The sequence below is a fragment of the Papaver somniferum genome, chromosome 9, assembly GCF_003573695.1.
Source record: "Papaver somniferum cultivar HN1 chromosome 9, ASM357369v1, whole genome shotgun sequence".
Classification (NCBI taxonomy): domain Eukaryota; kingdom Viridiplantae; phylum Streptophyta; class Magnoliopsida; order Ranunculales; family Papaveraceae; genus Papaver; species Papaver somniferum.
Window position 1 is genome coordinate 9307451 of NC_039366.1, and position 72089 is coordinate 9379539.

Genomic DNA, 72089 nt, shown 5'->3' on the forward strand with positions numbered 1-72089 from the left:
TTGAGCTCCAGACTCCATGGCGATTATCTTACGAAGACGAAGAACTACTCAAGGAACCAGTGGAACTTCATCCGACTAAAAGGTATGTGGAGACTTGAACTTATCTATCACTCAAAAGTCTATCTACTCTATCTCCTACTCTTGAGATAAAGTCGTATAAGTATGATAGTTTTAATATATACACATTTGCTATTTCGAGACGAATTTACTCGCCTATCTTTTTCTCGAAATATGTGTTGGTAAGCTTTCACTTTAACACTATTCATCTTTACCCGTGACGAAAGTCATGATGACGTTTCAATCTTGAAAATATCTTTGATGACGATAGTTGTGAATAACGACTATTATAACATTATAGAAGAATGTTTCAATGATTGAAATGTAGAGTTGAGATTACGTAACCAACTATGCATATAAGCATATATAGTGTGTTCTCACATTAGTGTATAAATCCATGTGACGGAAACCAAGTGTGTGCATGCGGTACTAGTGAAGGAGACAGGTTCGGTACACGCACCCATACGCGTACCAGCGGAAGTTTTCGAACTGAAAATTTCTGCTGAGTTTGTAAGTTTGCAAACTGTTAAACCAGTCACCTTAGGTACGCATATCCGTACGCGTACCCACAGAAGTTTTCGACCGAAAATTTCTGCTGAGTTTCTAAACTCAAATCCGGTATCCATGGTACATGTACCCGTACGCGTACCCAAGCTGGTTATATTTCTCAAATCGGAAGATCACGAACTTAAACAATAAATCATTAAGGAATGCAATCTTTGCAAACCGTGGTTATATTGTTCACGAATTAATTCAAGTGAATCAAAACGATTTTGTTTCAATTGTGGCTATTCATAAAGACCTAAGAAATTGAACAACTCTTCAACTAGTTCTTATGAGTCATTTGAACTAGTTATGTGAAAAAGATGAATACGGTTAATATGGAAGTACTCATATGGCTAACCATTGGTTAACTTTTTGTGAACCAACTAAGTGTACACATTTAGGTACGGTTACTCAAACCTAAATGAAATACATTTCATTTGTGTGTGACAAACTAAGTTTTGATCTAACGGTTGAAAGATATTAGCTTCGTTAAATCAGGTTTTTCATCTAACGGTGAATATTGAATGCTTTGTTACCAAGGTAACTTGGATTGCAAACCCTGATTTGAAAACTACATAAAGGAGACATCTAGAAACTGGAAAAACTAATCCCCACACTTCCTATGTGATACTAGTTGGTTTTGCTAGAGTCGATTCTCCTTTAACCTTAGGTTTCTTCTCGAGACCCTGTAGGTTAACGACTGAAAGACTTCATTGGGATTGTGAAGCCAGACGTAACTACTTCTCTTGTAGTTGAGTGATATGATCTTTCCATTTACTATCATACGAATTCAATTGAATAATTGAATTGAGATTATATCTCCGATAAGACAAGATAAAAAGAAATCACAAACATCTTCGTGTCATCGTTTTTGATTCCGCAATATCTAGTTTCGCTACCATACGATTTAGATTATTTCGAGGTGATTGATAATTCTAGGCTGTTCTTCGGGAATATAAGTCCGGGTTATCAATTGGTTTCTGTTCACCTTGATTTTATCAAAAGACGGAACAAAATTATTAGGTTTATCTATGGGAGACAGATTTATCTATCATTGTAGACTTTTCTGTGTGATACAAATTTGTTTATTAAAGTCTTCGACTTTGAGTCGTAGCAACTCTTGGTTGTGGGTGAGATCATCTAAGGGAATCAAGTGCGTAGTATCCTGTAGTGATCAAAGACGTAAGGAGCGCAACTGTACCTTGAATCAGTGTGATATTGATTAGGGTTCAACTACAGTCCAGACCGAAGTTAGTTTGTAGTAGGATAGTATCTGTAGCGGCTTAATACAGTGTGGTGTTCAATCTGGACTAGGTCCCGAGGTTTTTCTTCATTTGCGGTTTCCTCGTTAACAAAATTTCTGGTGTCTGTGTTATTTCTATTCCACGTTATATTTTGTTATATAATTGAAATATCACAGGTTGTGCATTAAGATCAATGAATTAGAATATCCAACCTTTGGTTGTTGATTTAAATTGATTGGCAGTTGGATATTGGTCTTTGGTACCATCCAAGTTTATCTCTCTAGTATTTGATAAAGACTCGCAGACTTTCATTTGCTTGGGTATATGTCAAATCGAGAGATTGAGATATTAACTCTATGATATACTTTTATCTAGATTGAGTCTGCATGTATAGTTAATTCTCTTGAAAATATATTGGATTTAGTCCATACAGATTGCTAATCGAAATATTGGGTGAGGTTGTTAGACCCCCGCTTTTTCACAGTTGACATGACACGAGTGTGGAAGGTACAAAAAAAGATAAAAGAAGAAAAAACACGATGGGTGTGAAAAACAAAGAGTGGATTTAACGAAATATATATATATATATATATAGGAGATCTTTAGAGAGGGACATGGCAGTGAAAGTTGAAATAACTGAAAGGACCCCTGACATGTCGCGGAGATGCCAACTGTCAGAGTGAACGTGAGGTCGATAAGGGCAGCCTTTCTTCCCGCTCCTAGGGGGATCCTGGGGGACTAATGTTGATACATGAAAATAATTACCCTTCGATAGGGCTTGGGCCCCCCCAAAGAGAAGACAAACCCACTAGGCAAATGGTGACTCGGGGACTAAAGTCCAAGTATAATAGGGGGAGTAGTAAGGACAAAGAAGGAATTAATGAGAAACTAGGGGTCAAAGTAAGGGGAATGACAACAATAGTTAATAGGAAAGTTCCAATGACACGTGGTGTGATGTTGTGGGAAGAAGGGATTTTGGGAAAAATTTATAAAAGGATGGACATAGTACAATGGAAAGCAAGTTCTCTCTCATACTATTCTAAGAAAATATGTAGTCATTGTTATGACCAGAACGTATATGACTTATATCATCTTTACCTCTTATCGGGAGACATTTCTTCAATTTCCTTGCAAATCACTAATGTAGTTGGGTTGATTGAAATTGCATGTAATAGATCATCTAACTATTTTTTTCAATTGGATTGTGTGTCTTCACCCTACTCTTTTAGGGGTGAGCATTTAACCCATTATCCGCGGGTTTAACCGGGACCAACCGTATTTTTTCGGATGGATCGGACCGTTCACTAATGGGTTGGATGTGGATGAGATTTTTGAAATCCAACGGATTGCGGATTGGGCCGGGATGCAACCTTGAAAATCCGTTGGACATCCATACTCATTAGATTAAGGGCATTTATATAGTTTTTCGAAAATATATAGATAGTTTAGGAATTCTTAAGGTGTTTCCTTGGAGTGTTGTCCATGCCAATTTTATATTTGCATGCATATATAAAATGTGTAGGTTGTATAATAATTCATCTATGTTTGTTTTATTTTTTCGTTATATAATTTAACTAAAACAAATCCATTGCATTATCCTACCCAATCCGTTCATCCGTGCATCCATTGGATGCAAATTCGTTGGATGTTGGATTATATGTGGATGCCAAAGTTCAAATCCGTAAGGAATTGGATTGAATGCAGATGATGTAATACCCTGATTTCGGCAGTGGTTCGCCGATGGATTGGAATATAAGTAAAAGTTTGTCCTTTCCTAACACCGAGGCCTTTTCAGCCCAATTAGCTCCAGAGTTGGAAGAAAACTCTGCAGTTAAGCATGCTCGGGCAGGAGTAATCCAGGGATGGATGACCATCCGGGAAATTTCAGCCGGATTACTGCAGCGATGCCCGTTGAAAACCCTACACTGCCGGATAACTGCCCGTGCTCACACCTATTTAACGCTTTTTGTTTAGTCCCATGTTGGATCTACTTTTTTGACTTTGACTTCTACTTAAATGGGCCTAAGCCCATCTCCAGAAGAAATGTAATTTTAGCAATTACAGCTAGGGGTGAGCATTTGACCCGTAATCCGCGGATTTAATCGGGACCAACCGCATTTTTGCGGATGGATGCCCAATCTTTCACTAATGGATTGGATGCGGATGATATTTTTGGACTCCAACAGATTACGGATTGGGTCCGGATGCAACCTTGAAAATCCGTTGGACATCCATAACCGTTAGATTAGGGATATATATATATATATAGTTTTTAGATAATATATAAATAGTTTAGGAATTTTTAAGGCGTTTGCTTGGAATGTTATTCATGCACTTTTATATTAATCGACATATATAAAATGTGTAGGTTGTATAAGAAATCGTCTATGTTGGCTTTATTTTTTCATTACAAGTTTTAATTAAAACAAATCCATTGGATTATCCGTACCCAATCCGTTCATCCGTGCATCCATTGGATTCGGATGTCAAATTTGAAATCCGCGATTAATTGGATTGGATGCGGATAAGGTAAAAACCGGTCCATACCGGCCCATGCTCACCCCTAATTACAACTCAAAATTTTCATCTAACCGCCAAAATTTTGCGCTTAAAATTTTGTTCGACGAATGGTTGTTACCATTTTTCTAATAGTACAGCCAAGTTAATAAAACATTAAGTAAAAAACGACGCCATAAAAGGATGGATAATAATAACGCGCAGCAATTAGATGAAGATGAACACGAGTATTTAACATGATTCAGCGTCAGAATGCCTACGTAAGTGTTGCTCAAAGATTTAACCGACACATGTTTAACAGATGAAAGAGTGCATGTAGGGACGCCATAATCTGCCCTCTTGGGCGTCCCGGAAATATGTTTACATCTTGCTAGCGGAAGGGGCTAGAGGGCAAAAATAGCAATAGCCTGCACCGGTGAATGCCGTGTGCCATAGGGCTGTTGCTGGTGTATGGCTGATCAATCACTATGTTCCATAGTTGCTTACAATCAGGTCGAGTACTGATAGTAGACGAGAGATTTTCTGGTAACCATGAGAACGTCGAACGCCTGCATGGGTAAGGGATTGCGCTTCGGCTTGAAGTGCAAATTGAGCCCAGCCAGATCCTACATCAACGTGTACCGAATAGTCTCGGTTATCAGTTTCCTAGTCCAAGTTGTACAATCATGAAACAGTTGTTTTATCTAGGAATTACTGGTTAATCCTAAACTTGAGTATCCGTTTAATGACTAGTCCACCTATAAAACTGATTTAACCGCTAGTCCAAATTCATGATTTTGGACTAAAAATATTAATCCCTGATCCATTACACGTGCGAATAATATAAACCGCATTTTCTAAAAGGCAGAACTACCCCTCATTGGGATAATAGCAGATCAGATTATGTTTATCGTCTCTCAATATTGAAGAGGGTCTCTGGGTATGAGATCAGAAGAAATTTCCTCAGGAGAAACATGGAAATCTCATCGGCATCACCATCATCATTGAAAAAGCTAATCCTTCCTCTTATCTCTCTAATATTGGTATGAAACATCTAGGTGTATCCTTGTTTCAATGAAAAACAGTTCTGGAAATTTCATTTTAGGGTTTATAATTTTCGACTCATTTATTTTATTCGAAGTTAGAGTGGAGATTTGTGATCAGTTTAACTTTCTCATCGTTTTAATATAAAATTTGATCAATATCTGGTGTTCGATTATATTTTATTTTCAGATTTGGGGATTTTTGGGAGGAGGAATTGAATGGGTTAGTGAAAAGACGGAAATCAAATGATTTTGTGTTTTAGCACCATTTGAATTGGCCGCACGTATGGAGATTTTGGATTCAAGATGCTAAGAATATGATACTTTCTTTGCCCGTAAGTAGTTTGATTCCTAATATCTCATCAAACGATGGTTTATACTCAAATTTTGATTTTGCTTAGATGCTTTAATTTACACATCAAAGGTTCAAAATGTGAAAATGAAATTAGGCCTTTTTTTACGTAGGTTTGATATGATGGTGTATATTATTCAACAATATGATGTACTGAAATTAATATGTATGTTCTGCATCTGTAGTGGTTGCCACATATGTGTTTGTTTTTGTGATGAAAAGAAATTATAATTTGGTTCTTTTGTTGTTTTTGCAGGTTGTTCTTTTGTTGTTTTTGAAATATGGTTGTGCCGTTCGTCGGAGAGAAAGTTACATATACACACTCTAGAAAATTGAAAGTGGTTGTTTGTGTCGGTGAAACTATTCAACAACGAGAGGTGGGCATACTACCTGTGACTGTTGTGGCTGAGCAAAAAAAAATCCATTGCATGTAATTTTCTACCCCCTAATGCTAGCTACTACTTAAATTCCTGAAGTCCAACTCTAAAATGTCTTTGATTTATGGTGTACTTCAATTGTAAAATGTCTTTGATTTATGGTGTACTTCAACTGTATGTAGTTTTCAAATGTGATATCTACAAAGTTTTCACGCGGTACATAACAATTATATATATAATAGGCTTTCACCCAGTACATATCAGTATGTATTTTGTTTTGACTTTTTACATATCAGTATGTACTGGGTTCTTTCTCTTTATATAACAATATGTATTGGGTTCTTACTTTCTACATAACAATATGTACTACTTCAAAGAAAACCCGAGGTCCAGCAAGAGGTACAACTTGGGAAGTTGACATATGATAGGAAGAAGATCTATTTAGTTCCCTCAACTCAGCAAGAAACCAACTTTTGGTATTTCGGGTAATCTTTCAGCAACATTACTGTGCCCTCAACTTAGTTAATTTGTATGTCCCATAAATATGTACCGAGTAATATCAACTAGCTTTGCTCAGAACATATCAATATCTACCAGAAATAGTGTACTTACTTAATACTATAGCTGCTAATGTTTCATGTTTTTTTTTATATTTTCAGAGATTGGATATGTTTCCGTGATTCTTACTGTAGAGCATTCCTCGCGAAGATTCCAGTTCTGTATGGTCTTACTTATTGTCATAGGTTCAATGCCATTGAGTACTTGGGTAACCAAAGAGTATTAAAAGTTTGTCGCAAGGGTATTAAGTTACTTGGTCTGACCAGTATCCGGTAAGATAACACTTTAAATTTCCATCCCTCAAAGCTCGGAGGAATTGGGAATGATATTCTTACCATTCTTTGCAGAAACTGTGATTAATTCTACACATGACAATAAAAGTATACTAGGTTTCATTGAGTACATATAGACATCTACTAGATTTTCATTCAGTACATATTGATATCTACTAGGTTTTCACTCAGTATATATAGGTATCGACTAGGTTTTCAGTCACTACATATTGATATCTACTACTTCTCCCTCATTACATATTGATATCTACTAAGTTTTATTCAGTACATTACAGTATATTTAGCACATGTGTATACATATTGCGGTTTTCTTTTTTGATTTTAAATTTTTCTTGGGTTTAAATTGATTGCAGACACCATCAAATAATCACCCAATGGAAAGTAACAAATAAGCAGGCAGTATTCTTTAGGTTACCTGGTTAATTTAGTTATATATTGTTTTGTCTATGCATCTGAATGTTTTGAATATATCCAATTGGGGGTGGCAGGAATGGTGGTGTTTGTAAGAACAAAGAATTTCGCGACCTGTGGCCATAACATGTGAAATGGTTGTGGAAGCCGTTTCGTCGTCAGATGCCCGTGGAACTCCTGTTATGTTTCAGAGAAATACACGATCTATTTGTAACAGTGGAAGACTCACAGAGTCTGTGTCTATAAAGATCAACTACAAAATTTGGAAAATTTGCAGGCATCAAGCCTGAAAGACGGGAGGATTATCTCATCACACATCAATTTGAAGCGTCTGATACCCAATACATATCGATATGTACTGGGTTATCACCGTCACATATCAATACGTACTAAAGACGGCTAAGTTATATTTTTGGAAGAATTTTCTTTTGCGTGCCAGGCTTTACACCACAAGAAGATATCTACTACCAGTAGATAAGGATTTATATTTTTTCATAGTATTTTTATATTAGGTTAATGCATATGATTAGTATGTAGCAGAATTATAAGTACCGGAGAAAATTGGTATTGTTTACATAACCTTTTGTAATAAAAAAGTTCTGAGTAAAAGTTGCAGTTTTTTCGGCATTTTGCGTTGAGAAGAATACGCAAAATAAACCTACAACAACATCCATAAACATTATGTATCCATAGTTTACCTACAACAACATCCACGAACATCATGGCTCCATCTTTGTGCATTAAGTACATGGGCATTTAAGTTAAGAGCCTGAACTTGCCTTTCCAGAAAACAGAGTGCCAAGGAAGTATTACACCACATTTTGCTGCTAAACAAGGGATAAAGCTTTGTCTTACATCCTCGCATAAAGCAACTCATCCCCGTATAGATTAATCCTCCGAACTGCCCTCGAACTTCCTGAAATATCAAAGACAGAAAATGAGGAAGACGGAGAAGAGAACCCATCTTGCACTTCAAAAGAACATAAAGGTATATCAAAAAAATAATGGTTTACTAGAAAATACTGGATCACCCGTGTCAAAAAGCTTATCATAGAAATGTCGCAACATTGTACTTAAGAAAAAAGTTTGTAAATATTAGATTTAATGAATAAGGAGAATTGTAGTTTCCCAAACTTAAAAGCAAGTTACTGTTAGCAGGCTCCATCCCTTGTTTGACTTGTCTTTAAACTCAATTTGATTCGTATGGTAGGATCAATTTGTATACAATACATATTGACATTTACTTCATAACCATATCACTTTTCCCCTAAACACATACAAAAATATACTGCAGGATCATACCCAAACATAAACTAGGGATTATTCATATGTACATATTCAAGCATAAACTAGGGGTTCATACAGTATATAATGATATGTACTGGATCAACGAATCACCTTTTACCTAAAACACAGCTATAGAATCACATTCAAGTACAAACCAGGGGTTTACATATTGACATGTAGTGCATAACAAACCACTTTTTCCCTACTTACATACGCATATGTACTGCAGGGTCATATTCAAACAAACTAGGGTTTTATATACAATATATTGATTTGTATTGCGTTAGTGAATCACTTTTTTCTTATGTACATAGCGATAGGTATTGCAGGATCTATTCAAGCATAAAGTATGGGTTCGTACAACACGTAATGATATGTACATATGATCATATTCGAGCATAAATTAGCGGTTTGTATACAATACATATTGACATGTACTGCTTAACAGATCACTTTTTCCCTACATATACATATAGATATGTATGGCAGAATCATAATCAAACATAAATTAGGGATTTGTATGCAGTACATATTGACATGTCCTCAGAACAGAAAAATAGAAATGTAAAATGAATGACTTAAAACTGAAGAATCAGAGAAGGATTTGTTTTGAACAATTTACTTGTAATTCTTCCGATAAGAAGCAACTCCCAGTTGAATCTGGTAGAGACTTCAACTGCATCATCAAATAATCTTCATTAACTACAACAAGTATTAAACAGTTATGAGCCAAAACACAATAATCCAGTGGAAGTTTAACTAATTTGAAAAAATTAGTTAAACTGTTGTCGAAACACAATCATGCAGCAAGTATTCAAATTTTAACTAAGTTATCAAAAATCCCCAATATTGCATCACTGAAACCCTAGATTTGACAAAAGTTGAAACATAAAAGCATAAAAACAGTGATATCGATCAATCACCTGGAAAACCCTTAAATATTATTGCGTACCTTAATCATATATGAATCGATAGGAAAAATATTAATGGCTAACGACCTAGATTTGAAAAACAATGAAATATAAAAGCATAAAAACGGTGAGATCGATCAATCACGTCGGAAACCCTAAAATCTTACTTTGTACCTTAATCAGATATGAATCGATAGGGAAAATATTAATAGCAAATGATGTTTTAGGTTAGAGAGAAAGAAAGTTAAGGGAGAAGAAAAACAATACAGGAGAACTCACAATACAGAGACGAAAAAGATATCGTATTTTTGGTTCACACGTTTTTGGATGATGGGTATGCTAGTCATTTCCATGTTTTTGGACCAAAGGTTAAAAATATTCTCCCACTGGACTACAGATTAACCCGAATCGGGTTTAGTGAATCGGGTTTTGTATCCGGACTCCCTCAACTCTTATATATACCCACTAGATTTTGTGCCCGTGCATACCCGTTCTTTTTGGGGCTTCGCCCCCTCCGTTGCGATGCATTTTGGATTTGGTATGGCTCGGCTTCGCCTCGCCCCATTGTTTAGGATTTTTGATTTGATGTGACTCCGCTTCGCCTTGCCGCGTCCCAAAACATACTTAGGATTTTTGGTTGGTGTGGCTCGGCTTCGCCTCGTCCCGTTTCTTTGACGATGTATTTTTCATTTGGTGTCACGCGGTTTCGCCTTTCCCCGCCGTGATTCATTCATGATTTGTTAACAGTGAAATGGACCAAGACTGCTAGGCATCCCACTTTGATATCCTATCACTTCCCACCTGTAAACCAACAACAGCAAAACAAAATTGCATTGTCAGATTATATTTAGCACTGCCAATATATCTTTAATTTTGTCTCTTCCATGATTATTTTTATGCTTGTTTGTGGCATACCTGAACTTGGTTATTAAGAGGTGAAGTAATGTAAGAATCTCCACTTTGGAAAGTTCATTCCCTGGACATGAATGTATTCCATTTCCGAATGGCATAAATGTATTGGGTCTTGGTGCAACCTGCAAAATCAGTAGAAACCTCATTGTGTGAGTTATTAGAGGGGCCTGATTGCCATTTGAGCCTAAAAATAAAATCCGTACCTCAAATCTTGAAGGATCAAACTTCCGAGGCTCGTGAGGCAACCCGTCACATAACAATCCCTGTAAGTGAAATTCCTTGTTGCATTCAAGAAGAGAACAAAGACCTCTTAGATTCTCAGATTCCACTTATTTTCATTACCTTTGTATTCAACATCTTCTACAGCTTCTCTAAATGTGAATGATATGATGCTTGCCATTCTCAAACTCTCCGATACAACCTGAAATTCAAACAGAACCGACTTATTCAAAAATACGTAATAAAACGAAACAGTGTGTATTTGTCTTAAATTTCATAGAGATTTGGTGAGACATCACATTTGGGGTCCAGAATAGTAAAAATACAAAGGAGATGGAGATGGTATCAACAACAGTATACATACTCTAAAAGTGACAGGCATATTTCCAAGCATGCATTCACCAACCACAGCACTACACTAATCTCCAACTCAAGTCATCTCAACTGTAGTCAAACCCTGCAATTACTCAACTCCAATTCAATCTTATGCCATCTCATTCTTCTCTGTAACCCCCCGCAATGTTCACTTGAAGCATCACCACTTAACCCAGCTGTAAAAAAAAATAATTAAGACCCCGGTTTTAGAAAGTTAAAGTTCTGGGATTTGAAATACACTTAACCCGTGCTTACAATCTAATTTTGAAGTTAACTATGAAAGCAAATGGACTTGATTAGATGTGATTAAAAACTGTAGGAAGTGTCTAATTTGGAAAAGAGAAAACAAAACAGAATCAGATTGAAACAAAATGGACCAGGAACACAAAACTGGTTAAACCGTAGAAATCAATTTCAAACATCAAATCAGATATCAGATTGAATTGAACTTGATCATGTCTGAAATTTCAAAAATCGAAACCAATTTAAATAGGGTTACCTTAAGCAGTATGGTTTCAGCACGAAAAAGCTCCCGGATGTTCTTTTCTGTTGAATCCAAATCAACCCAGAAATATCGCCCATCGAAACCACTTTCCATGAACATCTCCAATTATTGTTGTAGAAACGAATTCGTCAATAGATCTCTTCAGTTACCAAATCGAAATCTCTGATTGATTTGGATTCAATCAATCAATCAATCAAGCAACCTCAACAGCTGCTCATCTGAGAAGGAACGACGAATGTAGAAAAATCATATTTTACATCAACGCACTTTGATTGTTGAATCCAAATCAACCCAGAAATATTAATTAATATTTTAACAAACGTCTAACTGCTTTTGTCTCACAGTACAACACATCAACGCACATCAGAAAAGTGCTTTTATAAAAGCCACAACAATACCAAACTAAGCCTAAGAGATGAGACGACACAGTGCTTGGGTTTCTTTAGGTTTTAGTTTTCTTAGGTTTAGAATTTGACGGACGTGTGTATTGAATACCTAAAGGACGTGAGTAACGTCCAGCTAAGTATTTGGTGTGAACCGAGTGTAAGTAATTATTTAGCTGAAAATCTACACATAAGTGTTGTATACCCACGTTTTGGCTAACGGTGTTACAAACTGCCAGTTAAATATAAGGTGTAAACGGAGTGTATTCAAATTTTAATGCTCCGACCAATAGAGTCTTGCCACTTGTCCTCTCCAGAATTACTAATGGCTAAAGCTTTTATCTAATTTAATTTGAGAGGGGTGTCACACTCACCGTGCGACGTGGAGGCTCATATGAATTAGTGTTTTAAAGGAGGGGAGATTTTCAACAACTCAACCAACCATCATCTCGCTTCGATTGTTTCCGGACAGGAGAGTATTAGCAGTCAGTTAATTATGGGTTTTGATTATTTTGAGCTTGACGAACAACGTGGGTTGGAGATTCTGTCATTGGAGGGGAGTCGAAAAGACGATACCAGAAAAGGGTATTGTGTGTAACTACGGAAAATCCGTAGCTACATCCAAACTTGTATTCTCTTGTTCTTGACTCATTCCATCTTCATACTCATACAATAATTTCTAGATCTAGCCTTTTTGAATACTAAAATGATAATTTGAAATGCTAAAATATAAAAGAGACACACAAGTTTGACATGGTTCGATTCATAAAGGGTCTACATCCATGATTCTCACTATAATATTTTGTGTTTACATGAGACTCTATTAATGAGTTTTTGGAGCTCTAGATCTAGTTTTTAGGAAGAAGAAGAAATTAGAAGAAACAAAATCTGATCCCTTTCTCTCTCTTGCTTTTTCCTTTAAGTACTAGAGAGTAGAAGTGAATTTACAAGTATATCCTTTGCTTACTAATTAAGCTAACTAAGGTAAGATACTATGTAGACTATCCCAGGGATGTTATACTACACCGGATTTCATTGGGCGCCACATGTCGAGTATGGTTTTTGGTATCTACATTGTGAAACAGATTTTGCAAAAGAAGGAGTGCTCTGATGAGAAATACAATGACAATTTTGATGAAAAACTAGAAGATGCTATCAAATATTACCAAAGGCGCGACTACAAGGGCAGTGATGGCGAATGTCTAGTTAAGACTGGGATTTTAGATGTTCATACATTGTGGTCCGTCACTCGTGGATATATGACAGGCTTGTACTATCACGGACTCGAGAAAAGTGTAGCAAAATCGAAGAAGAGGCAGATGCTAAGACATATTCGTGTTTTAGTTACTGCTCATTAGTATTCTCGTGGTTGTCCAAAAAAAAAAAACAATTTTATTATGAGTCGAACATGTTGACATATTTGTAGAAATGGTTTTTAAGTATGTTTTATTACATATTATGAGAGAAGGGAAAAAGCGTTGCTGCTTAAGCAACCCGACTAGGTTCTTAGCTTTTATAACGACGCTTCTAGGTTATCAAGATACTGTACCTTTTATGTGTTTCTATCTCAATTTTTGTAGGATAAAAGTCATGTTATTCTGAACAAGCTGTTCCATTTTAAAAATAACTATGTCCCTCTTCTCCACATTCCCATGGTCCACCCACTACTAATGTTAATTTTTAGCGGATAAAGAAAAGGGAACACTAGTGGAAAACAGAAGTTCCGCGACCGTCAGGACAAGTAATATATATGACTTATACGACTAGTTTTAACCGTCTCTGTTGGGGGTCTCTGATAAAGCATACGACCCTTAGCCGTGTGAGTTATACGACTAGTTTTAACCGTCTCTGTTGGGTCTCTGATAAAGCATAGCTGTTTTAGCCGTGTGTCTAAAAATAACGATTGATTTTAAGGGTAATGAGACATACCCTAAGCCGTGAGTCTTAGATTTAAATTATAATATAAAAAAAAGTATTGATTTAGATTTGCTGAAATGCCTGAATGGCTAAATCTGAAATAATCTGACTGCATCAAGGTCAAGTCAAGTCAAATGGAAGTCAAGCCAAAGTCAAGTCAAATGAAAGTCAAGTCAAAGTAAAGTCAAAGTCAAGGAAAATGGAACTCAAAGAAAGTCAAGTCAAAGTCAAGACAAATAGAACTCAAATTAAACCCAAACTGAAATTCAAATTGAAACTCAAATTTGAGAATTCCACATTCATTCATTCATTCGTTATATCCGTTGGGTTTAAAATTACACAAAAAAGATGAAATTCTGGTCCAAGACAATACATGTCCAAGCTAGCTAGCTAGTAAGTCCTAACAACAAGATGCTAAACTAATAGACAATAAGCTAAAAACAACATGTTAAACAAAAACTCGATAAGCTCCTCCGATGACGATGAACTTAGCCAATACTTCATAAATGATATCAGGCAGAGCATTGATGAGTGCCAAATATTGTATATATTTATCCCTTTTTGTTGGCATTTTAACTCATCTTTTGTGCAGTAATTCTACATTTTATCCCATATTCTGTATTTTCATTGTTTTCAAGAATAAATATTTTTATTAATTAATTTTGCATTTTTAGGTAATAAATAAAGTTCGGATGAGTCGTGGAGCGAAAAGAGCAGAAAAGTAGTGAAAAGCCGGGAGAAATTACGCAAGGAAGCCGCGAAGAATGGTGCGCACAACCTCATTTTCTACACACAAAAGCGCCTCCGTTCTCAGCCATCAGATCAGTTCTCAGAAGCATCCGACGGTCGCTCCTTCATAGATCATCAAAATCGGATGTCTCTGCCGAGCACCACAGCGCTGAAATTCCAAGCCTTCAGATTAGATGGTAGTTGAATCCAACGGTCGCTCCAATGCCTGTGCATCAAATCCCGATGATTCCGCCTTACACTACAGTACCTAACTCCATCTGGTGCCGTTAACTTCGTTGCACCTCAGAATCCGACGGTCGCTTCACACATCCTTCCATCTATCCGTTCGATTCCACTCAGAACCAATGATCCAACATCTCAGATTCGCCAACATCTAAATTTGATATCTCGCCTCACACAGTAGCAGACTATACCTATACCCTGACCCGACCCATTCTTCTCCTCTTTCTTTCTTCCCTCCACCCGACAGTAGCTCTGCAACTGCAACTGCACCTCCCCTCTCTGCCATGCCGCTGTCGCTTACACCACCATCACCTCCACAGTTCTGTCACCTCCACAGTTCTGCCACCACCACCAGTTCCATCACTGCCACTACCATCCCCAACACCCTAGCCTAGCTATTTTCTTCATCTCACAACCTCTGAAACCCTAGGTTTTGGGGTGAGTAAAATAGCTAGAAATTAGGGGACAATAGGAGCAGGAAGAGCATCAGAGGGACATCAAGAAGCATGGGTCGAGCAAATTTTGGGAGTTTGTAGGTAAATTTTATGTAATTTAAAATTGCCCTAATTTTCTGATTTGGGGAAAATGGGTGTAAACCCTAATTTGCTAATTTGGGTATAAAAGGGGATGTGTATGAGATGTAAAAACTGTTCTTGGACTAGCCAAGTTTCCACCCAATTTGGGTTAGGTTAATTCCAATGTTAAATTGCACTGTTAGTTTTTGATGCTCCTGTTAACTTTCATTGCCCCTGTTAGTTGCATTTTCACTCTTAATTGCATTTGTTGTTATGTTAGTTTGCAATGTTATGTTAGTTTACTCACTGTTAATCACTGTTATGCTGTTTGTCATGTTCTAAACTATCATGCTAGGGACTTGATGAATCACTAATTCCTTATTGTGTAGTACATTGATTATATTGCTTTAGAAGGCTAAGCAGGTTTAGGAAAAACTTGAACTTAGTTCATCATCACCTCACTTTCACAATGTATGCCATGTATACTTTGTAGTTAGGTTCATGAGCTGTTGATAAGCTGCAACTCAAGCTGAATTCATAAGCCTTTGACTAGTTGTGCTGTAGAAAGACAATTAGTGCTTTGGAAATAATACCATAGTTGTGTTTAACTTTCTATAGGAGAATACATAGTAAAAGTTAGAGTGAATTCAACCCCTAGTTCCCATCCATAATCAACCTTCCCTGTCATCCATAAATCCATCTTCAACTGTTAGTCTTGTTTTCTTTCACTTGTTTGTTTCATCTGCATTTTCTGTTTTGCATTTTCTTTACTACTTGCTTCCCCTCCTGCCACTTCTGTTGCATTTCTTCTACTGTTGCAATTGCTGCTGCAGCACTTGTGCTGCTGTGCTTTCCCTTGCTGCTGCCACTTCTTCTGTTGCTGCTGTAGCTTCCTCTGCTGCTGCTGCCTTTCTTGCACTGCTGCTGCCACTCCTTGCCTTGTGCTGCTGTTGCAGTACTGCCTTCTTTTCTTGGCCCTGTGCACTGCTTGTGCTGCACTGCTGCTTCCTCTCCTGCTGCCATTCTTTGTTGCAGCTGTTTTTTCCCTTGTTGCAGCACTGTTGTTAGCCCAGCTGCTACTGCTTGCATCTGCTCTGCTGTGCACTCAAGCCCAAAGCTCACTTCCAAAAGCCCAGAGCACAATTTGAGCCCAACTGTAAGACCAAAACCAAAGCCCAGTTCATTAAGGCCCAAGTCAAATTCATTGTTAAGGCCCAGCCCAATTCATAAGTGAACAACTGAGCACAAGACTCAGTTCAGTTCACTGTAAGGCCAGAGCCTAGTGAACTGTTAAGCCCAAGTCATAGTTGAACTATTGAGCCCAAAGCTCAGACCAGTTTCTAGAACCAAAGCCCATTTGCACTTCAAAGATAACTGAGCCCAAGCTCAGTTCATTTTATCTTTAACAAACCCACTAAGCCCAATTCATTCAAAGGGCATTCAAACCCATTAGCACTCAAAACCCCATTTAAGCCAAAAGGCTTCTAAACCCAAAGCAAATCTAGGAACCCAATTAGCTAAAACACTTCCGAAACACACCCAATCTCTGTGGATCGACCCGTACTTGCACGAGCTACAACTGACGACCGTGCACTTGCGGTATTACTGTAGGCCCGCGTTTCCATTGCTTCATTTTTATACACATCTCCGGGCCCGCCAAGTTTTTGGCGCCGCTGCCGGGGATTGGTGTTGTGTTTTTCGTGTGTTTTATTAGCTATATTTGCATTTCACTGCATAGCATTTGCATCTGTATCTGTTTCACTTCATTTGCTGTTGGACCTGCCGTTCTGAACCTGTTTTTCCTCTGCTGGGACGCCACCAAGGAAAAGAACCAAAACCCAACTGGGTTTTTGCAACAATATCAGAGCAGCTGGGCTGTGCTAAAAAGGTAAGCCTAAACCCATTCAATTGAGAGAACCCAACCTGTGGGCTTCCAATTTTTTATTTGTGGGCTTGTAATAATTAACCCAATTTTTTGGGCTTTTTATTTTTCTATTTTGGGTTTGTAATAATTTATGTGTGGGCTTGTTGTTTAATTTGTGGGCTTGTATTTATTTTGTGTGGGCTTGTTTAAATTTTTCCATTGGACTTGTATTTTGGACAACCAAATTTTTTCTAAAATATCCCATTAAAACCAAACTTGCCAAAAAAAAAAAAATGTCTCCCACCAAAACCAAATTTTTCCCAAAAATCCAAACCCTTTAAAAACCAAATTCTGAGCTTTGTAACATAGTTACTTAGCTTTTGAGCCAATCATGTCTGGATATTGGTCTGCTCCTGGGGATGGAAATAAAACTCTTAGAGAACTTGCTTATGGGCATATGCCACGTTATGAACCTTCCACGACCATGATGTCAATAGTCATAGGAATTATTATGGACATTTTCAAAGTCCCGAGCCGCAATACATGAACCCTAATGACTATTCATACATGCATCATTCGCAACGTGAAAATGAACATTTTGCTAGTGCCTCACTCACCCAATCATCACTTATGGATCAAATAGAAGCTCGAATCACAGCTTTAGAAATGCAAGCACATGAGGAATCTGTCACATCTAATTTTCTTAGGCAACCTGAAATCTATGCATGTCCCGCATGTGGTAGTTTAGACCACCCTGTTGAGAATTGTCATATTTTGCATAATTTTAGGCAATCTAGAGAAAATCCAAGGTATGAAATGCCCATAAATTGTGAGAATGGTAGTCATTGGGACCATAATCAATCCTTTGAGGGTTGCGATCAATCTTTTATAAACCCTAATGACCATGCACACATGTACCAATCACCACAATTTGAACATGAAGAATTTTGTACTCCCATGAATTTAGACTCCACCACAGAAGCTTTCAGACTTAGTGAGCAAAACTTCGATAGATCTACATCACGAATTCAGGCATATTTAGATCAGATTTTGCTTCACCTACAAAAGGAGGAAATTCATGAGGAAATGTATGTTGTCCCTAATGAAGTGTCTAGTCCCATTCATATAAATAATGTTGAATATGAACCTAATTTAGAGGAACATGAATCGACTAACGACACCACCACTTTTAATGAGGACCAATATGCATGCTACCATGATGATGATTATGATGATTATGATGATGTGTTAGAAGAACATGAAAATATTGTGGAACCTGTTGGTTCAATAACATATGGCTTCTCGCCCTCGACCTTCATGAATGTTGTTTTTTCTAATACTCATTGTAATTCATATGATTTTGATATTGACATGGGATTCGTACAATTATTCTGTGAAGATGAGCATGACATAGGAATAGTTGAATCTTCTGTAGACACTAATATGCATGAAAATATATTTGATGTGTCTGATTCTCTACCTAGGTCACATTGTGATATTTCTCCTGATTTGCCGATGCATGAGAATGAATCTGTTGATGATGTTGATGATTCTAAGTGTGAACTTGCCAATGTGAGTGATGATTGTGAGCATGATGTGACATGTGTAGATGAGTTAGAAGATTTTGATTTGATTGATAATGATATGCCTATTCTTCTACCTAAGTCACAATCTGATGGCCTTCCACCCAACCTAGATTTGGTTTGTACCAATATTATAAAACCAATTTCTCTGAGAATGCCCAACCTAGGTTTGGAACTGTGTGCTTCCCAAGTCCTCTTGGACTATTTTGCTTCCAAATATAATACATTTGAGGAACCACAGTTGGAAATAGCATGTTTGCCCGTCCCTAGCACAGTTCATTTTGAGCTAGACCTTGTGCATGATGAACCCCCAAAACTGCGCGATTTTGTTTTCAAAATTATATCTTCTGTAAAATCCAGGTTTGGGGGTAGCTCATTTTGTTTCACAGTTTCACTTGCGTTTCTTTCCTGTTATTATTGTGTGAAGCTGTTGAAATGTCTACACTTCGTCTTTTGGGTTGATCCTCAACTCTTTAGATTGTTAGTGTATGGTGAATTTTTTGTATATAATCCAGTAGATAAAATTTTAAAAACCTTTTGTTCCTTTTGTATATATTTTGCTAATCCAATATGATCTCGGTTGAAATATGTTGGATTTTTGCCTTGAATAACGGAGTTTTAATTCTGCTTTCGCCGAAATCGGGTATTCTCTCTCCTTTTACTCTACTCAGCATGTCCCTTTCCATATGTTGCATTTTAATTCTTTCCATATTTTGAAACATTGAGGACAATGTTTAGTTTAGGTTTGGGGGTATAGAGTAGATACCACGATAATATGCTATAATTAAAAACGAACCTCCTTCTTCTTTTTGAAAAAAGTGAAAAATTCCAAAAAAATTAAAAAACTCAAAATTCAAAAAAAAATTAAAAAATGAAAAATCATAAAAATGGAGCTCATTTACCTTGAAATGTTGACTCTTGTGCAAATATGTATTATTATTAGGAGTCTTAGTCTAGATATTTAGGCACCCTGATTCTAGCACAATTCACATAGTGATAAGAAATTTGCACGCGCACGATCTACCAATACATGTATGGCCTCGATCTTCAAGGTGTTGGATAGGAAGTTACGATTGCCAATCACTTTAGAATACTGAACGAAACTGGACTAGCTTGTTCTTTGGTTGGTTGGGATAGAAGGTGGAGGTTACATTAAGAAAGACAACCATCGAATTTAACTGGGTGCATCAAAAAGGGCTACCTCTTGCAAAGTGTCATGTAATCTTTTGTTTCTTTTTGTTATGTATCAAAAGTGTTTCCTTCAAAAAAAAAAAAAAAAAAAAAAAAAACGATGTATATTCAAAAAAAAAAAAAAAAAAAAAAAGAAAAAAAAAAAGAAAAAAAAAAAAAACAAAAAATACCAAAAAATCAAGTATTTATCAATTCCATCATCTCTTGTTCCAAAAATAAAAGAGATTTGTCAATGTAAATAAGAGTCATGTAAATAGTCATCTTTTGTTGTTTCTTTTGTAATAAGCAAGGAGGGTGTATGCCATTGATGTACAACGCGAGTAATTGTGAAATACCTCCAACTCATTCACAATTCTCGTAAAGTCCGGACAGCTAGCTAGATTTCGACCTCAGTTCTTAGCCTGAGAAACTATCTCTTGGTGATTAGTAGTCATGACTTCAGATCTTTCTTTACACATGTGTAGATACACTTTACACTCTTATCACATGTCCTTATTTGTTATCAGTGCTAGGATTGTGCCTTCGATAGCTAGATTGACATCTCCATTTTGCTGTGAGCTTAAACTGTTTTGCACATGTCACATTTGATGGAATCTGAGCTCATATTTTGTCCTTAGGTTTTGTAGGCACACCTCTGGTAAACCTTCACGAGACTTCAACTCGTCCACTAGGGACACTTAGTGGTTTAAAAGGCTTAGTGCATACGCTAAATGCATTCGAGAGACCAGCGACAGTGGTATAGTTAGGATTTCCTTAGTTTTGTTTTACTTGAGGACAAGTAAAATTCAGGTTTGGGGGTATTTGATGAGTGCCAAATATTTATATATTTATCCCTTTTTGTTGGCATTTTAACTCATCTTTTGTGCATAATTCTACATTTTATCCCATATTCTGTATTTTCATTGTTTTCAAGAATAAATATTTTTATTAATTAATTTTGCATTTTTAGGTAATAAATAAAGTTCGGATGAGTCGTGGAGCGAAAAGAGCAGAAAAGTAGTGAAAAGCCGGGGAAAACGCAAGAACGCGAAGAATGGTGCGCACAACCTCATTTCTACACACAAAAGCGCCTCCGTTCTCAGCCATCAGATCAGTTCTCAGAAGCATCCGACGGTCGCTCCTTCATAGATCATCAAAATCGGATGTCTCTGCCGAGCACCACAGCGCTGAAATTCCAAGCCTTCAGATTAGATGGTAGTTGAATCCAACGGTCGCTCCAATGCCTGTGCATCAAATCCCGATGATTCCGCCTTACACTACAGTACCTAACTCCATCTGGTGCCGTTAACTTCGTTGCACCTCAGAATCCGACGGTCGCTTCACACATCCTTCCATCTATCCGTTCGATTCCACTCAGAACCAATGATCCAACATCTCAGATTCGCCAACATCTAAATTTGATATCCCGCCTCACACAGTAGCAGACTATACCTATACCCTGACCCGACCCATTCTTCTCCTCTTTCTTTCTTCTCCTCCACCCGACAGTAGCTCTGCAACTGCAACTGCACCTCCCCTCTCTGCCATGCCGCTGTCGCTTACACCACCATCACCTCCACAGTTCTGTCACCTCCACAGTTCTGCCACCACCACCAGTTCCATCACTGCCACTACCATCCCCAACACCCTAGCCTAGCTATTTTCTTCATCTCACAACCTCTGAAACCCTAGGTTTTGGGGTGAGTAAAATATCTAGAAATTAGGGGACAATAGGAGCAGGAAGAGCATCAGAGGGACATCAAGAAGCATGGGTCGAGCAAATTTTGGGAGTTTGTAGGTAAATTTTATGTAATTTAAAATTGCCCTAATTTTCTGATTTGGGGAAAATGGGTGTAAACCCTAATTTGCTATTTTGGGTATAAAAGGGGATGTGTATGAGATGTAAAAACTGTTCTTGGACTAGCCAAGTTTCCACCCAATTTGGGTTAGGTTAATTCCAATGTTAAATTGCACTGTTAGTTTTTGATGCTCCTGTTAACTTTCATTGCCCCTGTTAGTTGCATTTTCACTCTTAATTGCATTTGTTGTTATGTTAGTTTGCAATGTTATGTTAGTTTACTCACTGTTAATCACTGTTATGCTGTTTGTCATGTTCTAAACTATCATGCTAGGGACTTGATGAATCACTAATTCCTTATTGTGTAGTACATTGATTATATTGCTTTAGAAGGCTAAGCAGGTTTAGGAAAAACTTGAACTTAGTTCATCATCACCTCACTTTCACAATGTATGCCATGTATACTTTGTAGTTAGGTTCATGAGCTGTTGATAAGCTGCAACTCAAGCTGAATTCATAAGCCTTTGACTAGTTGTGCTGTAGAAAGACAATTAGTGCTTTGGAAATAATACCATAGTTGTGTTTAACTTTCTATAGGAGAATACATAGTAAAAGTTAGAGTGAATTCAACCCCTAGTTCCCATCCATAATCAACCTTCCCTGTCATCCATAAATCCATCTTCAACTGTTAGTCTTGTTTTCTTTCACTTGTTTGTTTCATCTGCATTTTCTGTTTTGCATTTTCTTTACTACTTGCTTCCCCTCCTGCCACTTCTGTTGCATTTCTTCTACTGTTGCAATTGCTGCTGCAGCACTTGTGCTGCTGTGCTTTCCCTTGCTGCTGCCACTTCTTCTGTTGCTGCTGTAGCTTCCTCTGCTGCTGCTGCCTTTCTTGCACTGCTGCTGCCACTCCTTGCCTTGTGCTGCTGTTGCAGTACTGCCTTCTTTTCTTGGCCCTGTGCACTGCTTGTGCTGCACTGCTGCTTCCTCTCCTGCTGCCATTCTTTGTTGCAGCTGTTGTTTTCCCTTGTTGCAGCACTGTTGTTAGCCCAGCTGCTACTGCTTGCATCTGCTCTGCTGTGCACTCAAGCCCAAAGCTCACTTCCAAAAGCCCAGAGCACAATTTGAGCCCAACTGTAAGACCAAAACCAAAGCCCAGTTCATTAAGGCCCAAGTCAAATTCATTGTTAAGGCCCAGCCCAATTCATAAGTGAACAACTGAGCACAAGACTCAGTTCAGTTCACTGTAAGGCCAGAGCCTAGTGAACTGTTAAGCCCAAGTCATAGTTGAACTATTGAGCCCAAAGCTCAGACCAGTTTCTAGAACCAAAGCCCATTTGCACTTCAAAGATAACTGAGCCCAAGCTCAGTTCATTTTATCTTTAACAAACCCACTAAGCCCAATTCATTCAAAGGGCATTCAAACCCATTATCACTCAAAACCCCATTTAAGCCAAAAGGCTTCTAAACCCAAAGCAAATCTAGGAACCCAATTAGCTAAAACACTTCCGAAACACACCCAATCTCTGTGGATCGACCCGTACTTGCACGAGCTACAACTGACGACCGTGCACTTGCGGTATTACTGTAGGCCCGCGTTTCCATTGCTTCATTTTTATACACATCTCCGGGCCCGCCATTTTTAAACTCGATAAGCTCCTCCGATGACGATGAACTTAGCCAATACTTCATAAATGATATCAGGCAGAGCATCCATGTGTTGTGTCCCTGGTTCACATACGACAAAGAACGTCGTTCCTGCAAAGCAAATCAACAACAGCACAATGACTTCGTTCAGTTCATAATACACGGTAGAACAAAATAAGTTACTAGAGTACACTTCATATTCTTTCTTTTAATGTTGGAAGCACGTGTGAGGTAATTTGAGAGATTAGACCTAGATCTAGGTCATGTAAACAACAGTTGGCTCATCAGTAGCAGGTATACAATCATGCAACAAGAGTGAAAACATAAATGAAGAAAGCCAGGAATTCAGGAAAAGAAAAGGACTATAAGATAATTACTTTTGTGGAATGCTTTTTGGTATGCAAATACTAACATCACAGGGGAATAATGTTCAAGCTCGTATCAACATCCAACATGTTATATATATAGTGGAATATAAGAGGTGCAGATTATAACCCAAGATTCGGCATGCTATCTGACCCAAATAAGTAGAAAAATCAGATCACAAAGGAGGTTCAGGGTATGTTGTCAACTCACATGTGCGCAAGGGGAGCTACATGATTGCTCTTTTTTAGTTTCACGAATAAAACATTATGCAGATTATGTGACAAAAGTTAGTTTATTCTAACTTCCTCTCGTTGAACACTACTAGTGCAAGCAGACCATAGAGAAGATATTCACTACTGTACTAATGATCATGATTGAACACTTACCTTAAGAGAGGTTCATACGTATCTTCCCTTGCAAGATATTTATTATGGAACAGTGTGGCTTACTTTGGGTTGGCTAATATATAAGACAACTGAAATAAAACCAAATCGTACATTAAATTCTATGGAGAAAACTTAAAACATGAAAATGTGGTGAACCAGGTACCTTGTCGTCACCGTATTTCTTGGCCTCGACTTCCTTCTCCTCCTTATTTTTGGATCATCACTTTCCTTATTTGCTTCAGATGCTGCTACATCACTCTGAAACCAGAATATAACATTAACCATGATAATGATTCTGCTTATCCTAAACCAACATGGCCATTTTTCCAAAAGCAACCAAAAATATTCCACTCGGAAGCTGTTACAAACACAACACAAATTTATGAGCGTCCATACCTATAAGTACCGATACTTTCAATCCTTACTGAAAGTTAAGATACACAATGAAAGTACTGTGTATACTTCTTTATAGTAATTCAATAAGAAAAAGGCTTCTAGGTCATTGGAAAAAACCTTTATCAAGATCTGTATCTTCAAAAATTACAATTGGACTTTTACCACCAAGTTCCATAGAGACAGGCTGCCACACAATCACAAACCAAATGAGAAGGCTCAAAAATATAAAAAAATTGACCAATTGAGCTGCAGAGACCATCTCCTTAGAACCAGTTACAGAACTTCCAGTGAATGCAACCTGGAAAAATACTACTAAATTGGAAAGAAGAGAAACATAAGAAATGCAAAAACAAGTTGAAGCACAGTGTAAGTAAGTCAAGATTTTAGAACTGAACTTCCATAGTAATCACCATGGAAGATTTGGATCAATGGTTGGTCCTATGTATTAGAAAGCAACATTACCAGATGAGCTACAGGACAAGTTATGTCCAAATGAGCTACATGACAGTTACAGGAATTGAGAATAATTCTCAAAAAACCACGAAAATGTTATGCAGTGAGCTTATTAACTGGTTAAGTTAAGTTATGAGGCAAAAGATTATAAGTGAGCTCATTTATTACTATCTACCTTCATATTTCACAGATCAAAAAGTAACTTGTATGCTTTCACTCACAAGCAGCATACCAGCATAAGGTCTTAGTAATTCAAACCAGATGGGGGTACAAGTAAAGTAAAGTAAAGGAATGATTATCTTTCAAATAAGCCACATGTTATAGTTTAATCATCTCAGCTCTATAGTTGAGGGTCATACCCAAGCGAGCAGCACAAGCATTTCTAGTATTCCCACCTCCTTGTATTCTCCTTGATGTTAACTGCACAATTCAGGTGCAAGGTTCTGATAAGGAGACAAATATGAAAGTAACTAAACCATTTGGAGGAATCCAATTCCTTTATAGTTCACTAACCTGTCATGTAATAAGAACTCGTCTGCAGTTCTCATTCTATTCTCCTCGTATTTCAGCTCTCCTTGTATACTCATTGATGCAAGCTGCTCAATTCAGGTGCAAGGTTCTGATAAGTAGACAATAATAGAAAACAACTTCTGCTTACTTTAAAACTGCAGCAGTATTAAAGAAACATATAACTTATAGCACCTGTTCAAATACCCAGAAACTTCAATTATTTCCACATACGCAGGACCTGAAATCATGGATTCAAGTTGAGAAAAAGTAAGATAATAGAGTTATGACAATATGGATGAACCAATGAACTAATCTGATCGATATCTTAGTAATTAATCATACCATAAAACCAAGCAACAAATTGTCATAGCGGTAAGCTTATGGTTTTTTTAGATTAAATTCCTTCTGCTAGGCCATCTGAAGAAACAACAGTGTGGTCGAAAAAGTAAAGAGCAGCTACCATTATAGCTGGTATAATGGCAGCAAAAATGTAAGCCGGTGGGACTTTTCCCATATCCTGCAGTTTCGACATAACATTTCAGCCATATACAACAACTAAAAATTTAAATTTGTGCATGCACGTTGATCTAAGTAATTACCTTGATTACTGTCCAATGATATAACGATGCAGATTTCCATGGAAGAGGAGTATAAAGCCTTCGTGGAACTCCATATGGAACTTTGCTTGGAATACGAAATGACATCGCTGCCCACACCACAACAATGAAAGGAACCCCATAGTCTACAATAAAGCTTCCAAGGAATTCTGTTATAATAAATCAGTTCGAAAATGTTTTCAAGTTCTAAGTACTCTTATACAGAAGTACAAAGTTAGATGAGTTTAAAACGGTTCCACACCTGTGCCATAATTCCAAGACCTGGACCTCCTTATTTTTAAAGAAGTAAAGAGAAGTCCAAAGGTGAAGATTAGTACCAACAGTCCATTTGTAAACAACCACACACTGGAATTGATATCTTTCTTCATTTGGATTTTCAGACTTCGAAACTGCAAATTCACTAACCATTCCCTTAATGGCCTCTTGAATCAAAAGGACCGCAATCAACACACCAAAAAGTTCTCCAGCAATCCTTGTAAATCTAGTGATGATAGTACAAGCATTGAATACTGCAAGGAGAAATACTCCACATTATTTCATTAAAAAGGAAAAACTGGTTTCTAATAAATTCATCAACAACAAATGTATACCTCATTAATCAAAGCAACAAATCGAGCAATACATAACTCATAGAAATTGAAGTACAATAAACATAGACATACCAGTAGATCATAGTATTATTCCTGGCCGTGTAGGGTCTTCCAACTTCAATACAAGCACCTGCATCAAAGTAGAAAAGCAAATAGCTATTAAAATCAAGCAAACCAAGCACTTTTCCATTTAACATTCTTTGAATCAAAAATTACAAATGAGATTCAAATTGAAATTAAAATTGAGATAAAAACCTTACATATCTGACCTAAACCCCAAAAGTTTAATTAGCTAGATACACAGAATTATGTCGACAAACTAATCATCTATACACTTCACAACAACAAAGAACATGTTTCTGCCGTAACTCACCAAAATCCCCAAAATCAGATCCAGTGACAAAAATTCCCAAAATCTTAAAACAAAAGACACCCTGAGAGAGAAATGACACACCGAAGCACATCTTGAGTACGAATAGATCTAATAATAATCTCAGTACCCATAGGAGTAAATCTGATTCAACAGCAAACCAAAATTCAGATTTCAACTCATCATCATTAAAAAAAAATTAAAGAAACAAAAACAGAAATAAATGGAGTATTACAATAAACTAACCTTATGAATCACAGAAAAATAGTTGTAATGAGTAATCTCCTTGGAAAATAAATTTCATTCGAAGAACCCTAAATTCCTTCATGACTCAATTAAGAAGAATCTATACCCTAGTTTCTTCATGAATCAATTGAGAAGAATCTATACCCTACTTTCTTCATGATCCAATTGAAAAGAATCCCTACCCTGAATGATTTTTCTTGAGAAAAAAATAGAGAGAAAGATAGAGATTTCGATCGGCTGTGAAAGAAGTTGTGAGAGAAAACTAAAATGGTAATGGAATATAGAGATATAGACGAGGTTTTGGAATCGATGGAGTTTCTAGTTCGTGGTGTTTGGAGGATAGCGAATTTTCTTCTGCAGAGAAGTGAAGAGAGATAAATAAAAGGCTGGTAAGGATAAGGAAGAGGGGGATTTTTCCTTGATAGGGAAGTGATAAAAACGAGAGAGAAGTGTTACCATCCTGCCGTTCTTTTCAGGAGCGAATCGTGACCATTGAAGTGTGGGGCCCATCAGATCTGAATCGGGGTTGAGGGTCGTTACATCGGTAGTTCTATGATGGCAAAATGGTAAATAAAATTTCTAATTCAGAGACGGCTTACTAGGCTCTCGGATTTTTTGCGTTTTTTTATCAGATCAGAGACCGCTATCTATGGTCAACGTATCGGCTAGCGTCATTGAGGATCTCTGATGTGGGTCATTTAGACCCCATTTTCCACTAGTGAGAAAATAATCGTTTGGTCTTTTTTTAGGTGGTCCCATGTTTGTTCGGTCCTTTGGGAAAACGCCTTTACTGTTTGGTCCATAATTATTTAAAAATATTAAATGGTCCAAAGTACCCTTCCGTGTTAATTTTAACTTATTTTTTGTAGCAGTTCATTCGTCAAAATGAACTCCTGTTAATTTCTACTTAATTTTTCAGAAAACCTATATAAACCAGAGTTCATTTCAGAAATGAACTCCTGATAAAAACCTATATAAACCAGAGTTCATTCTAGAAATGAACTCTTGTTAAGTTCTACTTATTTTTTCAGAAATCACCTTTTATCAGGAGTTCATTCCAGAAATGAACTGCTGATAAAAACCTATATAAACCAGAGTTCATTCCAGAAATGAACTCCTAATAAAAACCTAAAAAAACATAGTTCATTCCAGAAATGAACTCCTGATAAAAACCTATATAAATGGTGGCTCTCTAAAAGAGTCACAGAAATGATACCTGCAAGTGCACAGGGTCTGTTGTAGTGAGTGTGCAAGGCAGGGTCGAACCACAGAGACTAGGGTGTATAGTTGAAGTGATGAAGCAAGTGACAGTTAACAAGAAAAATCAGTGGTAGTGAATAAGAAACAGTGAAACAAAGACAAACAAACCAAGGCTGTGAGCCAAGGGCAGTGACAGAACTGAAAAACAGTAGCATGTAAAGCAAGTAAACAGGAACATGGTAGGGATTTTGAATCCACATCTTGATCCTAAACTAAGGCAGATCCTAATCAAATCATGTTCTTGTTTCATCTCAGGGAAGATTATGGATGATTTAACTAATCTTACTAACTTACCCCTAGCATCAACTGTCTTTTTACAGTACAGCTGATCACAGGCTTGTTTGCTCAACCAGTTATCTAGCAATCCGCATTAGTGGAAGGTTAATCCCCTAAGTTCTCTAGTTCACCCCTAGCATTGAGTGTCTTCTTACAGCACACTCAATCACAGGTGCATTTGATCACTAAGTTTACTAACTTCCCTACTTCAATTAAGCACAGTCCTTCAAATGGACTGAATCCTTAGCTACTCTCACTCTTACACCCCTAGAATCAGCTGTCTTCTTACAGCACAGCTGATCACAGGTGCATTCACTCAACTAGCCAATTATCAATCCTACTTAGTTTCAGCACTACAAGAACAAGGACTATCCTAGCTTACAATTCAAGAGTATCATCTAACCCCTAGCAAATGGAGTTAGAACATAATGAAATTAAATGACAATGGAATTGAAATTGTTTAAAACATTGAACTAAACTTGAACTGAAATTAAATTCTAAAATGAACTGAAATTTACAAAACAATTTAAACTAAGAACTAACCCTTGAGGCACTGGCTATTCCAGTCCTCTTGGGTGAGGCACTGGCTATTCCAGTCCTCTTGGGTGAGGCACTGGCTATTCCAGTCCTCTTGGGTGAAGCACTGGCTAGTCCAGGCATGTCTTCTAACACACACCCACACATCATATTTATAGTTACAAGCTTCAATTAGGGTTCTACACAAGTTTTCCCCAAATCCCCAAAAACAGCAGAAATTAGGGTTACTGATTTACCTAATTTGATGGGATGATTTGTTCCCATGTCTTCGACCCATCCTTCCTCTGCTCTTCCTTCTCCATCTCTTGTTCCAACTGCTCCTCTAGCTCGAGCTATTTTATCAATTTCTCTTCTTTCCTGTCTCTGAAACCCTAGGAGAGTAATTGGTATGATAGCTGGCTAGAAAGAAGGGGAAATAGATGGGGTTTCGTTAGGTAATAGCCATGATGGCTTTTGGTGGTGGTTGTGGCAGTTGAGGAAGGTGGTGGTGATGATGGTGGTGCGGCAGGGTATGGTGGTGTTGCAGAGGGTGAGGGAGAAATAGAAGAAGTCGATGGAAAATGGATTGGGGTGCGTTTGTTTTGGGTATAGGGTATTTGGTACTCGGGTGTTGAGCGGGTTTAGCAATTGTTGATGAACAGCGAGGATGAGACGTTGGATGCGAAGATGATGGATCGATCTAACGGCGAGACATAAGGAAGCGAGGAGCGACCGTTGGATGCGGAAGTACAACGAAACTGACGGCTCAAGATGGAGTTAGGTGCTGTAGTGTTTGACAGGAGCTTCAGACTTCGATGCACGACGATGAAGCGACCGTAGGATGCATCTGTGGATCCAATCTGACGGCTACGAGCTTAGGCAGGCTTTGGGCTTGGTCTTGGACTTAGGTTAGAGTTTGGGCTTAGACAATTCTGAGCCCACTTCTTCTTTAAGAACAAATTCTTCCTTCCAAGCCCACTTCTAGTTGATCCGGCTCTTGCAAACATCATTCTCCGCTGCCTTTCTGCGGGAGTGTTTGCCGTTTCTTTGCTCTTTTCACTTCGTGAGTTAACCAGGCTTTATTTAGTACCTAAAAATGCAAAACTAATTAAGAAAAGTATTTATTCTTGAAAACAATGAAAATACAGAATATGGGATAAAATGGAGAATTAATGCACAAAAGATGAGTTAAATGCCAAGAAAAATATATAGAAATGTGCACTTTTTAGCACTCATCAATAAACCAGAGTTCATTCCAGAAATGAACTCTTGATAAAAACCTAAAAAAACAGAGTTCATTCCAGAAATGAACTCCTGATAAAAACCTAAAAAAAAAACAGAGTTCATTCCAGAAATGAACTCCTGATAAAAACCTAAAAAAAACAGAGTTCATTCCAGAAATGAACAACATCATCATCATCATCATCATTCTTCATCTTCTTCGACGTCTTCAACAGCAGCAACAACATCGTATTCATCAGGTTCATCGTCTTCATCATCTTTAACATGAGCAGCAACAGATCTTGAAAGTCTTCATCATCTTCATCTTCATCTTCATGAGCAACAACAACAACATGAGTTCATGTAAAGAATGAACTTCTACGTCTTCATCATCTTCATCTTCATCACGAGCAGGAAGAAATCAAAAACAAATCCAAAAAAGAAAAAAAAACGGATTTAGATTTTCACCTCTGAATCGTCATTGTTACAGCAGGACGAAGATTGAAAGACAATGATGATGAACTCACACAATCTTCTCTGCCGTCTTTATCATCTCTGCAAAATCAAGAACCTAGCAGGAAGATGAAGAAAAAACAAGAAGAGAAAAACTAGATCTGAAAATATGGAGGTGAAAGAAAGTAAATATGAAAATAATATCTTCTCTCTTGAATTGAGTATATATGTCCTATGTGACGTCATGGATGATGCAATGGTCCCAAAAGGGTATTTCTGCCACTATAAGATGACAATTACATCATCCATGACGTCACCCTAGGACCAAACCATTATTTCTATGACCAAAATATAATTTATTTTTCCAAATAGGACCAAACAGACAGTTGACTGAGTCAACTGGACCAAACTCATCCTAATATATTATTTCTAGGACCTATTGGCATTTCTTACTAAAGAAAAGCTTTGGCTCTTTCCTTGCCGATCAAAAAAAAAAAAAAAAAAAGCTTTGGCATTTGGCTCGGGATGGTAAACAATCAAAAACCCAGCACCCCTTGAGGTCATGATGCAATTGTTAGGCAAAAAAGAATTTTTTGACCTGGATTTGCCAATACTTATTTTTCTCAAGCACTATAACACTACACCATTTTAAGGTATTAGCAACCTTTCATAGATGTTGCTAAACAGGGTCGCAACAGGCTTTCGCTGTTGCTAAACACGGTGTCGCAATTTTTAGCAACGACATATGCTTTGTTGCGAATCTCGGTCAGCAACGGCAATTCGCAACGGCGCTTGCCGTTGCTACATTTTTTATTCGCAACAACAACCTGTTGTTGCTAATCTGTTTCTAATTACAGGAATACCCTTACCCGAAACTAGATATTGTTGGTTCCGGTTCTAATTTATTGGTTCTAGGTCTAATTTTGCAACAGAGGGTTGAGGTTGCTAATTTTTTGCAACCACAAAAAAAAGGTCAGGTCTATGTTTATTGACCTAGTCAAAATTCACTACCCCCACATTTCCTCCCCTGTAATTACCCAGTTCCCCATATTCAACATCCACACAGATATACAAACCAATGGTGATACAAAACTGTATTGTGTAGAATCTTACTGAGAATCACCACTAGATAATATTATATAGAAGAAAGGATTCTTCAATTGATATAAATGTACACAAGTTACATAACCCAAAATTTTGTGACTGACATACAACTTTCGTTCTGTGTTGATGTTTATAAATGGATGGGTAACCTAGTTAATTTGTGTCAACTGACAGAGGCATTGAAAAACAGGGAAATAAGGACTAAAATATCACCAGAATGTATCACGAGACTCCGCTTGCTTAACAAACTTCCTCAGCAAATCATACGTAGATGCAGCAGCTGCTAAAACATCACCAAGTACTGCTTTTTGACTTAAGCCCAAATACCTGCATAATAACCAATTTGATGTTTCAGTACTAAGGTTACAAATAAAAGACTAAAGCCTAGATTTTGTATAATATGCAGAGACAAGTCAAAACCATGAAAAGAAAATATCAAGAAATTAACTCTGCTATAAGTGAACTAAATGGAGAATGTAATAAAAATCCAAACAGAGAGACAAGTGTGAGAATGAGAGAACAATAATACAGTCCTAAAATCAAAATTGAGAGCCAAGAATTTAAGGTTAAAGGCTAATGGGTATTGAAAATGTGTTTAGACTCACTCAAAGAACTCACGGGTCACTTAAGAAAAAGAAACTTTTATTTCTTTTTTAAAACTTGGTCTTACAGACCTTAATTTTCTTTACAGAATGCTCTCTCTATTTTTTTTTCCTAACACCTTACCACTCATGATTTCACTCGAGTGCAAACCTTACTACCAACTTCGAGTTTCCACTCAATTACAACTTTACAAGTTATAACTGAACCCACTCAAGCTTATTTATAGCTTTAGTTAACCGACCTCTTGAAGGTCAAGAACTTTCTTTTACTATCTAGTATACGACTACTCTAGAATAATCTAGTGAACGGCTTTCCAACAATCTTTTACAACAAAATTCACTAACACTCTAGACAAATCGACCACCCTCTTACTTACTAGCTAAGCACTATAGATGCTTCTTATACTACCGACATAGCTCGGTTGAACCCATATTACTCTACATTACTCTTGATTAATCCATATCAAGTTTACTCTTCCTACACATTAAATGAAGAAGGCAGTGATAACAAAAATTGTTTTGACATTTATACCTTTGTTTCTTTGAACGGAGGGAGCCAGGGTGATACTTTGGAGTGCAGGATTCCAGCTTTTTATTCACCATTCAGCGTTCTTCAATGTACGCATCTTGATTTAGCAATCGAGAGTTAAGCTCCTGAACTTCATCCCTAAGTCCTTTCTCTTGAAAAAGTGAAGGGGTAGAAATCAGTTGGTATGTTACAGGTACAAGCTTAAATGGGTTGGAAAGCAAAGAAATGCCCTATTTCGAGAAAACAAGACGAAAAGAAATTAAATCAACATCCGAAATTCAATTGACTAAACCATTTACTACCACTCAAACTCAATTATGATACAAATTAAGTTCTCTGCAATACCGAAGTAGTATTTCTCTTAATGATAAGCAATGAAGGTCAAAGTACTCTCACTTGAAAGTCCAATAATGCCTGACTTGCTTACAGAACCTCAGCTTCTTGTAATGAGCATTTCAACCACATGATTAATTTTTTCCTGCGATTGCAAGCGACCCCAATCCTCAATAAAAGTCTCCTTCCAACAATAAGGTCCAGAAATAACTTTACTCCATTATTTCCAAACTCTAAGAATCATAATCACAATATCTTGCAGAGGTAGTTTCTTAAATACTAGACCAAGTGTAATTAAGATATTTTGTAATACGAAGAGGGAAAAAAAGGCTTGAACAATCCAAGATAGTATCACCATGAACATGCCAAATATTGTACCATGTGTAACCATAAGTCAAGGAAAAATAAATACGGGAAAGATGAAAGAAAAATATTACTAATATCCATCTCTAAGGCCACCGGATTTCCCTTGACCAGCAGTATCGCAACGGGATGAACTTCAACACAAACTGTAGATGCAAATCTCCACCACCGCATCAATTTGTATACCCAGTAAGCCAACTTCCAGGTTTGCAAATGAAGAATTAATTGAATAGAGTTGAAATATACATATCAATTCTAATAATCGCCTTATCAGATGTAGGAATCTCCATCTGTAGTCAACAATCTGAAATTCGCTAAACATATTTGTTCTACTCCTTATTTCCCTTGCTTCATTGTCTAATATTTCTAGAACCTGATCAACAGAAAGTTCAAAGTTTAGGCATATATATGTCAGAATCGAAGTAAAGCGGGCCATGTATGCACCAAGCTTAGTAAGGGCGTTTATGTTACATATGAAAGGGTGCAAAAAAAAATACTTTACCTCCGGTATTGAATTAAGGACTCTGCTGGACATTGCAACATCCACACGCCTTATACAACAACCGTATTTACTGCAGTTCAAGAGACAAAACATACTTTCGGCAATTAGCATATAAAATATTATATTTGAGCTTGTCCGACCAAAAGTTCCATAAGCAAGAATAAGGAAATACCAGTTTATGCCTTCAGTTTGAGGAGTATGTCCCACCATTATTGCTTTACCACCTAATGCTTGCAACGTCTCTTGCAGAATCGCTTATATCTGATTTAAGATAATACATTAAGTTTAGGAAGATAAAGGACATATGTAACAGCAAAAACCAAAGTTACTTGCCTGGCATGCTTGATAATCATCTATGTCACTGGTCTGTCCGGAGTACAATCGGTTCCAGTCAATTATATATCCTAGTTGAACCAATACCTACACGCATTACGCAGAACACATATCCTACTTGTAATCATTCAATAAACAAGAATCATATTTCTTGTCTCTCAGTAAATTAACCAAGCAACAAACAGACATAATACAAGAAAGGACCATTAGTTATCGTCTCTCCATTGGTCCATGTAGTTTGTGCTATATCACCATAAAAATCTCCAACTATATTTAATCACACCAAAGCAATCAGTAACTAAAATCCAATTCCACACTAATTGCAAACCTCTGACACCAAATAAGAAAATCAAACCTATCCCAATTTGTAAGTCTACACTAATTTCACAAGCTAAACACAAAAACTAAGCTTATTAAAGTAATGGGTCTTGGTTGACAGATTTACCAGCAATGATTCTACTAATTTAAAAAATCCTAAGCAAATCCAAACATAGAGCCAAGATTTTGTTAATTCAGACCGTATATGTACTCAACATCAAATCAAAACCAACAGTATGTTTGATCAATGAAATGAATACAACTAAACAATATAGCTAAGTCATGAAGTTATCGTGATTTCTTTTCACTCATAACTTTAAAGCTACACGTTATAATTCAAGTGTATAAACTCCGCCAGTTTCCATCCCACTTGAAGTCTAACCTGTAGCTATGAACTGAATCACGATAAACTGTTAACCAATTCTATTTTGACATATCCACTTCATCCATTTCTTGTTCTCATCAGATGATATATTACTCTCAAAATAAACTTTACAAGATCAAACAAAGTACTTTACAAGAGCATACAAATTACTTAAAAAACTTCCTAAGGAACTCAGTTCGTACAAACTTTCAAAACTTCCTAAGTTCAGTTCATACAAACTTTCAAAACTTCCTAAGTTCATAATTTAAACAAACTAGTTCTAGTGGTAGGGTTTCCGAAGCCCTTAGGTTAACGACAGAAACATCCTCTCAGTGAAGAGAGAATGATCAACAAGTAGCTTTTCAGAATCACCACTAGGACTATTTATCATGTTCAGTAAACATATACATCTCACACATGCTATTATAATCCAAAATCAAAACAACTTCACAAAAACAATATTAAAGTACAATCAAAACAACTTCACTACTAGTTCATAGAAACATATACCTTCTTAGTTCTTCCAAATCCAACTCTGGCCAGTTCTTCTATGTCCAAACTCTGATGAGCAAACTGTAATCATATAACAATAACAAATCATTAAATCAATTCATATTCTGAAACCCTAAAATAGAAATTAAACCCAAAACTGAAAATTGATGAAAACTCCTAAAACAGCTTAACATAAAACAATAAATTAAACTTATACCTTCTATGTTCTTCAGTTGTTCAGAGTTCTTTCTTCAAAGTAGTCCATCTCTTCAACCTTGACAAACCCTAAAATGGAAAAAATAAAATCGTGTTAGATTCACAAATAAAACCATTTAAATCGAAAGAGAAAGAAGAAATCAAAAAAACTAAAATCAGAAACAACAGATTCACGGATGAAAAATCGAGAAACTGAAATTGAAAAACTAAAATCAAAATCTTTAAAATCGAAAAAAGATTCAGAGATGAACCCTAAAATCAGTAAACTAAAATGAAAAAAAAAAGAAGGAAAGAAAAAAGCAGATTCATAGATGAAACCTGAAATCAAATGCCCTAAAATCGTGAAACCCTAGAATCCATAAACTGAAATCGAAAAACTAATAATGATAAACACTTACCAGATCGAACACGAGCAACCAAACCTCTAAGATTAACACTTAAGATCGAGCTGCAACTGAATCTTCAAGGGGACAAAATATCATGCGGGAGCAGAAAAGAAAAAAAGAGAGTGAGGAAAAATGAAAATGGCTGAATGGCTATGAAAATTCCAAGTATAGGTAGATAAGGCTGAAGGGGTGGAAAAATAAAGCAGAAGACTGACCAAACTTTGACTTGGGCGAAAAAAAATGTCAAAGTGTTTCCGACCACATGCGTGCTTCGCATGCATGAACACCTCGCCGTTGCTATTCGCAACCGAAATTCTGCTGTCACTAAATTAGCAACAGGCATATGTCGTTACGAAAATATAGCAACCGAGATTAGCAACGGAAATTTCGCAACGGCACTAGCGCTGTTGCTACTCTGGGTTGTTATATCCTTAAAATGGTGTAGTGTAATAATTCTGTAGAAGAAGAGGAGGGATATGACATTAGTGAATTTAATAAACTCGCTCATTGATGTTGGGCAAGAAAATATTTGTACATAACTATGATTTATATGATCGAAAGAAGAGATACCTGAACAAAGTCGAGACGGTTTGTAATACTCTACATTCGTAACCCAAGTTCATCTATGATTTTCTCCTGTTGAACCAAAACCATTTTGAGTTAATATGTATGAAAAACTGAAACAAAATGTTCAAAATTTATGTAATAAAGAGATCTCTTTATAAATTCAGGAAAACTTGGCAACAACTACCTGGTTATCTGTGGCTGTGCTGGAAATATCATTGACATACTTAATGGAAGTATGAGATTATATAGTATATATAAAGTTAACTCAACTTGCGACTGCGGGTGAAGACCACCGTAAGAGGAAATATCCCTAAACAATATCTAACTATCTCCACTGCTGAACAACAAGAATAGGGTGCGACTTCAGTAAACTAGTATCATCAACTTTAACAAAGAAGATGATATTTCAATCTTACAAAAGGAATGGCCATAATTCTACTAGATAAATTATGCTAGTTCTAACACTGACATACTTATATAACAAGTTATATTACAAAAACTTGCACCTACAGGGGAAAACAGTCATAAGAGACGGTTTCCGTTGAGAAAATATAACGGTCTCTAATGCAGGACAACAATGGTGTGACTTCATTAACCTAGTATATGCAAATTCGTTCATGTAAGCATAAATCATAGTATTAAACAACAATATGTCAACAAACATACTTACTCATAGCGCAAAACAGAATAGGCAAGTTCAAAGGAGTGTGGTTATCCATAAAAATAATATATGTTAATAAATTTTTTATTTATGTTTGTCAAACTCTGTGTTGTTAGGCGCCAGGCGAGGTGAGGTTCCAGGCCCTTCGCCTAGGGCCTATGTGCCTAGAGAAAAATTAGAAAACAAAATTTTTTCTCTCATTCTGGCGCCTTGGGCGTTTGATTGTCTAGGTACCCTTTGCAGGACCCGTGCTCCTAGGCACCTTTTACAACATATAGGCCAAAGTCCAATTAATTCTTTTTTTTTTAACGTCAAAACCTAATTTGCATATTACGCCATCAAGCACAAATTGAAGTAAACGACTCAACACGTATGCAAAAGCGTAATAATTTTTTTTTTTTTTTTTTTTGTTGATGCAAAAAGAATTTTATTGATAGAATTAAGAGGTTACATGGTTGTCCATATCAATCCACTCCTTTACATCATGTGGAAAGTCAGATTGATAAGAAAAAAATGACTTAGAATTTCTAGTTTTCTTTGCTGGCTTATCTGCAACACCATTTGCATCTCTTTTGATAGAGACACACTTCCAAACCTCTAATTTTCCTAACAAAAATTTAATATCTAAGATAAAATTCCTATTCATCCAATGAACATATGAAGTTTTCTCATTGATTGACTTAATGACTACCTCACTATCACTCTCAAAAACAACTTTATTATAGTTTTTAATGCATGCAAAAGTAACAGCTGCCAGCATAGCTCTGCACTCTAGCTCCTCCACTTCTATGCCTTTCTTCATTCCTCCGTCAAAGTACTCCCCTTGCACTCCAACGCAGGTACTTGCAAAATCCCTGACAATTAGACCAATGCCACCTTGAGAATTAAGCTGCTTAAACGAAGCATCTAAATTGATTTTTAAAAATCCAGCATCAGGCGGCTTCCATCTTTGAACCTGTAAGTGAACATTATGAGTATTCAAAACAGTAAGATTGTTAATCCCTGCAACTGAAATGTCCCTGTTAGGATTATTATTCTGAAATATTTTAGTACACCTATCCTTCCAAATAGTCCAGGCAGTAACCGTAAGAGTTTTTTTTATATCATCCCTAGTAATACCAGAGCCAAAAACTAGATGTGCACCAACTGAGAACCAAGAGATAATAACCCAGTTTCTAAAAGATCCATGTTGTGCTAAAACTGTACTAACATTTATATTAACTGCTAACCAAACAGATCTTGCATAAGGACAATCTAAAAAAAGATGATCACAAGATTCAACTACATGGTTACATAAACTACAGTGTATCTTACTGCCATTCTTATATCTAGAAAGCTTGTCTCTAGTTGGAATAATGTCCCTTATACATTTCCAAGCAAACAGTTTTACTTTATGAGGAAGTTGAACTTTCCAGAGAGATTTCCAAACCTGAACTGGGACAGTATTGGAACCTGCAGTAAGATTAGTACCCCAAGATAAAACATTGTAAACACTTTTAACAGTGAATTGACCTTTTCTGTCTGGTAACCAAATTAGTTTGTCCTTACCAGTAACAGGCACAGACATATCAATAATTTTGTCAGCACAATCCTTTTCAAACAGATAATAGATTAAATGAACATTCTAGGATCTAGTGTTCTCAATAAAAAGATCAGAGACATAGGAGTAAGAAACAATGTTCACTAAACCTTCAGCTGGAATAGGAGGATGATCTAGTTCAATAACCCAACAACGAAGCCAAATTTTGGTTTTTTTTTCCACACCCAATAGCCCAAAAACTGTTTTCTTTTATGATATCAATACATTTATAAATGCCCCTCCAAATCCAAGAGCAATTTTCATTGATCTTAGCCAAATGAAGTATGTTGCAAATATTTAGCACTTAAAATTTGCACCCATAATTCCTCATTATCTGTGACAATTTTCTAAACTAATTTTCAAATGAGAGCAGTATTAGAAGTGTCAAGGTCTCTAAATCCTAAACCTCCTAAATCTTTTGCTTGATTAATACTATCCTAGTCTACAAATTTGATTCCTTTACCTGTCTTATGATCCCACCAAAAATTTAGCTGGAGAGAATCAAGTTTACTAAGTAAAGTTGTAGGAATTTTAAAGCAAGCCATTTGATAGGTTGGCAAAGAATTCAAAACTGATTTAATCAAAGTAGACCTACCAGATTGATTTAAAGTGATACTCACATAGTTTTTAAGTATAGCTTCAAAAGATTTCACAATGGGATTGTAACACCCCAAATACTAAAACTGCTTAGCTAATATGATTACAACCTAATTGAAGCATCAAAACTAGATTAAAGGTCTTAAGTATCACCATACCATAAACTAGTCTCAAAATAAACCCATATACTCTGATATTATTTAAATGAAAAGCTCTCGAGTGATAAGAATATAATAATGTGTTGTTTTACAGATTAACAAAGAATACATATAAAAGATAACACAACATATTTAGAATCGTTAAAGCTTTTTAGCAAAGAAAACGGTATATCCTCGCAGGCACTATTTCTTCTGAAAACTAAAACTGAAGTGGGAATAAGTGAGCACATCATCCCAAAGGGGTGCCCAATGGAAACACATAACATTCATGTAATCATTGACATGCTTCACAGTTCTAAAAGATAATGAAATTGAAACAGAAAAATAGAAGAAAGCAGATAACACCTTTTACACACAACACGAAGCAGAAGATTGCTTCAACTCTTTTCCCCTGATATTGCGTCCATCGTGGAAATATCCATGAAAGATCCACCACCGGATGGATCTACGAGAATTGAATTAAACAACCTAAACATATGTTATCCTAACCTCGTCTCACTCAATGGAGAATAAGATGCTAGGAATAACTCCAGTCTCAAATGATAGCATGAATCCAGGTACCGTAAGATATTATCGTGGAATGCGTACACCTCATAAATCCCAATGCCACCATCTAAGTCTAGAATATAATAAGGTTTTGATTACTATGATCTGACCCTGCACAACAGGTTCACAAAAGGCCCAATCATTATTCGTAGGCCAAAGTCTCCAAATAATGACCATATCCAGTCATGAACCTAGAATTTCTTCCTAAGTCAAGGTCATAGTAACCCAGTCATACTACTAAGACTGAACAAACAAGTATGATATGCATATGAGTGAATTCCTCAAATAAAATAGTACATATACTATCGAAACGGATGAGTTACCGCCCTTCTAAGGTAATATTGCATACAGATGAATTACCGTCCTTCTATCTTAATAAGCAAGAAAGTAAGTAATATTGCAAACGGATGAGTTACTTCCCTTCTAAGTGATATTGTAAAACGGATGAGTTACCGCACTTCTAAAACTTAGCAAGAAGCCATGGGGAAACACAGACACTCCTCGCAGGGAACCACATAATGCATATCACACAACATACTCATTCAATTACAAATATCATGTTCACTGAAATAAAGAACTCATCATGCTCGCAGATAAGGTAGACTCAAAGATTACAAGAAGGTTACAGAGTTCCCACGTGATTTGATGACAAGCCACTCCTACCTTGAATTCCTCAATCCGTTGGTTCATCCTTTGAATCGATCGTTGTTAATACAGACTAACTGTTAATCACACAATCACTCAAAGAGTTTAGCCAAAAGCCTCATACAAGGTTCATAAAATGATTCCATACAATTCTCTAGTTATGGGCTAAGTGAACTATCTAATGGTTCTAAGCCCATTTATAATTCTACATCTTTTCATTATCTATCTTTGACATATCTAAAGGTTTACTAGTTCAACTGGATTGGTTCTATAGTCTATTAGATAAGTCTTACAAAGAGCTACCATTTTGTAGAAGGAACCAAGGGTCAATTCGGACCATATCTAGTCCAAAGATACATAATAAGGTTTCTGGCTCTAAGCCCAAGCCCATGGGTGTAATCCGGCACGACCCACTAGTCCGGCTCATTATACAAGATCCAGTCCTGCTGAGTCAACTAACGGTCACTGATGGTCAAATGGTCAACGAACAGTCAACGTCCAAAGTGAGGTCAAAGTCAAAGGGTCAAAGTCTGGTCTACCGAGTCAACTCGGGTCAAGATAGAGAACTCGGTGAGTCAAAACGATTCAACTCATATAGATATCTGAGTCAGGGTAATCTAGGTCAGTCAGGTTCTGACTGAGCTGAGAAGCTCAATGCCAAAGCCTTTGCACAGGCCAGAACCATTGCCCAAGCCAAAGAATATTAATGCACAAACAAGGTGCAACACCTAAGCTGCCAAGACTAACATGATGCAACACAACAAGTCAAAACTCCAAACTACTTCTACTCCTTTACAATTCAATCTAAAGAGCATCTAAAACCCCCATTACAACACTAACACAATCAAATCAGCTGAACTTCATAATTTTAAACTTCAACTACAACTCGCGATTGCATCTATTTAGTTCTATCACATGCTCAACCAAACTTTAACAGTTGTAACTGAACCATGACTTGTTTCTACTTCAGTTCAGCCTAACACAGTTACAATCTTCACTGCATCAATTACAAATCCTGCAATTTCAATAACACACCCACCAACCTCAGTTACAATAATTTCAGGACCAAAATCTTCATAGATGTAATACCGATTCACTACCTAACCCATGTACTGCAATCAATTCATCTCCATTTGTAATCATCAATCACTTACAACATCACCACTGAAATCAATCTCCAAGTCAAAGCCTAACATTCATCTAAACTTTAACTCAGACAGCTCCAACTTCCAACACACAAACAATTACAGAACCGCCACCATACACATCAAACTTCATATCGATCCCAGCAACAATTATCACCAATCCTTCTCACTAGACTGCAGGTCTACATAGTTCTACTATCCCATTCATCACCAACACATTTTCAAGACCTCCACCTGAAGTAGCACTTGATTTTGCTTGTTCAAGCCACTGAGATCAATTCCTCTTTATCAGTTCAACACAATAAACACCAATAGAACATTTATGCTCTACATCTGCAATTCATTTCCAATTCATTGACTTCATTTCTTCATACCTGCATCTGTTACAATCCTCACTTCTTGAGTTCAGTTCACGATCAATATTGTCATCTCAACAGCTCATGAATTGCTATCTAACTTAAATCAGACCATCTAACTAAACATCATCACTTGCAGTTCAACCCAGAAACTCATAACTAAAACTTCAATACCAGCCACACTCCATGTCTCAGTTCATACATATATTCCCTGCAACATCAACTCTACCAGTGATTCAACCTTCATCTCTACCAGCAACATCTGCATCTTACTAAAGATCTAAATTTTCTAACTCAGGAACCCTAATTTACTTTGAAATCAAATTAAACTTCACACAACCATTCACACACCAATTAACAACAAACCCATCTCTAATAACCCAATTAATCAATCAAAAACACTCAATTTAATCTTCAATTCAAAAGAACCCTAATTTACCTGATTTAAGCAGCATCGACATCTTTTCATCTTCCCAGAACTAATCAACATCAGTACCACCAAGAGCAATCACTACCCAACTATACCCTACCTCTCTCGATCTAAAAATCTTGATTTCAGCTTCGTATAATCACCAACAGGTGAAGAACACGGGAAAGAGAAGCAGAAGAAGAAGCAAATAAAAATGAGCTTATCTGCTCGATTTGGTGTATATAAGACCCAAGGAAATTTATGGGACACCCGCTGAATTGGATAAGGTCAGCCCCAGTCGGTTTAATGGCAAAAAGACTATTTTCCCTTGTCACAAATTCGATGATATATTCTTCATTCGGTATACGAATGACACGTTCGAGTAGTCCATTCCCCGTAACTTTTAGTGATCTATTCGATGGTACTAATTTCTCATCTAGATCGTTGTTAGATTAAATTTATTAATTAACGTTCATCTTTAATCTAATCGATTCATTAGCGGCTAAATCGTGTCTTGACTGGTCTAATAGCGTTGACGAGCTTGAGGGTCCTTACAGGGATCAAAGGATTTCAACTTAGAGTGTCCTAGCAATAATGGAGCACCTAAATATTTCTCAGAATCAGTAACAATAGACATTTGAAGAGCTCCATCAAGAAAATCATAGTAATCAGGGCTTAGATTATGGCTGAAATAAACACAAAACTTATCAAAGTTTAGCATTTGACCGAATAAAGCACCAAAATTCTGCAAAATCTTCAAAAATTCATTAACATGATGCATATCAGCTTGACCAAAAATGAGAATATCATCTGCAAAAAGCAAATGAGAGATAGGTGGAGATTTCCTAGAGACTTTAACACCAGTTATGGTTTTATTAGTCTCGGATATTAATAAGGACCTAGAAAGGTATTCCATGGCCAAAATAAAGGGATAAGGAGATAAAGGATCTCCTTGTCTTATACCCCTAGTAGGCTCAAATTGATTGCAAGGAGAACCATTCAATAAAACACTAATACTGATAGTAGTAACACATTGCATGATAAGATTACAAAAATCAGTATTGAAACCAAATTTCAGTAACACACCATTTAGAAAATTCCATTAAAGTCTGTCAAAATCACTTGAAGGGCCATATTTCCAGAGTAACCTTCTTTATGTTTCATAGAATGAATCATTTCATGAACAATAATGATATTGTCATGAACTGCTCTTCCTGGGACAAAAACAGCTTGGTAAGGAGAAATCAGTTTTTTCAAGTAAGGTTTGATTCTATTAGCTAAGATTTTAGATATAATATTATAATAAACATTGCACAAACCTATAGGTCTAACTTCAGAAGGAAATTTAGGACTTTTATACTTAGGAATAAGTGAAATATAAGTCTTATTTAAGACTCCTAGGCATGTGACCACATTGAAAAACCTTTTAACAACTTCAATAATATCCTTACCAACAAGCTGCCAGTGAGATTGATAAAAACCTACTTGAAACCCATCTGGTCCAGGGAGCTCCATGCAGGTACGCTCTTAACAACATTCTCAATTTCAGAGTCAGTAGGAATTAAGTTCCGAATAGCATTATCAGACTCAGTGATGATATTGGGAATCACATCAAAAACATTATTAGTGAAAACAGGATTGGAAGTACTAGCAATTTTACTAAAATGAGTAGTAAGCAAATTACTAATATCTTTTCTATCCCTTAACCAATTACCTTCAGAATCACAAAGCACATTAATAGTATTAGAATACATTCTTTTATTAACCATAGTATGGAAATATCTATTATTATTATCTAGTTCCAGACCAGTTTTATCCCTAGATTTTTCTCTATAGAATTCAGACTGAATTTTGTACCATTTTTCTAGCTCATTGGTAATGAACTTAATTCTATCATGATGTGTGTCAGAAAGGATTCATTTTCCAGACTATCTTGAAGGATTCTAATATTTTTGTGAATATCTCCAAATTCCATCTTGTTCCACTGAGATAAAGCTATTCTAGCACTATGTTGTTTTTGTTTGAGTTGATGAGCAAGACTACCCTGAAATTCTAAATTCCAAGAATTTTCAAGTTGTTCTTTGAAACCTTTATGACCTAACCAAGTTCTAAAAAACTTAAATGGCCTCCAAAGATGCTTAGGAATGGGATCTGTTATAAGCAAAACAGGACAATGATCAGAAGCAATGAAATTCAAATGAAGTATTTTAGCATAAGCAAAATTTAGGCCCCAATCATTATTGCTAAGAGCCATATCTAATCTAGCCAATCTACTTCCAGATCCATAAGAGTTACTTGTCCAAGTATAATCCCTTCCTTCATACCCAATGTCAAGCAAACCTGCATCATTAACTTTAGTTTGAACCCAATTATCAGAAGTATTATTATTCTTATCCAGATGGAAATTTAAATCCCCTATAACTATCCATGGTTTTTGAACATCTTTACTGAAATCAGCCAAAAAGTTCCATTGAGTTCTCTTAGGCTCAGTATAAGTTGATCCATACATGAAAGTAACTAGGGCTTTAGGTTTACTAGGATCCAGCTGAATGACTACATGGATCATATTGTTTCCACAACCTATAATTTCAACATCTATACCATCCTTCCACATAAGAATTAATCCACCAGCAATACCAACTCTGTCAATATAAGTATAGTTGAGGTAATGGACTGACTGAGCTATTGATATCATTCTACTCTCATCTATCTTAGTTTCACAAAGAAAAATGAAATCAGGATTTTGAGTTTTAGCCAAGTTTTGAAATTGTTGTTTAGTAAAGTTATTAGCAATACCCTGTACATTCCAAGAAATAATTTTCATTTTAAAAAATAAGAAATAAAACTTTGTCAAAGAAAAGAAGGAAAAAAGAGTTATGTTAGCTCCAACAATGCTTCCAGTTTGCAAATCCCTAGATGTGATTATGTTAGTTGTCTGTGATTCCACAAGTTTGTCAGCATCAACTTCATGTTCAAAAACATGAGTAACTGGAATATCACTTCTCTGCCTTTTTCCAAGTCTTTCCTCCATAGAATCGTCATCCTTGTGTCCTCTAGTTATGGATGTAGAACCTATCACATAACCATCTTTAGGAGGAACAAAAACCTTCCCCTTAATGTTTTTCTTATGAGCAACTGCAGGAACTTGTTCTCCATCTCTAGCAATCACAATCTGCTTTCTAGCACCCATTTTTAGTTCTCCAAAATAATGAGGCTTAGCATGAGCCTTAGCTAAGTAATCTGTAGCTGCCTTACATGCCTCCTTATTGTGATTAAGAATATAACAATTTGGACATATCTTGTGTGGATGCTTCTCATAAAAAAACTTAATGCAAAGAGTTGAACCAGCATTTGTTTTTGCCATCACACCTCTTCTCAAAGGGAAGTTAATATCTACTTGAACACAAGATTTAACATGTCCACCCTCAGCTGGAATCTTAGTTATTGCCTTGACATTCATGTGCTCTAGTAATATCTTTTTTATTTGAATCCAAAAATATTGATTACTCCAATCAAGTTCTTGATAAATCATTCCAGAATTATAGATCCTTAGATTAATAAGAAATCCATTAATACTCCAGGGCTGAGAATCAAAAACATTATTCTTAGAATCATGGTCTTGAAATTGAAATTCTATGATATTATAATCCAACTCAAAAACTTTAACACCCCCTTTAGGAATGAAACTCCATGTGAAACCAATGTTCTTTTCAACTATTTTGATACCCATTTTTCCTTCTATTATTATTTTATCAATAAGACTAATTTCTTCAACCTCAACTGTTTGTTCTTCAGATTCATCAGATTGATGATAGACAACTTCATCAACATCACCTAAATCCAATGCAGCTTGCATAAACTTTATAGCTAAATCAGTGATTGATTTCTCATCTTCTGCAGCCATTGTTGAGAGAATTTTTTCCTTGAACCTATTCTTTATGTTTTCAATATTGATAAAACAACTTTGATTTGGTCTTTTAAACAGAGAAAACCCTATAGAAATATGGGTTCAGATTGATTTTTGAAAGATATTCATCCGAACTTGTAATTGAGAGAATATGATTGACTGATTATTCTCGTTGAGTAGACGAAGTAAAATAGGAAAGTTAACAGAAAGGCTGTGACTGCCACCAATAATTACGAGAAGAAATTACGGAATAAGTTTATAACGGCTTTTTTAAAATTTGAATTTCCTTTGAACACGGTAACCTGTAACCCACTGAATCGTTGTTGAGACTCGGCAGAGAAAATTTTCCAGAAGAACAGATTTGAAAAACTGTGAAATCACAATAGCTTCAAAAAGCATGGTAACAACTTTTGCAAACGCCTGAATCACACCAGTAAACATGGTAAACACCAGTTGGGATATCACAAACTGTAAACACATTAAGGAGAAAAGAGTTAACAACTCATGGATTTATATAAATCAACTTTTAACATCAAAATACAATTATCAGAATAGCAAAAAAGATAGATTAGATCAATATAATCATAGGAAACATAAAAAGAAAGATAAATGCTATCCCACACGACTTTGCGTCATGCCTTCCCGCAGAAGTGGCTTCTTTACCGTTGGATGATCGAATCAACAGTTAGATTCATATTCAGGAAAGTACCCATCACTTTCAGGAAAGGACCCACCATTTGCCCTAAAAGGTTCAAGGCTGTTAGATCTGGGTTTTAGCATGATCTAATACGGTAAAGAAGCCGCTTTTGTGGGAAGCTATCCCGCAAAGTCGTGTGGGATAGTACTGCTCAAAAAGAAATAGATAAAGTGATTATTTCATGAAAACAGATCAAAAATTCGTGGAAGATTTTGAAAATCTGAAAACTGAGTTAAACTCAGGTCTGTCGCCCGATTCACCAGGCTACTGTTATTCATCAATTCAATTGTATTATTATTATTATTAGGTTTCACCTATTTACCACCTATATTTTTTCTAAATACCACTGTTTGTACCCTATTAAAATAGCGTACGTGCGTATCACATGAGGCTTATAATGGGAGCCTAAATCCGGTTTATTATGGAAACCAGTGGGTTTGTTATGGAAACCCACAACGCTTATTATGGAAGCCTGGGCTTGGTTTATTATGGAAACCGGTGGGTTTGTAATGGAAACCCACAAGGCTTATTATGGAAGCCTGGATTTGGTTTATTATGGAAACCGGTGGGCTTGTTATGGAAACCCACAAGGCTTATTATGGAAGCCTGGATTTGGTTTATTATGGAAACCGGTGGGTTTGTTATGGAAACCCACAACTCCATGGGTTAAAAGATCTTAATAAAAGAGGTTAAGATTTTCATGGAATAGTTATTATAGATAATTATTAAATATTATTTAAGATAAATCCTGATAAAAGAGGATATTTATCTTAAGTAGTTATAATTATTATTCAAGATAATAATTATTTGGGATAAGTGAAGATTATGATAAATATTAGAATTTATCATGAACCTGGTTGTTATTTGGGATTTATACAGATGAGGGAGGTTATTTGGATAACTATCAAAACCCTAAAGCTACATCTATTTTCTGCCATATATAGAGGCAAAATCTCAAATCAAAAGGTACAGAATTCTATTCTTTTCACCATAATACACTTGCATAGAACATCCACTGATTTTAGCATCGGAGTGTTTTTGCAGGTACCCCCACCTCTTTTGATCAATTCTTTGGAGATTTTTCATCAACGATAGCGATTGGATCAACTTTCCCGCATCTCAAAAATTGTTGGAGTGATCATTTTTGCACCAACATCTTTTGGCGCCGACCAAGGGGATAAGAAGAAATGATCGTGCTCCCCATTTGACAGAATCCCTTCTCAAACGGTTTTTGAAACTAGGGTTTCAAAATTATTGTGAACAAAAAGTTACAGAAGGTTTCACAACCTTTTCAGAATTTCCAGAAAGTTGCAGGAAGTCTAACGACGTACCAGAAAGTTACAGGAAGTTCCAACTACGTAGCAGAAAGTTGCAGAACACAGTTCAGAGAGTTGCAGGAGCTTCTGAACACTCTCAGATAGTTGCTGAAGGATTCTAAACGTTTCCAGAAAGTTGTGGGAAGATCCAAAAAATTCGCAGAAAGTTCTGCCAAAGTTGTTAAAATAAAAAAGAGGCGTATGGATGCATCAGGAGTAAATCAACCTGAGATGGATGTAGATGTACCCATCGGAAGTTTGATGAATCAACAAGCAAACCCTCGAACGTTGAGAAGTGTTGTTGTCCAAGGAGATTACGACGAACGGGATGGAAGAGAAACATCGATGTCGTCATCGGCAACAACATCTCGATCTCGGTTTGAGGGATCTTTTCAAGGTTCAGAGAGAACAACGTCTCGATGCGCAGGTCACCATCTCCAGCCATCAGCCGAAGCTTCCATCATCGAGAAGGTTTTCAAGAACAACATCCATGAACGACGACATGCCGACATCGTTAACAGAGGAGTACGTTTTAGAGTTGACGATCTGTCGGAAGAACTAGCTAACGTTCGGTCAGCTTCTCAGGTTAATGTCTCACCAGCTATGCAATCTAATATACACCAGCTGCTCGAGTCGATGACCCACGGGTAACACAGGTTAGCAGACCTCACGTAACACTTATCGACCTAACAGTAAGGGAGCATTTGCAAGAGCTTGAAAGAGAGAACAAACAGCTTAAGGTTGCGTTAGAGAAAAGAAAGGAAATCGAAGAAGCTGGTATCCCTCGTTACAGCAGCGAGAGATCATACCGACATCGAGAGTTTGGCAATGCACACAGATGGAGTGAACTTCATGATGATCGTCGTCGTCGACATAGCCAAAGCAACGAAAGAAGAAAAGAGGACGTCCGGGACGAATACCAGAACCGAGATCACCATGATGATGGCTATAATGGTCGATATGACATCAATAATGATCACTACTATGCAGCCGAGAGAGATAGACATGAATGAACAAATCATGTGAAGCATATGCAGAGGGTCGATCGCAACAATGATAGTCACTCAAAGAAGTCTAGGCGTGAAAAGGAGCAAAGCAGCACTCACCGTACGAAGTTAGCAAGGCTGAAACGACGACTGCAGAAGCAAACTCTTAACTCTTACAGGGATCGAACTTTTGCCAGCTTTGAGAAAACGGAATAATTGCTTGAGTAATCATAGGAAAAAAAAAGTTGAGATCAATAGGAACTAGTTTCTTAATTTCACAAGGAATCGAATCCATAATTTTACGGAGAGTTGGACTCTTAATACGCTACGATGGTCAGTGACTAAGAACGGTAATTTGGTTCCTATGGAGGAGAAGAGTCGAACGGTGTTGCTCACAGCGAAGAGCTGGCATCATTTCACGTGACCTCAAAAGCCAGGCGCAAGTGCTATCTCAGTACGGTCGTCAAAGAAAGGTGAAGACGCGAATTAAGGTCATGAACCAACGTGTACGGGATGCATTTTTGGGATGAGTATGTAATTTGGTTTTATGAACTCATTACGAGGGGTTGTAGCACCAAATGACTGTTAGAATTCCGAATAAAGCCAACTATGGACGAATATGAACTTGGGAAGCTGCATGAGTTTGACAAGATTCCGAGTTTTTGAAATATTATACGAATTCAAATTCGTGGAGATTATGGCGGTGACGCTTTTGAATAATGTACGAGACGTACTTATGGAAGCAAACAGTCGGAGAAATCCAAATGCTACAACTTACATATTGATCCAAGCATTATACAAGGGAAGACAAACAATGGGTCATAGAAGGGTCCGTCTCTGCCGTAAGTATGGTGCCAGCTTAAAGTAACAATGTAATGTTCAAAAGTTTACAAGACTAGCATGTGGGACTTTAGTGAGATAAAAGTACAGCATGAGGCCATGCTAAGCGCCACGTGTTTGGTGTTTGATCTATGTGCCACATCATCGACTACTACCACTTCAGCAACTTGTGGTTTTTGCATGGATGCCACGTCATCCCATTCTACCACGTCATCACCATCATGGAACAGTCGTCAAAGCCACGTCAGCGTCGGCGCATAGTCCTACCAGGTCATCATCCAGCGAAGCTGCCATGCCTGCGACCTTAACCAACTGTGCCAGCTGGTAGTTAAGGAAAAAAGATGAAAATCAGAAATATGACCGAGTTCGAGGTTCGTGCATAGCAACATGATCGAATTCAAAGTTCTTTTGATTTATTGCTCGAGGTTCGTCAGCAACATAATCAATTGAAGATAAGCAAAGAAATCAAAGTTTTCATGTGCGGCGAAAGGGTCCGGAACCGAGGGACACGCCACACCAAGATAACATTTCGAGGGGATTCCAAAAGGAAAAATCACGATGAACCCCGAAATAAGATGGCAACAGAAAAGATACCATAAGCCCAGATCCATCTAGCAAGTGAGGAGCGGATATAATAGATCTAGTTCCTGCTTCACAAGGGGGCGTCTTTTCTATTCGAGAATATCTCTTCAGATATTGGGTGCGGCTAAAGTGATGCCTAGCATGCAATCAAAACCAACTTGTTTAAAGAAGTCGAATAATAGAAGACATCTTTTTCAGTATCGTGGCAAGTACTTGGGGCGAATAAGATGGAAGGAACGAACACCCGAGGATGTATGGCCTCACTAGTTGTTACATTATAAAACCGAATTTATAATCACAAATGAGAACATTTTGCATGTATTTAATAAAGAAATACGTGCAATGTTTTTCTAATAAAGAGGAAGACAAGGGCGAGATATTTTAGTTATCAAAGGCGAAGTATTTTAATTATGAAGGAAATACTTGCAATGTCTTTCTATAAAAGAGAAAGACAAAGGCGAAGTATTTTGGTTATGAAGGAAATTGTTGCGATGTCTTTCTAGTAAAGAGAAAGGCGAAAACAAAGTATTACAATATAATTAAGCTGAAGCTATAATGGAGCGAAAGGAGCAAAGGAAAAATGTTGAAGAACATATGCGGAGGAAATGCTTGCAATGTTTTTCTAATAAAGAGAAAAACAAAGTGTTTTGCTTATTAAGGAAATGCTTGCAATGTTTTTCTAATAAAGAGAAAAACAAAGTTTTTTACTTATCAAGGAAATAGCTGCAATGTCTTTCTAATAAAGAGAAAAATAAAACGAAAAACGTTTAGTAAAGGAGGTGGAGCGAAAGAAAGGAAATGTACGACGAAAATCTAGAGACAGTCAACCCTAGACCAGAGATTGTTGTATATTAATCACGGACGCACGAGCATTGAGTCGGCAAGTTCTAGGCCAGTACGGGAACAAGTGGGCAACCAATGTGCCTAGCAAATTATGGGAGCAACTTGCATTCAAGTGAGGTATGTTCTCAAAGTCGAAGTTAAATTATTAATTTGATCTTGATAATTTTTCTATTAAAGAGATAAATTGGAGCGTTTTTCTATCAAAGAGAAAAACCAAGGAAATGCTTCATTCACCATAAGGGTGGGAGATGAGATTAGAGAAGATTTACAAAACCAACACTTAGGTCATATTTTATCTAATGGAAGAGCAAGAGAACATAACATGCTGATCTATTTGGCGTTTGGGTAATACTATATGGAGTTTTAAGTACGTTGTTGGTACTTTGAACGTGTTTGGTGATTAAAGAACAATGGCTTATGAGATGATTGAGTACATTTTTGGTGCTTCGAATTATTAAGCCAACTTTGGGGAAAATCCACACAACAAGCTGGCCAAGGCCACGAAAGGTTATCGAATGAACATCATATCACGAATTTGAACAAGCCGCGAAGGTTAGTTCTTCTTTTGATTTTCTTAATCCGCAGAACAAGCTGGCCAAGGCCACGAAAGGTTATCGGATAAACAACATATAGCGAGCCGCGAAGGTTAGTTCTTCTTTTGATTTTCTTAATCCATCAACAAGTTGAGAATCAAGAGGGGGCGATGTTTGTACCCTATTAAAATAGCGTACGTGCGTATCACATGAGGCTTATAATGGAAGCCTAAATCCGGTTTATTATGGAAACCGGTGGGTTTGTTATGGAAACCCGCAACGCTTATTATGGAAGCCGGGGGTTGGTTTATTATGGAAACCGGTGGGTTCGTTATGGAAACCCATAAGGATTATTATGGAAGCCTGGATTTGGTTTATTATGGAAACTGGTGGGTTTGTTATGGAAACCCACAAGGCTTATTATGGAAGCCTGGATTTGGTTTATTATGGAAACCGGTGGGTTTGTTATGGAAACCCACCACTCCATGGGTTAAAAGATCTTAATAAAAGAGGTTAAGATTTTCATGGAATAGTTATTATAGATAATTATTAAAAATTATTTAAGATAAATCCTGATAAAAGAGGATATTTATCTTAAGTAGTTATAATTATTATTCAAGATAATAATTATTTGGGATAAGTGAAGATTATGATAAATATTAGAATTTATCATGAATATGGTTGTTATTTGGGATTTATACAGATGAGGGAGGTTATTTGGATAACTATCAAAACCTTAAAGCTACATCTATTTTCTGCCTGTATATAGAGGCAAAATCTCAAATCAAAAGGTACAAAATTCTATTCTTTTCACCATAATACACTTGCATAGAACATCCGCTTATCTTAGCATCGAAGTGTTTTTGCAGGTACCCCCACCTCTTTTGATCAATTCTTTGGAGATTTTTCATCAACGATAGCGATTGAATCAACTTTCCCGTATCTCGAAGATTGTTGGAGTGATCATTTTTGCACCAACTTCTAATAAAAAGAACTTGCAATTTGTAACGTTTTTAAATGTGAGTATCAAAAACCCACTTTAAAAACTACTCCCCTGTAATATTCCATTCAACCGTAAACGCTAGACATACTGCTCCCACCATAACCCATTACCATCATTGATCATACCTATATTTTCTAATCGAACCTACATTAAATGAATAAATCTGAATCAAACGTTATTTAAACCCGTAAATATTTATAAATTATGGTTTTTGAATGGTGAACAGATGAAGCAAACGCATACATCACTATGATGTGATCACCAACTTAATCTGATTCTACCTTTACCAACAATTTGATTTTGTATTTGGAGAAGGTTAATTGACGATCTGTAAATATTAGTTTGATTGTTATGAGATTCAACGTTCATGGACTTTGGGATTTTCTCCAAGTAATCGGAACTTGGAGGTGATGAACTGAGCATCACAGTATTTCAAATACATCTGCATATGATTGTAAATTTAGTAGGTAGGTCTACGAAATTGATGCCATTCGTCCAATAGTTGCTTAAAAATACGAAAACAGTTCCAAGAAATCTAATCCAAGTTTTTATATCAATGGATCATGAGTTAAGAAAGATATCAGTAGAATTAAAAAATTTATTTTTGAATCCCTCAGTTTGGAATCAATCTCGCACGAGACCTTGTTCAATTTTGTTAAGTCAAACTAATGGACCTTTCGTCTTTTAAACAACCCATTTTCGGCTGATAAGAGAAGCAGCGGTGGTGTTGGTGATTTTAACGGTTGTGAGGCTTGGGAGGTCTGAATTCTTTAGACTAAATTGTTACCTGGACTAAATTTGGTTCATAATCAAAAGGAAACTGAGTAGTGGGTGGTATTTAGGAAAAGCATAGGTGGTAAATAGGTAAAACCCAAAATGATCAAACAAATGAGCCCATCTAATAAATTGAACCCAACCTATAAATACAAGTAAACCAGAAAAAAAGGGGAAAGGAGAAAATTAGGGTTCAATTCTAATCATCCAAAAGATATAAACATGAGTGAAACATTAAATCAATTTATAAAAGAAGCCTGTATTCGTAGAGAGCAATCTGAACAAGAAGAAAGAATGAAAGATTATGGTAACTATATTTTCTTCTTTAAGAATTTCTTGTGCATCTCTGAATCTTCTTCTTTATTTTTTTTTATCACAACTTGTTGGCTCAACTTTCTGCGGAATTTGCAAACCGGGAATATATGTTTTTGTTATTAAGCCAAATTATTTTGCAAGTAGGAATAAATTGTGTGGAATTGACTACTAATTAAGAGTGTTCATTTTTAATGTACGTAGTTGCTGCTGGATTTACCTTGGAACAAGCTTTAGCTGCTGAAAAAGCCTATTCTTCAAACAGAAAAAGACATCCCAATGGAGGGCGTTTAACCTGTGTAGAATCTCCAGACGGTAAACTCTATTTTTCTTTCTATTCACTTACGGAATATTTTAGTTCTGATGGTTAAATTGTTTAACATGTCTGTTGAAACCAAGAACATATTTCTTTGGGAATGACAAATGGGTTAAGATTACACTAGTTGTTCTACTACCTCCATCTGTGTTTTTTTTTACTGATGTGGTGTGGATGATAGTGGGCACCGGTTTCTGATTAAACTAGATGAATACGCAACATATGATACTGAGAAAAAAATGGTGCACCTGGAATCTTTGGTTGTCTTACTGAAATTAAGATTTTTGCAGCAAGAAATTCTGATATATACTGCGTTTTGCTTTGGTTTGGTTTGATTTTCAGATCTCTCTGTTTTTACATTCGTCATGATCTGTTTTACATGTTCTTAGATTAGATAGGATTCTACTTTCTTATGCTTAGATATCCAGAGCTGCTCCATCAATCAGTTCTCTGGTTTAATAGGGCTGGTTTGATTTTTTTTTATCTTGCATAAGTGCAGGTCAGCGACGCAGGAAGAGCGATAATGAGAAGAAGGCCGAGACACTGGCGAAGGAGAAGTTTGAGGATTTCAGCATCAGCAGTTCGTAGAGGCTACTAGTCCTTGCATGATATGTTTGTAGTTTTCTGTCAGAATTTAGATTTCCTGGTTTCAGTTATATGTTATATATAAACTTATAACTACAAACTATAGACATGGTATGGTAGCTTACGCTTGCAAGTATTTAACTATATTGTATGAAAGAATCTATTTAACGATAATGTTATAATATGCAGATTTGAAGTTTAGTTTCTTCCTTGTTTTAACTACTTCTTTGCAGTCCTTTCCTATGTGACCATCAATCCATCATTCATTCATTCTTGCCTTTTATCTTATGCCAAGGTTACATGTGCAAACAAGGTTCTATGGAGTCTATGTAGTATCTTACGACATGATAAAATATGCCAAGGTTCATGTCAAGGAATCGAACCGTGCATATAATTAGTGTTTCCCAAATCCGATTGATTGATCTTAACGTCCATAATCATTTCTAATGGGGCACCAATTACACCGATTAGTAGTGCGACTGCCGACTTGCGACCTGTTTGTTGTTATCGTGTACGTTAGGTACATCAAATTGTCTCACTTAAATTCTAAAAGCGGAATCAAAGGTGTCAGTGATATCCGTGGAAAGAAAACCAATTTTCTCTGTTGTCTTTTGTCTTTGAATGGCGTCCGCTCAACTCCACTCCTAGTCTCGTCAAGAAGAGATTAGAAATACTAATATCTTTTTGCTACCTGATAGAAAGATAAGGTACGCTTTTTGCGAAACTACACATACACAAAGGGAGAGTTAATGACACATTTATCGCCAGTAAATTATGATGGCTGTTGAACAAATTCCAAGTTATATTGGAATTTTGATGGCGGGCTATTGGAAGACACCTAGAGTGTCCATAATTATTATGACAGGCTTTCGGCCAAATCGATCAGCAATAATACCCCATAGTCTTATAGTTGAGGTTGCAGCTCGTCCAATCATACCCCATAGTCCAGTGCAATTGGTGTTGCGGGCAATTTTTAGTCTTATAGGTGATGCCTTTCTTTTTCATTCTCCATTTTCTATGTTTAGTGTTGCGGGCAATTTTTCGGCTAATAAGGCCTTAACTATAAAAGGCCGAGAATGGTATCAGAGTTTTCTAGCACATATGTTTTTCGGCTAATAAGGCCGAGAATGCAGGTTGAGATAATATATGTGCTAGTTATACATATGTTTTTTTCCTTCTCTGTTTCGTCATACAGCCTTGACAACCATCAAAGTATACTTTTGATAATCGTAGGTATGAACGGCAGAGCTGGGGAAAATGTGTGGGACGATCTAATTCTGGCCTCCTTGGCCACTTTATCAGCTGTCTTCTTTGGATGTCCTAGCCAGATGTCCAACAACCCCGCCGTGTACCTACTAACTAGCAACTACAACAATTTGTCATCTGCCGAGAATAGTAAAAAGTGAAAAGGCCTAGTTCATGGAGTTGTCATGCATGCCGGAAGCAATTTGCCACCATTGTCAGGGAGGACAAACAAATAGTCTCGGATTCCTAATACTACTGAGATTCTTCTCACTGATCAGTTTCCTAGTACAACCATGATATAGTTCAATAATCGTGCAAGGACTTGGATTTCTTGTATTATATATACGCATTGATAATTCTCAATAACACAACCAATTGTTATCTCTGCATTCAGGTGTTTTCTTCCTCATTATCAGCAATTTTATTCAGAGCGCATTAGCAGCCAATTAATAATGGGTTTAGATTCTTTAGAACTTTTCGAACAACGTGGACTGGAGTTGCTGTCATTGGTAGGGAGCAGAAAAGGCGATACCAGAAAAGGTATTAGTATTGTGAAACAGATTTTGCTAAGGAAGGAGTGCTCTGATGAGAAGTACAATGACAAGTTTGATGAAAAATTAGAAAAAGCTATCAAATCTTACCAAGGGCGCGGCTACAAGGGCAGTGATGGTGAATATCTAATCAAGACTGGGATTTTAGATGCTCGTACATTATGGTCCGTCACTCGTGGATATATGACAAAATTATACCATCATGGACGCGAGAAAAGACGTGTTCGTGTTTTAGTTAGTCCTAATAAGTTTTCTTGTGGTTGTCCTAGAAAAAGTTCATAAATTTTAGTTTTATATTTTGTTGTCAAACTATTTTCTTTTCTTTTATTTGGAGTTTTGTTTAATGATATCGGTAAGTGGTTTGCTGATTATCTGTCAATCGAAATTTGACTCATTACATATACTATTACTTCTTGAAAACACCGTACATATTTTTCTAGATCACTGAGATTTGAGTGACTCACAGTAAGCCAATGGCTAAAGATCTGCCTTGTAGTCGGAAATTTTCACTAATACTCCATTTCCTGATCGATGCCTTGTAGCCATCGATCTTCAAATAATTGTAGAGCCCCCAATCACTTCCGATAAAATCGTTATATCTGTATATCTGTGATGAATGTAATATTCTAAAGATTTGTCATATGTTCAAAATTTTGATTAGCGTCCAAAAACAAACCGTCCAAGGGTTATGTGCTTAAAACAAACGATGCATATGTGTGATATCCTTTTTACTTCAGAAGACAGAACAAAAAGTTTAAGTTAACTTCACAGGTTGAGTAATCAATCCTGTAACCTGTTGCATAAAAATATTATCTGAAATGTATACTCCCACTTCACAGATTAAGTTAACTTCACAGGAGTATAATCTTATTAAATCTTTCAACTTTTCAACTCTTGTTTTACACTTTATACCCGATCAATTCGATCAGTAGTCTCTTCTAAGGATTAACGGGTATTGCTAGGGTTTTAACTTCGGTTCGTGCGGTGCTGTAATGACCAAGGAGCGACCAATTCATATCATATGCGTCGTTATTCTTATCCCATAACACTAGTGTTGGGTGTTGTATGCCATTTTTTTTATCTCAAACTTCCAAACGAATTCAGTGCCATATGCTTGTTTGTGGTATCGGAAATCTGTGTTTTTTGATTTTTTATAGAGGCGTGGATGGGATCCAAAATGCTACGTTGAGGTGAACACTCACTCACCAACGCTGCAAATATCACCATAGAGACTAGTGACATATATTTCAGCTGGCTGCATGCTATTGGTGATCATCATACTTGACCAGATTCTGAAATATTACTCTAACTTTGCAAGTTTTTTATTTTGTCTGGCGAATGAGTTCCTTGTAAATGGGATGGTGGCAAATGTTTTTCTCCCTCTCATCTCTACCCACAGAACTTCTGATGACCAAAAAATGATTAAAAAAAAGAAGAAGAAAAAGAAAAAGAATTTGTGGCTGCTGGGATTCGAGCCCAGGTCTCCACGGCCACAACGTGGAATTCTAACCACTAAACTACAGCCACATGGTTGACCATTGGCTCTATGCCTAGCTTGGTATTGAACAAGAAGGTATAGTTGAAGTTCAAGTTCCCGGGTTCAAAAGGATAGCAAAAAATTCCCGACAGTGTACGCGCATATGAATGGGTGCATGTATACGTGCATATGAATAGGTCGAAACGTGTATTTTTCAACATGTCGCAGTTCATATTCCCAGTTCATATCTAAAGAAACAAAAGATGAAGTCAAGTCACAGGTCTTTTTTGGTACGTGAAATAAACTCTTGCGGACATTACCCGACAGTATTCAATGTGCAGAAATACAAATACAACCCATGAAGATTTTTGTACTTCGAGAAAAATAACGAATGAAGAGAGCGCCTGAGTTGTGACATCCATGATGCGCCCGAAGATCTTTGACACGTTACTGACGGTCCTGGATCTCTTCCATCGTTAAAAGATCTTTGACGCGTTACTGACAATCCTGGATATCTCTTCCATCTTAACGACATCGAAACAATGCTGTAAGTGTGAGGACTTATGTTTATCACCATGCTGTCCTTGTCATTAAAATCATCAAAAAGTTGGTTCATTGTCTCATAACAATATGTACAAATGGTCTTGTCATCATAGGCATCATGATGACGCAATAAAAGTTCACCATTCCTTGTAATTTCCATGGGCTGAAAGAGCCACAAATCTCTCCAGTATATCTCTTCCCACTATATTCTGAACTGCTTGATCCATTGCCACAGATTCTTGTCGTTGTAGTTTTCTTTCGTATAGCAAGCATTAGTGGTATTAGTATTTTTTTCTCTTATGCAGCCCAAGGCAAATATCCTTGCAATAAGGTTTATCAGTTATCACTGGTAGTATGCACCAAATACAGATTAGTAAGCCCTCCCAACAACTTGGGGTGCGATGCATATGTTTTACATCTTCAAAACATGACATTGGGATAAAATGCTACTTCTCATCTTCCAAAATTCCAAATCGAAGGCTGTGATTGTATAATCTTTGAGGCAAAGCATATAGGCTCCGTTACTTTTTTTAAGGGAAGTTTAAGGCTAAGTTTGATATTGTTGTTCTTTTTCCTAGTCCTAGTTCTATTGGAAATCGCTGAAGCCTATATAAAGAGGCGTAGTATTGATTTATCAAAGTTATTTTCTTAGTTATTGTTTTCTAGTTTGGCTATGGTTTTTGTGAATATATTGATTTCAGCTTATCAAAGTTATTTTCTTCATTATTAATCTCTAGTTTTCATTATTTATTAGATCTTTAGTTAATCCAACTTACTCTTCCGAATTCATTAGGTTTTCTTATATATACTCACTCATAATCATGCGAAACCCTAGAAACCTAAAAAAAATTCAGTCTAGAAGTCAAAGTCATAGGCATATAAGAATGAAGAAGTCAAGATGGGAGACCAACAGTTCTATGAGAAATTCAATAACAAAGATTGTGCCGGTAGGCACCTTTCTCCCAGAGGATATTATGATCGGCATTTTTACTTGTCTTCCTCTAATTTCAATCTACAAGTTCAGATCTGTTTCCAAGGTATGGTTATCTGTTCTCTCAGACCCTAATTTCATAGCCAAATGGTTTCACTATAACAACACAAACAAGTCTCTCCTGTGGATGCAATATCATACAAGAATGTTGAAACATTATGCATGTCCTAGTTCATATTCCCAGTTCATATCTAGACATGATCATGGATTTTCGTTTAGGTTTCTTATGCGATCTAAATTAATTCAAGAAAAAAATTTACACTTCGTAGGCTCTAGTAATGGTTTAGTACTTTGTTATACTGAAGGGAACTACAGTAGGAGGTATTATGTTTGTAATCCACTCACACAAAATTGGGTTTCATTTCCTTCACCAACCATTTCCCCGGATCGTCATGTCGGTGTTATTGGTTTCTTTTGTGATTATGCGTCACCCCGCACCGCCAGTTGTTTCAAGGTGGTATGTATCTTAAATTTTAATGGGAAATTTTACGCTGATGTATTTTGTTCCAATTTGGGGAAATGGAAAAAGGTTCATGTTTCATTCCCTGATAATGTCTCATTGGCTGGTTCTAATGATAACGCTGTTACCCATAATGGCGTTCTTTATTGGATTAATAACGGATGTAGAATCACAGCTTATAATCTCCACAACCACGGAACGGATGGCTATCAGTGTAGTATTATCAATTTGCAGGATGAATTTTGTCCTAATCCTCAAATTCGCATCCTTGGGGAGTCAGGAGGCGTTATCTGTTACGCTAGAATTAACAGAAATCAGAGAACTTTGAGTGGTTGGGTGCTCAAGGAAGACAACTGGCAACTGTTGTACGAAGGTGTTGAATTACATGAAATCCTTATAGCAATGGAGAATCGGAAACCAAGTACAAGACATGTTTTGGGTTCCGCTGATCAAGTACAGCTTGTAGGTTTTAATCCGGTAGACCATCATGTTGTTTTTCTCAGTTGCTGGGACTATATTTGGGAGTTCAATATCCGAACCAAAAGATTTGAGGAGCTACGCTATCCTTCTTCATTCTTGAATATCTGTACTTCATTTGATTTTTGGGAGATCACGAAGCCATTTGTACTAAAACCAATGCCAACAATACTTCAACCTCCTTCGTGGATAGACGCTTTCGATTTTTGTGTTTGAGCATTTCTTGATCAGGGAAAAAAAATGCTGATCCTGATCGTGTACAGTTCTCATTCCAAGTCCTTTTACTCAATGGTGGGTAATATGTTGGTTTTCACAATATACATGCTGACTTCTTAAATTGTGTTGTGGCCTCAATATTTTTCTTAATACTTCCGGGCCCGACCACATAGCACCGGTACTGTCCTCACTTGACCACCTGTTGGAATAGGTGTGGGGTTTTAATCTAAAAGGCATCGGTGCTATGTAAGGAGATGCCCAAATTTATTAGACACCACATGTACTTCCTCTTATTCCATGTGGGACTATCCTAGATATACATATGTGGTGTTTATCGAGCCACATACTCCAACACTGCCTAGATTTTAAATTCCTGTTTAATGTCTCTATTTTGGTAGCATATACTGGTTCTTTTACTAGCATGTTGCGATCAATTTCAGACTTTAGAGCTTTGTGTAATCTGCACACTCAACTCATACAGCTTCCAAAAGCTCATTCGTTGTATGACTATGGGTTATCCAACCATGCACATGCACTAAATATAAAAGCTTAAAAAGTCTCGATAATAAAAACACAGCTAAGTTTCAAACTGATTCTATTATGAATCACATAACTTTGATGTTGGTTGAGCTCTGATTTTCCCAGTGTGATCGTAGTGTGTAGGGCTGCACAAGAACCGGTTGAGAGGACCTGGACCGGAATGGAACCGGAATTACCGGACCGGCACCGAACCGGAACCGGTCTAACAGGTACAGACACCGGTAATGGAAGTTGAGAACCGGTCTAGACCGGTATAGACACCGGTTCTTGGGGAGGACCGGACTTGAACCGGACCATATGTACCGGTGATTATTAGCCGTTAAGATCAAGCTAGGTTTTTAATCGTAGTCGTCCATACTAGGTATAGACTACCGACTATCGAGAGAAGAATCAGTTCACTCTCATTTTTCTTCTTCTTTTTTTCTCTCTGAAAAACAGCGGCAAACCTCTTCTCTTCTGTGTTCTTCAGAGTATCATCGATTCACCATCTCTATCAGGTAATTCAACAGTAGACTAAGAATCAGTCCGATTATTTCTTCTTTTTCTTCACCATCTCTGGTTTATTCTTCTTCTTCACCATCATTTCGATTTAGGGTTTGTTAGTTTGAGTTAGGGTTTGATTGTAGATTGTAGATTGATTTAGGGTTTTTTCGATTTGGTGGAGAAATTGAATATGAAGATTTGATTTGGTGTTTTACAAGATTTGGAACCTTGGGTTGGAGTCGGATTTGGAGATAGGGGGTTATGTAATTAAGAAAGGAGATCTTGTGGTGGTTAGAGATTAAAGAGGATAAACCTTCTTCTTCACTTCTTTTTCTTCTTCTTTTGTTTTTTTAAGAAACTAATTGCATGTGTGATTTAAGATTTTACGAATTGGGTTTTTTGTTGAAATCAAACAACAAGATTTTGTAATTAAATCTTTGTAATGAAATAATAGATGGGTTTTGTAATTAGAGTATGAGAATAGGTTTGGCTACAACTCAATTTGGTTTTGGGCGATTTGTGGGGTTTTATGATCTGAGAATGAATATATCTGATGCTTAGATTGAAATCGATTGATGGTGATTGGGTTCTGCTTGAAGTTCTGATGCTGGTGGTGTAGATGGATTATGATGTAAATTCTTATTCTATTGTATGAATTGTTACAGATTAACAATGGTAGTGCATTGCTAGGTGTTGTATTGCATGAGTTGAGATGATATTTACAATGAATATTGAATAAACAGAGCTAGATGCATGCTAGGTTGGGTACATGATGTAATTGTGGTACAGTTGAGCTTTGCTCATCCTACAGTGATGATGATTTTGCAGGTAAAAACCCGGTACCGGACTTGTACCGGACCGGTACCGGAGGACCGGTACAACACCTGGTACAGGTACAAGTACCGGTCCTCAAAAGGAGATACCGGTCAACACCAGGTACAGACACCGGTTCCATAAGAAAACCGGGCCGTACCGGAGTATGTGCATCCCTAGTAGTGTGTGTTACTTGATCTTTCTTTTTCCTTTTCCAAGTTGACAACTACCTGAAGCGAGGCGCCTGAACCCGGTGCTTGACTCGTTAAAACCTATTTGAGTTAAACTTGACTCATCTAGAAAACACTTGACTCATCTAGGAAACACGGTATACAACCTTTCTTCTCTACTTTTCTTACTCTGATATTTTTACATGATATCAGAGTATCACTGAATAATATGTAATAATATATTACTGAATAATATGTTTCAGGTATCTTTTACAATTACAGGATGTAGGTATTCATACTAATACAATACTGACAGATAGACTTGGTCAAGTCCTGTATTTGACTAATACACCCCCTCAAACGTTACATGCAGACACTGTAAGAGTTTGACAGCAAAAATACCTCCTCAAATGCACACACTGCAAGAGGAAGTTTGAACAAGAAACAAGTAAAAAGAAAAGGTAGAACACCCTCTCATACTCACATAATAGTAAATAAAACACAACTAAAGTAAGCTACAGCAATCAGAAAACATCAGCGGCAACAGAAACAGTAAAAACAGCAGTAGTAAAAGTATTAGTTGATGAAGGAACTGCACCAGAAAATATCGAAGTAGCAGGGCAAGTGGCAATTGTTGAACCTTTTTATGAATTAGAACTTGCAGCAACAGAAGTTGAATGACAGCAGAAATAGTAGCTTCTGGCATTTGTTTAGGTGTTCTCTGTTAGTTAAGAGACTCAAATTGTTTTTGGTGTTCTCTGTTGGTTAAGAGACTCAAATTGATACTTAGAAACTGGTGTTTGTAAGACCAGATCTGTAAAGGATTGATATGACTTGTTTTAAAGTAACAAGTCATATAGCTGGTTATTGAAAAGTTTTTAGGACCAGTTAGGTGTTGAAAATTATTACTTCATATGTTAAACTCACACATAAAGAAGTAACAATGAACAAATGGGGAAAATTGTCATTAAAAAGTTATTACCCATATGAATGTTGATATTACCCGGAAGCTACTGCTGTTGGATTGATGTTGAAGTTGAAGCTGCTGTTGTTGATTAGTTGAACCCATTCATGTCACAGTGAATTCCTCTTATGAGAATCAGGGGTTCCATGTTTGCTGATGATGGTGCTGACAATGACGACCCTACTTCACAGGCGGATGATTGTGTTGACATTGATGACCCCATTTCGTGCACGGATGTTGCTGGTAGTTATGAGGACTGTACTGGTTCTGGTACTGGTGCAGATGGTTTCTTACTAACCAGGGGTACTGACTGTGGTTGGAGTTGTGGCGCAATACTTGCAAAGGGTAGTAATCCGTTTTATACGACAGATTCCTTCTTGTTGTTATCCTGGTAAAAAGAATCAAGAAGTGTACTCATGCATAATCCACCTTCCAGATGCTCCCGTATCTTGACCATTACTGTTTTGTAATATATCATCAAATAACTCAGTAGGATCTTTGTAGTCATAAATGTTGTTCACATCGAATATGTAATTGTAACAATTCAAAGTCCTTCCTTCAACTTTAGGTAGTAGATAATGTACTATCAGTTGTTCATCCGTAGGGAGAAACCTATACCCTGGTAGTAGTATGGAAGTTTTTGATTACTCACCAAAGAATGTGATGTGACACCAGGAATAAGCAATTTCTTTCACGTTGCCGACAACTACTCCACAGATGAGTTCTTCTTCCTTGTAGATGAACTCTTGAACTCACCCGAAATGAAGAAAGAGTGTTGTGATTATAATAATTTGAAATCTGTGGAGCCTGCTGCTGCTATGCCATTAAGTGAGCCTGAGAAAGAGGGGTCTGGCAATGATAACCTACAGCTAGTGACGCCAACTACTATGCCATCTCATCAACTTGGCAAAGAATGGTCTAATGATCATAACTTGCTTGCCATAGCTGCTGCTGCTAATAAACAAAAATCACAGACGCCAATTAGTTCACATCTTGCCATCTCAACCTGATATGCTACATAGCTAGTCCAGCAACTGTCACAGATGACTGCGCACAGGTAATATTGATTTACTGTTGCGTGCAACAAAAAACATTGAACCCCGAGATTGTACATCATGATACTTTGACGAGACCTCCACATAATCAATCCTTGTTAATCAGCTTAACTAGAGTAAAACGATTAATATCAAAACCCGAATTTTTATTTCATCTCTTGGTAACTCTCTGTGACTGATTTAGCTTTGTTATTTGAAGTTGCTGTTGTTGGGAAGAGTAGTTCCAATAGTATTACTGATAATGGTATGTCAATCGCCATAAATCATAAATAAGAAGTAATTTCCCCTAATCAGTACACCATCCTTGAAGGTACCCCTTGTATACTACTGCTACAGAATTCATCAAATTTTCAACTGTTTTTACAGAATATATTTTCACCAGGAGTAACAACGACATATTGAATATACACCAAAATCGATTCAATATCAAGATTGGTTAAGAAAAAGGTGATATGATTTTGTTGATGAGAAAGATTTAATCTTTAGTGTTTGAAAAGATATAATAAGTTGATGGTATTGAATTGAACAGAAAATTAGGTTTTGAGGAATTAGAGGAAGAAACGGCTTCGTAGAAGGGTTGGGGTTAAAAAGATGAATGAGTCTTTGTAAAGAACACAATCATAAACCAGCAATTTCAAGAACCCTAAGTTGAAAAAAAAACTCTTATTTGAAAACAAGAACTGAGAATATTCCAAATTGTATCAAAAAAATTACCTCTGTCAATTAGGAATTCATCATCGTTGTAGCCAAAACACCCCAAATTTCTGATCATTAGAGCAACGGAAGTAAAAGCTTCTTCAATATCAGAATTTGATTTCTTTTTCTTTTTCTTCTTCTTCTTCTTGTAACGTTTTGATGATGAAGAAGATGATGATGCAGCGGAAACTGAAGGTTGATTCTCCATTAAAGAAAAGTATGGAGATGAAAACCTAGGATCGAAAAAGAATTTCAGTGATTATTTTTCCCGAATGATACCATGTTAAATCTATAGAATGTAATGGTAGAGAATATATTACTGAATAATATATTTCAGGTATCTTTTACAATTACAGGAGGTAGGTATTTATACTAATACAATACTGACAGATAGACTTGGTCAAGTCCTGTATTTGACTAATACTCCTAACTTGCTTTTACATTTTTCAACATTCAAGAATGGAAATTAACGTCTAGTAAATACATTATTGTTCTGAGTTGTCCTTAGAGAAAAAGTGTTTCTTCGAGAAAACCTACGAATGAAGAGAGCGCCTGAGCTGTGACATCCATGCACCCAAAGATTTTCGAAGCTTTACTAACGATCCACGATATCTTCCACCTTTCAACAACATCGAGACAATGCTGTTTGCATGGGGAGTTATCTTTATCATGTTGCAACCCGTAGCAACAAAAGATTCGTTCATTTTAGAAGTTTTAAGGTCATAACAACGTATATGGTGAGTCCTATTAGATTTGTAAGGCCATAGAAGTTCAGTCTTATTAGATTCAAAGCGCAATAGAAGTTCGTTCCTTGTAATTGCCATGGGCTCAAACAACCACAGATCTTTCCAGTGTGGCTCTTCCCGCTCTATTCTGAACTCGTTGATTCAATGCCACGAATTCTCGTCGTTGTAGTTTTCTTTCATGTCACAAGTGGTGTTAGTATCTTTTCTCTTATACGCCCAAATATCCGTGCAATAAGGTTTAGGACCGGTATACAGATTATTACCTCCTAGCAACTTGGGGCAATGTTTAGAATATACATGTGCAAAACGTGACATTGGGATGGAATGGAACTTCTCATCTTCCAAGTCGAAGGCTGTGATTGTATAATCATCGTTGAGGCAAGTACTATTATCACCTCGGTGCAGCCAATGAAGAGCTCCATTTGCATAGACACCTGCTGCATAGAATGGCGGGTAAATATGGATGGATCGATTGTTTCTCCACTTACCACCACCACCACGGACAGTATAAACTTGGACATGAGCCTTTCTTGTGTGTCCTCTGTAGTACATTCTAACAATCTTCTACTCGTTGGTTGAATGACAATAACCAAACCCACTTATCATACTCCATTGGAAATACTCCGGCATAAATTGCCTTTTATGTGTTTTAGTTTTCGGAATATACACAACTTCTCCCGTGAGAGGATTGCAAATTAAAAAAGGATTTCCAGGTCCAAGATGCGGCTGTTGTCTTTGGAAACAAACCAAACCATTGCATGACCCAACCATGCCATTCAAGTATTTCCCCCACGGAACAGGTTCTCCATTGTGCTTCTTAAAAAGTGTATTTTTAGTGTAGTACATCTTCCCACGAAGACCATTATACTCATCACCATAGTAAAATTGGTACTCATGACCATAGTAAAATTGGTAAACTGCATTACAAAATCCAGGGCATGATTCAGCGAAAAGCAAACCTACGTTATCAGTCTTACTACAGAGGAAACTTCTCCAAGTTCTGCAAACATGTTTGGCTGGTAAAGCTTCTTCAGTTGTTAATCTACTAAGCATGTTTTCTACGATCTCTGTGGGAAGCTTCTCCATATTCATGTTGTTGGTGTTGCTGTAGCTTTCGTCTCCACCTTACGTTCGGTGTGAATAAAACACAGCCCGATGTGTTCCTTTTATAAATAAATAGGCTGTGAATAATACTCAAACACATGCCGGTGTGTTCCTATTAGGAAATAATATATGAGAGTCTATATTTAAGAGATATTCACATTAAGTTGTGAGAGTTATATTAGGAAAGTGTTCTATGTTTAGAGTTTGATCTTAGTTAGGAAAGTATCTTGAGTGGTCGCCAAGTTTGTGAACAATATAAATAGGCTATTAAGCCATGAGAATTAAGACATGAAGATTATTATCAATGTAGTCTTTTACGCTTCCGCGGTTATGCTCTCCTCTCTCTTGCTCGATCCTTAAGATGGTATCAGAGCAAGGTGAGAGGGAGAGAGGAGAGCGAGAGAAAGTTAGAGAGTTTTCGGTTTAGGGTTAAAAAAAAAAAAAAAAAAGTTTGCTGTTGTAAGCAAGCACGAGAAAGAAACCTAGGTTGCGGCGGTGACTGAAGTCTTACGCTTTCAAACAAGAAGGCGAGAGAAAGTTTTGCTGCCGTTGCTACTACAATCTTGAGATCAAGAAGAATAAGGAAGAAGAGAACTGTGAAGAAGACGTATGGTTTCCATCGTAGTCCAGCTATTCTTGTTTGGAGATTTTGTTCGTGGAAAAGAAGGGATGTTTTGAAGCCGTGAAAAAAAAAAAGTATTTCGTTCTATAATAATTACATGAAGAAATTTTTGCTGTTGATTGTTTGTGTGAAGCAAACAAGGGTAGTCTGTGGTTTGAGAATGGTGGAGATGATCTGGATGTGATGGTATTGGAAGATTGCTGGAGATCAAGTGTAGAGAGACGGTAAACTGTGATATGAAGGGTCTGTTAATAGAGTTAGCTGTGAGAATGAGCTGCTGGAGTTTGATTGCTCTTGAAAAAAAAAAAAAAAAAGTTGATGGAAGACAACTAGGGGATGAGCTTGGCCTGTTCACGATGGTGCTACTGTTGGTGGATTGCCGAAGTGAAGGAGAAGTTCAGAGTTAAAATGTTTTTTGTGATTGTTGCCATTGTATGATGGCAGTCCAAAGACGTGTGACGTGTTTTGGTGGGTTGACTTATGGTCACTGTTGGAGAAGCTGGAACACGATTTAAAAAAAAAAAAAGGCATTGATTTGTTACAGAAGTGTTACTAAAGATTTGTCACAGTTGGACAGAAGTGTTATTAAAGGGTGTTACAGTGAGCGATTGTTACAGAAGCGTGACAGAGGGTTGTTACAGAAGAGTTACAGAAGAACTGTTACAGATTAACAGTTAAGTGTTACTGAAGAATTGTTGCAGAAGCGTGAGAGAAGAAAGCTGGTGACAGTAGTGTGCGTAATAAAAGTTGGAAGAAGTGAAGTGTGGTTGAAGAGTTTGTGGCAGAAACTTAGAGATCCTACAAAGTGTGGCAGACTTTGTAAAGACGACAAGATTGTGAGAGAATCTTGAAGAACAAAGAAGTGTGAAGGTTTCGCAAAAATAGCGTGACTGGAACAAGAGAAGAAGAAACAACATTCATGTTGTGAAGAAAGAAAAAAAAAAGAGAAGAAAACAATCACCAAGAGGTGATGAGAAAAAAAACAACAATAATAGGTTGAAACCCTATGAGTTGTCGAGAGAGTACAAAAAGTATTCTATCGAAGAAACCAAGAAACCAAGAGTACAAGAAGTATTCTACGAAGGGAACCGAAATGTTCTAAAACTACGAAGATGGGACCGCAATGTCCTTAAACTACGAAGAGAGGACCGAAACGTCCTTAAACTACGAAGATGGAACCGAAATGTTCTAAAACTACGAAGATGGGACCGCAATGTCCTTAAACTTGCATTGGGACCGCAATGTCCTTAAACTATGAAGAGAGGACCGAAACGTCCTTAAACTACGAAGATGGAACCGAAATGTTCTAAAACTACGAAGATGGGACCGCAATGTCCTTAAACTTGCATTGGGACCGAAATGTCCTTAAACTACGAAGAGGACCGAAATGTCCTTAAACTACGAAGATGGGACCGAAATGTCCTTAAACTACGAAGAGGACCGAAATGTCCTTAAACTACGAAGATGGGACCGAAATGTCCTTAAACTTCCAAAGAGGACCGAAATGTCCCTAAACTACGAAGAGGACCGAAATGTCCTTAAACTATGAAGGGGACCGAAACGTCCTTAAACTACGGTCTGAAGATTTTTTTTCGCAAAAGCGTTGAAAAAAGAAGAAGAAAAAAGAAAACCGAAGTTAAATTTCTTTGGTCCAAGATGGGCATTCGTGATCTACATGCTCCATCTTGAGGGAGGGTATTAGGAAATAATATATGAGAGTCTATATTTAGGAGATATGCACATTAAGTTGTGAGAGTTATATTAGGAAAGTGTTCTATGTTTAGAGTTTGATCTTAGTTAGGAAAGTATCTTGAGTGGTCGCCAAGTTTGTGAACAATATAAATAGGCTATTAAGCCATGAGAATTAAGACACGAAGATTATTATCAATGTAGTCTTTTACGCTTCCGCGTTTATGCTCTCCTCTCTCTTGCTCGATCCTTAAGATGGTAAAAGACTACATTGATAATAATCTTCGTGTCTTAATTCTCATGGCTTAATAGCCTATTTATATTGTTCACAAACTTGGCGACCACTCAAGATACTTTCCTAACTAAGATCAAACTCTAAACATAGAACACTTTCCTAATATAACTCTCACAACTTAATGTGCATATCTCCTAAATATAGACTCTCATATATTATTTCCTAATAGTTCCTTTTATAGAAAGGATCCTTTAATGGAAGTTTAAGAGAGTATCTCGTTCCAGTATTGAAGCAGAATATAGGGGACTTGCAATTTCTATTGTTGAAATTATGTGGATTCAATCACTTCTTTCAGAACTTAGTATTTCCACTCAATCACTCCCTGTTCTATGGTGTGACAATCTTGGTGCTACTTATCTCACCGTCAATCCTATATTTCATGTAAAAACAAAGCACATTGAGATTGATTATCATTTTGTTCGTGATCAAGTTGCTTTGAAACTTCTTGATGTCAGGTTTATATCATCTGAGGATCAGATTGCGGATATATTCACAAAACCATTATCAGAGACAGGTTCTCTTTTAAGGTTCAAGCTAACGATTCAGGATAATCCGTTGCGCTTGCGGGAGGGTGTTAACACAGTATCCGGTACATGTATAACGTGACCCAAGTTACTCTATTAAGAGTTTGTTTATTTTGGAATTCTTGTATGTTAGGAAACACTTCTTTAGGAAATACTTTAGCCTGAAGTACAAGCAAAGTCTGTATATATATATATGATGTATATTCACGATTCGTATGTACGACAATAACTTAATAAAGTTACACTTTCTCTGTATCCTCTTCTTAGTCTATTATCTTCTTGTCTAAACCTAAACCTAAGTAGTTCTAACTGACGGGCGTAGCTCCCAACTAGATATTGATGCACTAGCTGAAGCCTTTGGACCAGACATCGCCAAAGATAAAGATAATCCCAAATAGATACTGCAACACCACTCATTGCTGCAAAAGTTAGCC

General features: G+C 36.9%; 1 protein-coding gene, 1 long non-coding RNA gene and 1 other non-coding gene across 6 annotated transcripts; all 3 read right to left on the minus strand.

The window, feature by feature from the left end:
- Positions 1-23442: 23442 nt before the first annotated feature.
- Positions 23443-25619, minus strand: LOC113307602. 2 transcript variants are annotated; one of them, XR_003339209.1, is made up of 6 exons: positions 25550-25619; positions 25396-25456; positions 24701-24767; positions 24351-24445; positions 24188-24276; positions 23443-23546 (listed from the first exon to the last, which is right to left on the minus strand). It is a non-coding gene; the product is annotated as an uncharacterized LOC113307602 (long non-coding RNA). The 2 variants fall into 2 exon arrangements; XR_003339208.1 differs by having other exon boundaries at positions 24351-24545.
- A 69-nt stretch (positions 25620-25688) lies between these two features.
- On the minus strand, positions 25689-27750 carry LOC113307636. 3 transcript variants are annotated; one of them, XM_026556086.1, is made up of 4 exons: positions 27370-27750; positions 26405-26672; positions 26146-26312; positions 25695-25784 (listed from the first exon to the last, which is right to left on the minus strand). In XM_026556086.1, exons 2-4 carry the CDS (start codon positions 26569-26571, stop codon positions 25696-25698), a joined length of 423 nt encoding a protein of 140 aa, XP_026411871.1. In that variant the 5' UTR covers positions 26572-26672; positions 27370-27750; the 3' UTR covers position 25695. The 3 variants fall into 3 exon arrangements, 1 of the variants encoding a protein (XP_026411871.1); XR_003339219.1 differs by lacking the exon at positions 27370-27750 and adding an exon at positions 25889-26063 and having other exon boundaries at positions 25689-25784; positions 26146-26666; XR_003339218.1 differs by lacking the exon at positions 27370-27750 and having other exon boundaries at positions 25689-25784; positions 25889-26666.
- A 31495-nt stretch (positions 27751-59245) lies between these two features.
- On the minus strand, positions 59246-59317 carry TRNAH-GUG. Its single transcript has one exon. It is a non-coding gene; the product is annotated as a tRNA-His (tRNA).
- Between the last annotated feature and the right edge of the window lie 12772 nt (positions 59318-72089).

Coding starts and splice junctions, on each gene's coding strand:
- LOC113307636 (XM_026556086.1), bottom strand. CDS start 26,571: ATGGTTAGTGAATTTGCAGTTTCGAAGTCTGAAAATCCAAATGAAGAA. Junction 26,313..26,404: donor GTCTTGGAATTATGGCACAG/GTGTGGAACCGT, acceptor TTATTATAACAG/AATTCCTTGGAAGCTTTATT. Junction 25,785..26,145: donor ATCATTGGACAGTAATCAAG/GTAATTACTTAG, acceptor CCATGATTTCAG/GTCCTGCGTATGTGGAAATA.